Below are 72,089 nucleotides of genomic sequence, written 5' to 3'. Positions count from 1 at the left end.
TAATCTAAGTGTCCTTTCTTAATTGGGTAGTTTAGTCTTAAAAGACCTTGTAAGAAGTTAACCATTTTCTGCCTTGCTAATGAAAAGCTGCTGAACTCATGGTTGTGAGACTTTTTTACTGATAAGAAATAATAAACACCTGAGTCTGAACATGAACTACCATCTCAAGTGCCTTCAATCCAGACCCAGAGAAACTGATATATAATGTTGAAGATGCCTCTCTACTTGTGCTTTTACTCCCTTTTTCCCCAGTTTTTCTTTCCAGGAGTGATGATTCTAAATAGCTGTGCCACTGGTCTGAAGTACGGACCATAGGAGGCTTAGGCTTTATAGCTGTGAAGTTATATAGGAGAGTGGATGCTCAAAAAGCAGGGGAAAAGGTGTTTTGAAACCTCGCAAAACAGTCCAAGAGAAAATGTTTTAGGGGAGAAGGTATTGGTGAGCATAGGGAACTACAAAGAAATAAATTAATTAATTAGAAAAAAAAAAAAAAAAGAGAAAAAAGAGGCAAATTCTGGTTCCATAGAGAGCAGGCACAGGGAGCTACACCCCCAGGGCAGCCCTGTGGGGGTGACTGGGGTCTCTGCTGAAGGCAAAGAGCCAAGGATAAGTGTTTCCCTGGGTGTATGTCCCTGCTAAAGCACTGTAGCTCTGATATCCCACTTCAGGAGGGTTCCGACTTCTGGTATTGCACCCTCACCTTTTACTGGCCTGTGATGACTCCTCAGACTCAGAGATGACATCCAGGATGAGTTGTTCCATCACCTTCCTGGGCATGAAGGTGAAGCTGAAGGGCTTGTGGTTTCCTGGGTGCCCTTTTTGAAGACAGGAGTGGGGGTGACTTTGCCCCAGAGCTCAGGCCCCTCTCCTGGGGATCACCATCCCTGGCCTGTGGGCACTGCTCCCTGTGCCAGGGGCAGGAGTGGAGATTTGCCCCGGCCAGGGCTGGAGCCATCAGAATTCAGAATGAGATTATTTGGTGGCCAACAAGCAACACAATTATCAGGTCCTTGTTCAGAATGCACTTTACAGTTGGTGGAAGATGAAGGCAAGCCATGGATGTTAGAAACTGTTTTTTAGAAATTGTACAGTTCCTGTCCATTACAGCACATAAACAGCTGGACTTGATGATCATAAGAGGTCTTTTTCAACCTAAATGATTCTATGATTATCTAGCCTTGGTCATTTGGGGAAGAATTATCATGAATGCATAATGCCATCTTAAAATATAAACCTCAGAAACAGGTTCCAATGTCCCCAAGTTTAAGAAAGGCCTCAAATCCAAAAGTGAGTGCCTTGGCCACATAAAATTTACTGCTTGCCTGCAAGATTATCCTGGGTCTGTAGAATCATAGAATGATTTGGGTTGGAAGGGACTTTAAATTTCCATCTCCCTGTGCCTGACATTATTAGAGCATGTCCTATTCACAGGTGCCTTGCCTGTTTCTGCAGTTGTTGGTCAATTCTCATCTGGAGCCCAGGACACCTGGCATGGGCTGTTTTCATCAGTACTTTACAGAGGGGAGGGAAGACAAATTACAGCTACTCCTAATGAAGAAATCAATCAACACTGAACAGCTGTCATGACAATATTCCACATCTGGATCAATTAAATGTCACTACCTGCACTCCTCTACAGAACCTTTAGAGGTGCCAGTACTTGTGCTCCTGCCACCATAAAATCTCTCATAAATCAGCTTTACCTCCATCACCCCGTGTGCTGGTCACTGCCAAAGTCCTGTACATCTGCCACCTCCTCCTCAGGAGCAGCAAACCACAGTGGATGTAGGCTCAGCAACACTGCCACGTCACCACTAGATGACAAAGAGGACAGCAAAATTTCACAATCCACTTTAGAAGGCATGGTTGCCATTTAGAAAGGATTGCACAAAGGGAAACCAGCTGTGGAAAATTCCAGACAATAACTTGGGAGAGAAAAGCCAAACTTTTAGGCAGAACAGTGTTCCCTGGAAAGAGTCTGTTGTGGTTTAAGGCATGGCCCTCCACCAACACAGGGCTCATATGAAGCCTGCATGGGTTTAAAGGTCAATTTATTTCTGACCTTTTCATCAGCATGAGGAAATACAGGCACTACTGGCCAGCCCAGTTTGCAGAGGTGCTGAACCTGGAAGAGGGTTTTATGCACAGTGATCTCCAGGAGCTGTGCTATTCCTCTGGTTCAGGGGGAAAGCTGCACCTGCTTCTCAAGGGAATGATAATGCAGCCAGTGTTCATGGGCATGTGGCTATTTTAGTTTAAAAGATGCAGGCACACCAAAGTATCTCAGTTCAGAATACCTTCCTTCATTAAGCAGACCTCATGGTTATATAATGTGCAATCCCAGAGCCTCATATGCAAATGTCAGGATTTTTTTTTCAGAAATACAAAATACCACATATATTTGCTAATTAATCATAGTGTGTTTACTTTGCTTATGTCTGCTGTTTCCATTGGTCAGTCAATCCCAGGTGAAATGCTGACTTTTCTAATGAACTCAAGGCATTTGAAATCAGTAACCAATATTCAAAAGGCCAGCTCTTTCTGGTGTTGTCTATTCACATTCTTCAGGTATGAAAGTATGCAAATACACATGGCTTATTAAAATCTTACCTCAGTGCTAAGGCACTTATGACTGTGAATTCAGAGGACTTGACTGACAGAACTGCTTCAATTGCTTCACTTGACTGACATAGATTAAAAGTCATATTTAATTGTCAGAGGAATTAACAGATGAAATATTTCTTGTACCTTTGCCCAGGTATTTCTGAACAGGTACCAGTTCCAGAAAGCACTGTGACTTAGACAAATGTCTGTCACCATCATATTTCCTGAAAAATCTCTTTGCCCAGGATTCTTCTCCTGTTAAGCTGAGAAGCCTCAGAGAAAAGGAAAACAATATTATCTCATTTGCTTCTCCTGTGTTTTGCTGCTTTGGAATGTGTTTGGAGATTGTTTACCAACAGGTGATTGTTTCATTGGATTCTGCTGAGAATTGTTTTGACTTAATGACCAATTGGGGCCAAGCTGTGTTGGACTCTGAAGAGAGAGTCACAGATTTTCTTTAGTATCTTTTAGCCTTCTGTCTGTATCCTTTCTCTGTTCTTTAGTATAGTTTAGTATATATTCATTAATATAATATAGATCATAAAATAACAAATTAGCCTTCTAAGAACATGGAGTCAGATTCATCATTCCTTCCTTCCTTCCAATGATAGGGGTCCCAGAAAACACAAGAAATGTCTGTCTGCTGGCACACATTAAGGTTCTTTTCATTTAAAATCATACTGAAAAGCAGAACAGCTTTTTGCACACCAAATTGTTTTAGAATAGCAATAAAAACCATAACAGAGGCTTTCAGAAGGCAGTCCCTGACAGCAGCAGGAATCTCTCCACTGACCCTTGACATTGACCAGAACAAGATTGCAAAACACATCAGCGATCTGCAACATGTCAAGCAAAAACACGTGGCAGAAGCAGCAGACAAACCAGCCCCTCCCACCATGGTCTGCAAGACTAAAAACACCCGACAATGAAACTTATTTTGTGAGCTATCTCCAAACTGGTGGAAACACAGTGGATGAATCACCCCTCAGCTGAACACACCACAAGTACAGAGCAGTAAGGAGTGTCACTGTTCTCAGCAAAATGCCACAGCATTTTCCCCAGCCACTGTGCTCATGTTGCAGATACACACAGGGAATGGGAGCAAAGTCTGAAGAGTTCAGGCTCACACAACAAAAGGAGAGAACATCAATAATGCGGAACCAGAAGCAAATAATGCAAACCAAGACAGACCAAAAGGATGTTAGGGGAGCAGGCAAGACTTCAAAGAGAGTACAGACATAAATCATTGCATGGTCTGACCCCAGGGCATCATTTGGAGTTTTGGTGGAACATTAGACAATGTCCTCAGGCACATGGTGGGATTCAGGGCCAGGAGTTGGACTTTGATGACCCTTGTGGGTCCCATCCAACTCAGGATATTCTACAATTCTAAGATTTAAAGTAAAACAGTGTCTGAACTAGGAAGGTGGATGGAAATGGCCCTGCAGAGTACCCTCCTGCTGAGTGCCTGCACACAAAGATTTACAAATTCCTGACACATCTCCATCAGGTATCAACCATTCCCTAGACTGGCATGAGGGAGAGCTACGGCCACTGCATGCAGAAAGGAGTCAATCAGGAAAATGCACACCGTGGCTCAGGACCAAGACATTAATCCCAACAGAGGAAATGCAGAAGCCTCACCTTGATTTCTTTTATTTGGTTTTTTTTGCCATCTGCCATGAAATGACAGCTGCCAGAAGATGGGGGATCTCTGCAATCCTTCTCCCAAGCCTGAGGACAGTAGGGTCAGGTATTTAAACAAGACAATTTTCTGTCTTCACATTGCAACCTAGATGGTTGATATTCTAGATCTTAGGTGATATTCTAGATTTTAGGTGATATTCTGGATTCCAGTTGATACTCTGGTTCAAGGATCTAGTTCATGAAGACAGAGCCAGGACCAGGTGAGGTCTTTAAGTAAAGTAGTCAAAGCTGCCCTTGGCCCTGGCAATTCCATTCAATGCAGTCATCAGCAACGACAAACTATATATTCTTGCTAAATGGGACAAAACAAGGGGCTCTGGTGCTGTTTGGCTTCTTGATCACATCTGTAAAGTAGCAGCACTTAAAAATGCCCTGTTTGGTACCGATCATCTCCTCTAAAATCTGCCATGTGTAAAATACAAGTCACAGGAACACTAACTACGTGCTGGATACCTCATGAAACCAAAATACTGATCATGAGAAATGTGGGAGAAGATTGAATAATATTTAAATTTGAAAACTGTTGTTCAGTGTCTGTATGGACAGTAGTTAAAATTCTGATGTATCCAAACTCATTGTTATTACATTGATACTAGAAGATTGGCTTCAACAGGAGATGTGTAAACATAAAATGAATACAGCAGCCTCATTTTGCAGAAAACAAAGAGTCTTATGTGTGATCCTAGCTGCCCAACACAGAAATGCTAATATAAACAAAGCTCCATTGCAAATTTAGCTTATCAAAATAACCAAGCACCTCCAAAGGAGACACCTACAAAATGGAAGACAAAGTTAGCCCTAAATACTTTGAGAGACTAAAAATAGCATGAATATGAAAAGCACTGCTTATTGCCAGATCCAGATTCTATGAATTTTAAACTGTTGTACATCTAGTAAGAGGATACATATGCAATTTTAAAATTGTTTACAGGAGGTCTGTGTTTATGGAAATGAGTTAAAGTAAAAGTATACAAGGAAAATTTGATGAGGAGTTAGACTTTGGAATTTATAGGGCAATTAAAGATTTTGGATGAAGTTTAGGCCTGAAAAAAATGAAAACTGTATATAGAATAAAAAATATAACATGTGCATGGAAAATCTAAATCAAACCTCAGAGAACAGGATCAAGCCCTGACCTCAGAAGATTTAGCACGGAAAGATTTGGATTAAAATCAGCACTTGGCAATGCTGGGATTTTGAGTGTTTAGAAAACACAGAGTGCAAGGGGCAATTAAAAGATAAAAACTTGATTCTGGTCCAGCACACAGCTCATGTTGTTTTTGTCTGTGGCTGCATAAAATCTGTGCAATGGCGTTAAAGATGTGCAAGGCTCCATCCTTCCTATGCTAAAGGGTCCTTTGAGCCCACCAGGAAGGTGTTTCAGCTTTGTCCCAGGGTACTGAGGAGGAGCAGGACCACACAGACCGTTGCAAGATCTCCAACCTTCCTGGAGAAGCAAGGAGCCAGGTCATCTTGAGCTCACAGCCTCCTGCTGCTTCTCAGGAGCAAAGATCCTATGGTTTGTACAGAATAAATCCAGTGGTAACTTTCCAGGGAAGCTTTGTGTTGGTTTCTCACTTTCTCCTAGGGTAGAAGTATTAGATACACTTCTGACACCTTCACTGGAGGGCTGTATGAGCAGCTCTTTGCTCCCCAAGCACGTACCTGGGGTGGGACTGAGTTCACTGGTTCTAATCATCTCAAAGTTTATTTAGCCCAGGTCAATTAAGGGTCCTTTGAGAGAGACAGGAACCTCAGGAGGAAACTCGTCCTGCCTGTCTTGATTAACTACTCTAGTACAGTATAAATCAGTCTCTAGAACTACCTGTCCCTCCCATGGCCCAGAGAGGGGATCTTGAGAGCCAGTGCAGATGAGCAGCATAAGATTAAATAAATCCCTGTCACCATCATATTTTCTGAAAAATCCCTTCACCAGGATTTCTTCTCCCGGGAAGCTGAGAAACCTCAGAGAAAAATGAAAACAATAATTACCTGATTCGCTTCTCCTGTGTTTTGCAGCTTTGGTTTGGACATTGTTTACCAACTGGTCATTGTTTGATTGGTTTCATGTGAATTGTTTTGACATAATGACCAATCAAGGTCCAGCTGTGTTGAGGCTCTGGCGAGTCACAAGTTTTTAATTAGTATCTTGTTAAGCCTTCTGTAAGTATCCTTTCTCTATTCTTTAGTATAGTTTTATTATAGCATTCTATAATATAATATAACAATAAATTAGCTTTCTAAGAACATGGAATCAAATTTATCATTTCCATCCTGCTATGGGTGACCCCAAAAATACCACAAATCTCATCTGTATGAACAATAATATCTTTACCTTCTCCTCCTTAAATTTAGATTTTTTCACTAGCAAGCATATTTCCTTATCTATTTTCAGGGCTTTTTGCTGAAGCCATTCCAGTTTATACAGGCCCATCTTGGATTGTGGAAATGTGCAGGGAACAACATCCCCCCATTATTCACAGCAGCATTGCCCTGCACACACACTGTAACACCTAATACATGTGCAATAACCTCCTTATCAATACATGATAGCCTAGGTCCTGCTGTTCATTACTTTAATTCTTTCCTAAGTTTGCACTAGGAGCTTCTGGAATATCTTCCTATGTATTTTTTTTTTCCTTCAGGATATCATGAGGTTGGTTACTGATGATGGGCTATTTCACCACAGCTAAAAATTAGGGAGTGAGGCAGAAGAAACCTGGGGAGGAAGACCAAGAGAATGAGGAACCAGAGGAATGCAAACCTAGGAGCTTCTTTTGACTCCCATAAAGGTGAAATAAACCAGCAATGAATTAATAATGGAGGCTGGTGGTGGACAGACTGGAAGGGGACCATCTTTCAAGTGACAGATGGAAACAGTGTGCTGTGACTTCCATAGATGCAAAGCAGCAGGACCATCGTGATCAAGAGAAAATAAAATGTCACCAGCCATTATTCACAAGAAAATATTTGACATGAGTGAGATGCATAACTTGTCTCTTCAGGAACTCTTCAGATTAGGTTCTTGGTGAAGGACATGATAGATTTTTTTGTTAAAGGGATGAAAGTGTTCCATTTCCTCGTGAATTCTGAGGCATGGTGGTGCATTTGCACAGGACATTGTCTGTTTAGAGGTAGGAGATGCAATGTCACTGTTCTCATCTATTTAGCATCGTTAGGTTTTGCTCATCTAATTCAACAGAAAAAGAACTGAGCTCAAACAGATTCTAAACAAGGGTCAGTAAAAAAAAAAGGTATTACATAGCAAAGACTGTTGGGTTTAAGTTCAGAACATGTCTTCTGGTCACTACTTTAAAAACACTGATTATTTTTGAGCAACACCCTTTGATTAAGTCTGTCCCTAAGTCTGTCTCTGTCTGAAGCAGCAATATGGTACCTTCTAAGGTACTTTAATTTTTCTAACTCCTTTACATTTACATAAGACCTTGCTTTCCTTTCTGTCCTTATCCTTTCCTGTATGGGTGACCTGTGGGCCCTTTCCCCAGGAATTCTGCATGGCAGGAACTGACATTGCCCATGAACAAATGCAAAGTGTCCTTACAAATTGGGACAAGTCCCCATCACAGATGCCATGGCAGTGCCAAGCACCTCTGCATGCAGGTGTTCATGCTAATGACAATAGTGAACATCACCACAAACCTGAAAATGGATTTCTTTCGGAGGAAAATTTTGCAAAAAAAGAGAAGCAATAGGAAATTGGATCAGCCTAAACTGTAGCTAATTGTCAGGAAGAGATTAGCACAGAGCATGAGCTTGACATTGGGGAATTAATTTATGATAGTTTAAGGGTTTTCCCCTGCTTTTTCTTTGTTGGTTATATTAGTAAGTATGCATATATTTGCATGATTACCATTATTGTTTCCAGTCCTTCCATCAGAATGGTGGTTACAGTCACAGATTTGTAGGAGTGGGCTCATTAGGATAAACAGATGGAAAAGAAACCAGAGACTATGAAGTAGGGTATCTGGAGTGCTTTGAGACATCACATCAGTTTTCTTCCTCTCCTTCTTGGTGTTTCATTACACAAGCAGCCTTGATGAATGGCTTCTCTGTGAGATCTAATGAGGGCACATGTGACTGACTCCTTGTTGTCTTAGAGCCTACATGGCCTCCCTCCACTGAATGGGAGGCTGCCTCTACACCCTTCGGACCAGGAAGATCCTTAAATCCACACAGACAGATGATAATAAAAAGAAAGCTAAAATTATTTTGTTCTAAAATGTTTGCACTCATATTAAATAATTATGGCATCAGTAGGGACCTAATTTTGGGAGCTGTTCCTGCCTGGGGGTGGGACAGGCCTGGGCTGCCACCCTCCCTTGGGGGTCCCCATGATCCCCATCCCCATCCCCAGGCCTGGCTGCATCAGGGCAGTGAGACCCTTGCTCTGTTCTTTTCTGTGTGTGCTCAGAATGTGAATGTTTACATTCACTCATTGCTTCTACTAATAGGCTTAATCTTGTAGTTTTTACATTTAATGACCAGTCCTACTTTGAGTGCAACCTGATTGCTAAAATATTCAATTTTTGCTTATTAGCTCGAGGTGAATGTCAGGCTGTGTATGCTGGATTAAAACTCTTGGCTATTAACATTTACCCCTCCAGTCAGCATTCATTGCTAATCAAGATACATTTCAGTCATGGCTGATGCCACTGTGGAGTGCAGGGACAGAGCAGACAACCTGCTGAGACACCTTGCAGCAGTTTCCCCTTAGTGGAAAGCCTGGCATGCAGCTTTTGCTCATTTAATTGTGCAGTATTTCAAAATCACTGATGTGCTTTCACAATTTCTGCACTGATTGCACAAGGGAAATTTGAAGCTGTGTAAAATACATGTTTAGCAAGGTATTTAACTCTGCCTGTCTTCTGCAACATCAGTATTCAGCAAGCACAAAGGCACTAAGCAGGAGAACAGCATGGCTTGGTTGCAGATGAGGGAGGTGTCAAGATGTTCACACCTCCTTTGGGGGATCCCCCACTGTAGGGGGATACAGTATGGGTAAATGAAGGTGGTATAGAATGTAATCTTATCCCCTAAAGAGTTGCAGCTGAACCAATTACAAAATATTAGGAGCAGGCCTGATGTTAACAGGCCACACCTGTAGCTAATAAGAAGAGTGTTATAAAAGAGTGGATTGGTGGGCACTAGAATCAGATGGCTGCTGTGAGGACAAGGAAGAGTCAGTGCCTAGAGGAGCTGTCCACAAGAAACATCGAGGAGGTACAAAACTCTAGCAATATGGAACCTTTGCAATGTAATGACAACAGGGCCTTTGCAATATAATGACAACACTCCACCAGGGATGAAGGGCAAGCACCAGATTCACTGGGGTCTGAGAGCACCAAGGCTCAGGGAATGCTCAGGGCGTGTCAGGACAGGGGTGGAAAAGGGTGGGAGGAGGATGTACACCCAGGGATCACTGACAGGGACCTGGCATAGTGGGAGTTTGCATTCAGACCAGGAATTTAGAAGAATTCCTGGCTTCAATCACACCCCTGCCCCTGAAGCAGTGCTAATATCATCTGCAGGTAACAGAGGAATCCGTTCTGATGCTTTGACTGAAGGTGATGCTAACATCCATTTACTTGCCCGCAGGAAATTTCAGAGATGTGAACCAGTTTGTCCTGAAGAAGAGATTTTCCCTCTGAACATGTTGAAGAAAAACTGTAACCCATAAACAACAAAAACCTGGGTTTTTTTAAATGCACTACTATTTAAGGAGTAGAAACTGAAAGGATGTGTAGTTTCAAACACAGTGGTTTTATCAGCTACTGACCAGACAGTGATGAATCACGTGCCTAAATTCTACCTCCTACACTTTTAAAATGTGGAGATCTTTGGCTTTGACCCCTACTCCATCAACTTTCCACTAAGTCCTCAAAATTTAGTCCCTGGCTGTCAGTACATTTTCTACCAGACACCATAGCCATTATGCCATTTAATTGCCATAGTGTCAGAGAACCTAAAAGAATTTATGATAATAATGTATTTTATCTCACACAAGCTCTAGTCTGAAGTGAGGAAGTGTGGAGGCTCTCAGCTGCTGTGTTTTCACAGAAAGTTTGCTTTGCCTTTAACATCATGCATTCAAAGGATAATGAGCCAAAATCCAGGCACAACAGACTTCATCTATTTAATTAGTTAAAACCACATGAGAGAAGTAATGGGACCATAAAACCCAGAAACTGAATCCTAATGGGATTAGATGTGAGGGTTCCAGACCAAAAAATAAACCACCAAAATTCATCTTTATGCCATTAAAGAGACTTTATTAGAATAATTCTAATAATTCTAATTTATTAGAATAATTCTAATAAAGTCATTCTGCTCATACCTGTTGAAGACAGATACTTTTGGACTGGGATCTCTGTATAAAATCATTATTAGGATCAGCAAAGGTGTATCTGAATATTTGAGGATCTTAAAGTGCTTGACAAGCATCATGACATTGCAAACAGAAAAGCAAAGAGGGGAAAGCAGAATCTGTTTAAATTTCCATGGTGTGCTAGCTTTTGTATGGCTGGGGTTACCATCAAAAAGAACCTTTGAACCAGACTTATTGATGAAGAGAGGAGGGAAAAACCACCAACCTGGCTTTGGGAGAGGTTTGGCCTGCTCTAGACAGTGCTGGATTTATTCACTAGTAGGATCATATGATGCATCCATGAACATACAGAAACAGACTTAATGACACAGATGTTTGTTCTGCTGTCTCTTAACAGGAGCCCTTGGAGGATTTGTGCCTTCATAGGTCCTTCGGTTTCAAACACACCTATTAAAAAATAAATAAAAAAAGATAGTGATTCTTAGAGGCACAAGAGTAAAATAGGAACCAGAAGAATGCCAGGAATAAGTGTTATACATTGGGAACACTAAGGGGTTGTGGCACCTGGCATTAAAAACATAAATATAACCATAGCTACCCTTGACAAGAGTCCATAAAATTACCCATTTCTGCTTTTAGAATAGTCTTCCCCAATTTTCAGTGTTTTGTATGGGATTTGAAATGTCTCTGCAACCATCATTTATGATAATTTGATAAATGAGTCTCTCTCAGGATAAAGAGGTCTTGGAGTTTGATTAAATCAGACAGCTTCTTTCAATCAGAGTAAGAATATGTATTTCTATCTTTATTCTATTTCCCATCCCTTTAATTTTCTTTCCTGCCATTTTGCCTAAAAATGCAGGACTGTACCCACTGTAGTCAATATTTGTGACTTCCATCACAGATGCCCCTGTCTCTGAGCCCCATAAACTCTCACTTGAGGTGTTATGGAAAAGGGACAGGGAGCCCTCCCAGACTCTCTCTCATGGGCTGCTTTCTGCAATGTACAGCTCCAGGACATGGAGAATGACAGGAACTGAACAAGTGTCTGGCTCAGAGGATGTCCTGGAGCTGGCAGCCTTCTGCCTGGAGCCTGCCAGGTGTGTTCACTATAGGACGTGAAATAAAACGATGAGGACATGCAACTCTCTAAGGTAAAAAAGAGGGAAGTTTATTTTCTGACTCTAACATTTATAGATTTCCAAAAGTGACAGTGGATTGGAGGATGACAGTGCTACATCTCCAGTGACACTGGACAAACCAACAGTCTATCAAATGTTTCTCCTCCATAAAAGAATGCAAAACAACAAGTTTCTACATAAAGTGCGTGAGAAAGTTCGTTACAAGAATGTGAACGATCAAGATTCAAGAAGATACAAAAATGTAATCAGAAGACTTAGAAAAACTTGAAAAAACAGGGCAACAGGTGTGGGAGGTCAGGTATAACTGAAATGACTGCTGGATGGGATGGGAACCAAACAAACTTATTTCCATGCTTGGAGCATCCCCAAACCCACTTCTCCAGGTGCCACCCTTGCAGTAAAACAGAAGCCTGAGCAGGGGAAGGCCCTGCTGGGTGTGTAGGGGACCAGGCTAAAGCATCCCGGCGGGTTTGATGACACTCACTTCTGGACGAGCCCTGTGGGTCTGTGAGCCTCTTGGGGGTCACACTCAGCTCTGCGCTCTGAGGCCGGTCTGCAGCAGCACTGACACATCTCAGAGCCCCCACCTCGGCAGCCACAGCCACCCCAGGGCGGCTGCAGGAGTGAATTCCAACAGAACCAAGCAGAGAGTCCGCACTGCTGCGCCTTGGGAGCCAGGGCCGAATTCCCTGGGAATTCGGGGAGAGAGCAGAGCCTCGCAGTAGGGCTGTGGGTCAGTGCCCGGCCCCAGCAGCAGCAGCTCCAGCAGCAGCAGCAGCTCCAGCAGCATCCCCGCCGAGCAGCCCCTCACGGCCCGGGCCGGGTCCCGCGGCGGGGGCGGCGCCAGCGCGGGGCGGGCCCGGCACAGCCCGGCCGGAGCCGCCGCGGGAGCAGCGAGCCCCGGAGCGCCATGGCCGAGAGATGCGACGTGGTCGTGGTCGGGGGCGGCATCTCAGGTGGGTGCGGGGACGGCGGGGATGGCGGGGAGGGAATGGGGCAGAGCGGCGGGGGATGCGCGACCCCCGCCCGGCCCGAGCGCATCCCCCCGGCTCGGTACAACCGGCCGGGCACAGCCCCATCGGTCGGTGCCGTATGGTGCAGGCAGTGTTTTATTATTATAAACTATTAATAATGTCAATTGTTGTGTTATTTTCTCATATTTTTATTTATTTTTATATAATTTTTATTTTATAATTTACTTTATCTTTGGTTTTATTATTACCCATTTGTATTTATTATTATTTTATTCGATTCATCATTATTACTTTTTATTCTTATTTATTTTACTATTAATTTTTCTATTATAATTCCACTATTATTTATTTATTATATTTATAATAGATAATTTATTATTCCTTATATTTTACTTATATAATAAAATAATTTTTATTATAATTTTTATTATAATTTATGTCCATTTTATGGATATAAACTAGAATTTATATAAACGATAAATTTTTATAGTTTATATAAATTTTTTATTATAGTTTATATCCATTACCGTTCATTTTTGCTACTATTGTTCATTTAAATAAATTTTTAAATTCAATTTTATTATATATATTTACATTTTATTTTTCTGGTTCTTCCACTGTCCAGTCCTGGCATCCCCTGAACCTGTGCAATTTTTTTCCAGTACCCCTGGATCTTTTGGACAAGCCAGGCTGGAAGCACTCAGCATCCATTGCACCCAGTTCCAGGGGTGTTAGGTAGAGGCCCATGTGATTAATTTGAATCCTTGGCTGCCTTTTGTTCAGCGCAGGTAGAGGCATAAAGGAAAAATTCCTGAAATCAGCAGGGTGGATACGAAGTTTCTAGCTCCCCTTTCAGCACAGGTATGGGTTTGAGAGCATGAGCAGCCTGGCAGAATGGACAGGCAGCACTGGGGCCCTGGAGCCTTCTTGCACTGGAGTGACAATCAGCTGTTTTTAACCCAGCCTGGGCCAGAAAACCTCTGTGCCTGCCCACAGTGAATCTCTCCCCTGAGCATTTTGTTCTGAGATGCATGTGCCAAACAAATTGTGCATGGGCAGTAGATTTTTTTCCCCTGTGCCTTTGGCATATCAACAGTTGGATTTTGGCCCCTTAGCATAGGGAGGTATGGAGTGATAGCTCCTGTCCCATTGGTGATCTCCTCAGAGCATGAGGAGTGTGCTCACATGCACAGATCCAGCAGTATCTCCTGCCAAACCACAAACAATTACTTGAGATCTGTTACTAAATGTGATTTTGTCCATCTGTTTTTCATATGGCTTTTAATTTCCACTATTTACTTCTGTAAAATTCTAGGTGTCTGTTTAACCATCATGTTAGGGTGTGTAGCATGCAATTTGAATGATATACAAAATGCAGAGAAAAAATCATAAGCATTATTTCCTAAGAATGATTCTCTGATAACAAACTGCTGAATAATGTTTGAATGTTTCAAGTATGTTTATACAAACAGCAAAACATTTACCAGTGCTTTTCTATAAAGCACAGTGGATTCTGAACTCAGTGCTGTGGCTAATTTTTAACTTACACCGTGTGTCACAGTGAAACTCAATTAAAGTAATTAGCCTGTGGTAAATATCTGTTCATGCCTTGTAAACAAAAAACATTTCCAGTAGCATGGTTTTGTGCAGCAGTAGTGCTGCATTCCCTCTGTTGAATGAGATGGAGTGAAAGAGTCAGTGTAACAGCTTTTAAACTACCCCTGTTATCTGTGGTTGCCATGGGAATATTTTCACGGCAAGCCTGCCCAGCCCACTCAGGTTTTTCTGGAGGAGCATCAGGACAGAGGAGCAGTGCTGAGCTCTGGTCAATCGTGTGCTTCACTCTTTGCCACCTGTGGACAGCAGCAAGTGGCAGGGGGAACAGTTTTCTATTTACTTCTCTTTACATTAAATAGCCACCAAAATGCTCCTGTTTGGTGCTGTAGCAACTTTTCTCCTCTCTTCCCACAAAGGCTGGAGAAATACACAGGCACAAAAATGGCTTTTGACTAAGTATCCCTCTTCATTCCCTTTCCTTTAGCTGTTGTGTGCAGCTCCTGCTCACTCTGATTCACTCTTGTCTGTCCATCATTGAACTTGCAGCCAGGTGATGGAACTGTGGTTTTAGATCTCCTTACCCTGATTTAAACCCCCTGCTAACATGCACAGCTGCTGCAGAGATCTCTGCTCCTGCCCACCAGAGAGTGAAGTGTTTGAATTTTAGAATAAGGCAGCCCTTGGAGGGCAGGGCTGTTGCTGCTCCACAATTCCTGTGTGTGTTCCTTCAGAAAGTCCCTGGATTTGAGCTGCCCGAGGCTCTTCTGACCCAGGCCCTGTGGCTGCTGCCTGTGCAAACAAACAGCAGAAGGCTCTTGTCACACTGAGGTGTGCTCGAGCCACCTGCCCCAGCCAAGCAGGGAATTGCAGAGCAAACAAAGACCTGCTGTGCCAGCAGGAGGATGCACACAAACAAGTGTCAGAGCTGCCTCTTGGCCATCTCCTCTCTGTTTATTTGTGCAGGTAAAGCAAGCTGTGCTTTTGCAGGCTCAGACCCTCCTTGGCAGCAGCTCTGCCTGTGTTTTTATCCAGATGTAATTAGTAGGGTTTAAAATATAAAGACTGAAATCCTGATCATGAAATAACAGTGCAGAGACCTTCACAATCCTGGCAGTCTCTGTTCTTTTACCTGAAGATGCCACTTCCTTTGCTGAATAATTTTTAGTGTCCTTTATTGCAGGTTTGATAAAAGGGAAGAATAAAACTAAGGAACAATTTAAATTTTCTGTAATGGAAACCTACTCAAAATTAGTCTTCATTTCTTTCAAGTCGAAGTAATGGTCTGTGGCTTTTCTGAAGATGTAGGTAATCTCTTGATAATATTGAGGATAATTAAGACCTTGGAGGAACAGGAGGATTTACTAAGGGTAGATTCTGTTTTATGGTTAAAACTTCAGCAAAAGCTTTTGCAAATTTTTTTGCAAATGGTGCAGATGAAAAAGAAATATTTCAAAAGAAAATTTCCCAGAGTCAAAAAGCATATATGAAAATGCTTAGCCACCCATTACATGCAGTATGCCTGGTACTAAAGAATATTTAGATCAGAAGCATAACAGACCCTCCTAGAGCTGGAATGTGCATTGTGACAGAGTCTTCTCTTTGCTTGGAGTCCTCACTTTTACTGTGAAGGGCTCCTCCAGCACAAGGGTCAAAACAACTATGAGAAAACTATAAAGTAACATAATCAAACTTGTTTATCTTCTAAATTGGGACACCAGTGGCTTCAAATAAAATCTTGAAATCTGCTCAGAGATTTTGTTTAAAGACTTTCTCCTTTTGTTTTCAAAAATGTCTTCTTGTCCCTGTTTTTGCTATTGGAACTGCATTCCTTGTTTTGTTTTCAAGTAAATGATCAGATTTTATCCTAATCTTATGCCAGTACTACTTAAGAAAATGCTTCTCTTAAATCTCTGGTGCATAGATTTTACAATCAAAGTGAGGTTAATTGAATTTTTTTTCCCTAAAGGTGAAGTCTTTTGTTAATTATAGTGTTATTTGAAGTATGCTTGGTGTTTTGCTGTTTACAAGCAACCTGCCATGTTCCTGTAAGCCTAGAACCAAAACATAGTGTAAGAGAAAGTAATTATATTGTTATGTTGGGTTTTAAAAACATTTCCATACCTATTCTTGCATTATTGAGGTGCCACTGTGCTCTCTACTCTTCTTAAGCCTCACTTTTAATTTGTGTGACAATTTAATATGCTGTATAATTACAGCAGCTCTCACTGCACCTGTGAACCACTGTCAAGCTGTTTTAAAAATAAAAATGAAAAAAAAAAAAAAAACAACCAAAAAAAAACCAGACCAGGTGTTTTGAGGGCTATTATCTGATGGTGTTCTATCTCTTTAAAAACAGACTGATGCAGAGGGCAAATTTGTGTTTTAAAAGAAATCTGGGACACGTAAGAAAACTATAGATGAAATACTTAATATTCAGTAGACACTGAATAGATACTGAGTAGATTCAGTTGTTTCTTTTTGCCCTCTGGTAGTAAATTACAATGTCTCAGTGTTCCTCCTCTGAAACGATGGTTTACCAAACAAGACTATGTTTTAGGAGAACATTACTAGTCTGGGAGTCCTGTGCTAGATGTCCATTTGGAAAACCCCACAAAACCAAACTGAGGGCATGGATGGAACAGCTTTTCATGAGGAGCCAGGTTGGATTTGTCAGTGGGAGGACTCTGACAAATAGAATGGCATCTCTCCATGGAATTTCGCCCTCTCTGGGATGCACTCTGGCAAAGGGAATCCAGGACATTTTCCTGTCAGCTGGCATGATGAAGCTCTTGGTTCACATTTTCAGTCACCTGTCTCTGTATCTGACAGCAGGAATTTATTCCTTTTTTACTCAGCCTCTCATGGTTGCAGCAGTATGAGCCAGTTAGAGGGAATCTGCATTTGACTTCTAGACATTTCACAGAAAAAAACTTGGCAATGCACAGTACACAGAAGAGAAAGCAGCTGCATAATGTTGTGAAATGGTTTGGTAGCCTAGGCAGCAGGGACAGCTCTTGTAATTCACTGTCTGAGACCTCCTAATTGGTCTGAGAGTTGATTTGATAAGAAGCTTTCCAGCCTACCTGCAGGAGCCATCGCATCTCACAGGGGTCAGGGTGATGCTTCATTAAGGAAAGGTTTTTCATTAGCTTATTTAGCCATTATGAAAGGGTGTTGTTAGGGAAAGTTAATTCAGTCTCTTCAGCAAAATGTGAGAACTACCATGGAAGGGGAAAAAAGGTAAGTTAGGATGGCAAAACTTTGGGAAAGGAATTGCTGTTATGTCTATTACAGGAAATATGTTAAGTATTAAGGGAAATAACTGGTAGGGAACCAAAGTTTATGTGCAGCAGTGGGTGTTAAAGTTACAAACTGGACAGTCCACAGGATTTTCTTATCTGTGCTACTGAATTGCCTAACGATTTTCAGGAGAGACTGAGAGCTCTTTGTAAGTGAATTCTGTGCATTGTTTGCTTGGACGACCACCTGCAGGGGTGCTTTTAGTTGGTGAGATGTGTCAGAGATTGGTCTAGCACTTGACTAGAACCTAATCACACTGGAGGTGGTGAGTGGTGTTAGTCTGCACTAGGGGGTTGGTTCAGATCAAGTGTGTGATGTTCTTTCTGCACTGTTTTTTCCCATAGACATTTTCAGCTGGTTGTCTTGGGAAACTTAGTTTCCCTGATCAAAGATAGTGACATGGAAAGAGTATTTTAATTTTGTGCTCTCCTTCCTTCCATGAAGACACAGTTAAAAATTATTTACTTGGTCATCTTTGGACCAGAGATGTGCACCTGTATCCTCTATGTCTATCCTCTCTGCATTCTCCTTTCCTACTTCTCTTTCTTTCATTTTCTTATAGCATCAAGTGGTTGCCAAAAGATCACATTCTGCCTTCTTATGAATCATGATTTGCTCATTTTACTCCTTGGCACCATCAAGTTCAGGAGTTATTTTAGAGAAATGCAGTTCATTGTGCTTCCCCTGCTGTGAGGAGTGATCAGTGTCAGTCTCCAGCACCATGTCAGACACCACAGTACCACAGCTCTGGGTTAAACACTGGTGCTGTGAGGAGCAGCCCCCTGCTCTGGCTCCATCCTGGAGTGCTCAGGCTGTCTAAGATGATCTCAGGAGTGTTGAGATGTTGAGTGTTGAGAGTTGACAAGGATGCTGTTGGCTACTGCAGGTACTCTTACTGGTGTGTGTATGTAGTCTCATCCAAAGCTGGAGAGAAGTGCCAAAAAGCTGTTTATTCATGTTTGCACTGCCTAGGCAGCCTGAGCAGTGTGGGCTCACACAGCCCTGACAGTCCCAGAGGCAAACTTCCAGGGCCGCTTGTATTATTGTAAACCAGCAGAGATTTCACTCTGTATTTACATATCTTACACAGCAGCTAATGTCAATGAATTAGGCCTTATGCTTAATTTAATCAATTCAGAAGGCTTTTCTTCTTCAGAAGTTATTATTCTGTGTGTAAACAATCTGGGGGATTTTGGCTCATTTCCCACTGCCACGGTTTCCTTCTCCATAACACAACTGACAACTGTAATTAAATAGTTATGTTATTTCATGATAAAAAGCCATGTTGTCTCTCTGCCCCTTCCCAAAAGAGGACTTGTTTGCCTTTGTGTTCTGTCTCTGTTCTGCAGCAGTTATTTCACAGAGGGCACTGATACAGCACTGAAGTTTATCATGCTTATAAAAGTTTACTGAGCAGGCTCCTAGATTATTGAAGACCTTCCTTTACTGACAATGTGTCATGATGTCCTTACAAACCACTCAGGGGTGATTCTAAAATCAGTCATCATTCATGAGGAATTTTAGTCATAAAACAGTTTAGGTTGTAAGGGACCTCTAAAGGCCATTCTTCCAATGACCATTCTTCCAAGGTTTTCTTCTATTCCAACTGCCCTGCTATGAGCTTCAGCTAGATCAGGTTGCTCAGAGCCCTGTCCAACCTGGCCTTGAATATTTCCACCACCTCTCCTGCCCAACCTGTTCCAGCTTTTCACCATCCTCAATGTAAGAAATTACTTTCTTTACATCTAATCTGAATCTACCCTCTTTTAGTCTAAAAATCATTATCCCTTGTCTTATTGTGACAGGCCCTACTAAGAATTTCATCCTCATCTTTCTGGTAAACCTCTTTAGGCACTGGGAGCTGTTCTATGGTCTTCCCAGAGCCCTCTCTTCTCCAGGCTGAGCAGCCCAAGTTCTCTCAGCCTTTCCTCTTAGAAAAAGTGTTCCATCCCTTGGATCATCTTCATGGGCCTCCTCTGCACCTGCTGTAATAGGTCCTTGTCTTTCTCATGGTGAGGACTCCAGGGCTTCAGCCAGGCTTTGGTTTCTTGAAGAAATTTCATTCATCTCATTAAAGTTTCAGTCATTTCATTTTTATATAGCCATTTTTGAACTTAACATGATTTTCCTTCTGGGCTGATAACCTATTTCATCCTTGTAAACTTATGTCAGATGTTATTATCATTGCTGCCTTGAAGGATGGTCAAGATGTGGTCATTCATCTCATCCACTGTATTTTTTTTCCCTTGTGGACTGATTTGTGTCTAAGGTTTATAGTTTTGTAATGCTGCATTATTCTTGTTTAACATTTTTTTGCTGTTTTCAGGGGTCAGTGAGATTGCACTACAGGCCATTGGTATTTAAACCATGAATGACTAACATTCTTCTAAATAACCCACCCATGCTCTTGTGTTTTGCACAACTTTCTTTGTCCTGTCAGTTTTCAGTTCAAACAGCTTGCTTTAAAGAAAAACCAGTATAAAGTCACTCAGAAAACTGTATTTTCTCCATAAACCATTATTAGATTTGGGGTGGAAGGGAAGAGAAAGAAGAAGGTCATCAGGATCTCATGTGGGGAGACCTTGAGTTCTGGATAAGTTAGTAATGAAAGAGGTGCTGAAAAGTTAGAGGTGCCTGTCAAGCCAGAGAGGAGTTGCATTGACCTAATCAAAAAACAGTGATAATATTATTTATGGGAAGAGCAGGTTTCTGATCCTGTGCCACCCACAGCCCCACAGGACTCAGCTGTGTGAGTTTTGTGGGCTCTTAACAGCATCAGGAGCAGCAGCAGTGGATGGAGAGCAAGGAACTGCCCAAGGAAATGATGGGCATTGGGATTTTGCAGGGGAGCTGTGTGTGATTGTGTAGCAGAAAGGAGAGCAAGGGATAGGATGGGGGAAAGCAAAGTGAAAACCATCCCTGGAAGAATGGGAGGTCTAGTCTAGAAAGTCTGAGACCTTGTGGGTTACTCCTAGTACATCCTAGTACTTTTGTACATCTGGCAATATAAATCACAGATGCATTAATTTTTGCCACTGAAGAGTCTGGCTGTGGCTCATTAGAGGCTTTGGCATCTTGCAAAGATTAAGTTATGGTGGTGACCTGGCTTCTTTTGGCACTTCATTTTTCAGATGTTTACAAAGTTCCCTGAAGTTTTGATTCATTTTAAAGCTGCTCATCTTACAGATATTACTTTGAACTGTTCAACTTTTTCATGCTTTTCAGTTCCACCCAGCTGGAAGTGAGGAGAGTGGGAGGAAAGATGCTCCTGTACCCTCCTGCCTTCCAGGCAGCTGCTCTTTATCTTGATGGTATAATTCACATATAAAACATTGAATTGAGTCTGTTCAGTTGACTGCACACAGCAGCAGCTGATCAAACAGCAGGTTCATGCTGTGCACCATGATTACCTGGATTACTAGGATAGCTTGAGTATAAACTGGGCTCATTTTTGCTTGAGTGATAAATCTGTGTTTGAGTGTATTAAATATTGAAGCAAGACACCTCTTTTGTTCCAATATGAATTAATTTTTTATGAGGTAGCTTGACCAGAGGCTGAATCAGTGAGTTGCGCTAAATAACAAGCACAAATGAGGAAAGGGTGTAAATGCATTTTTTGTCCACTTTGGATGACTATATTTTCTTTTATGTTTCATCATTTTTGCCCCTACACATTCTATCAGAATGGTACAATTCTAGTGGTAGCATTTTTTCTTTCATAGCAGTGATGTTTTTATGAACTGTTTGGCTCAAACTTCCTCCTGCCTGCACTTAGGATGGATGGATGGATGGATGGATGGATGGATGGATGGATGGATGGATGGATGGATGGATGGATGGACAGCACAAGTCATCTTATTTAGTGGCTCTCTTTTGGGCTTCTCTAGATGACATTCTCAGCCTTTGGTATATCAGCTGAAGAATGGTTTGGGCTTCCAGCAGGGCTCATCTTAATATTTTGGTTGCTCAAATAGAGAAAATGTTCACAAATCCTCGTAGGCTTTACTATTTAGCCTCTGTGTGTGTGCACACCTATTTGTATTTGTGGGCTGTGATGATGGTAGGAATTTCCAAAGAGTCTCTGGGGTGTGGCTGTTTGGAAGTGACACTGAGAGGTGCTCAGTATAAATCTGTAATTATTATGTGCTATTTGTGTGAAAATCATTAGCTGAAGATGAGTTAAAATGTGAAACAAAATGGGCAGCCATGGAATGAGGCCATGATGGGTCTGCTGGGCTTTGCTGTTGCCCAGCCTGGCCTAGGTGAACACCTGTGAGTCATTAGATACTGAGAAATCTTGGAAATTACATGTCAATCTTTAATGTCAAGATATGAGAATGATAGTCTGTTTATTTTTCAAGTTCACTTCTTCCAGTTGATTTTGTTTTTTGAGCATTTACTTTTCTCAGAGGACTAAAAAAAAAAAGAATTCTTTGCTTGAGAACAAGCAAGACTTGGCAAAACAGATAAGCATTTCTCTTCTGAGGCAACTGTTGCATAATTTTACAAAATTTTCCAGATGCAGCTCAGTCTTTTTTTTCCCACATTGCTGTGTATGGAAGGCAAAACTATTCTTCAGGGCAAATCTGACTGGCATTTTATTTGCTTGTAGATCTCTTCATAATAGTAATGCCTGAAATGATACCTTTAGGAAACTGCCTGTATAGACAGACCCTCAGCCAGTTCACTGTGCTCAGCTTTATTTGATCTGTTTGCTGTAGTACTTTCAGTTCTTTTCTTTTTTCCCCCCTCCATTGTGTCTGCTGTGTTTTGAGGCAGCCCAGATTGTAAACTAGCAGAAAGGGATGACCTAAGCTAAAGGAGGCCCTGGAACTGAGAGTGTGGATAATATCAGAGTATAAATGATAATTATATTATTCATATTATAATTAATATTAACTTTTTTGGTATATCCTGGAGCCATAACAAAGGACATGTAGAATGTGTTTGGGTTTGATTTTTTTACCTGACTGAAGCCCAGGAGAAGAATTCTGACATCCTTTAAAGTGTGAGGTGGCCATGGCTGTTCATGACAAGTCCTTTAAATGAAGAGAACGCAGTAAATGATTGATACTAGAAATCCTCAACCTTTGAAAATCTGGACTGCCCAGTTTTGTTAATATTTTGTCAATATGCAGTTTCAAGGGGAACTTCAGATGTAAAACTGAGGTGGAAATGAGAGAAGCCTTGGGCAGAACAGCTGTGCCTTCAGTGCTTCAGCCTGGGTAGCACTCAAAAGGTACCAAAGGTGTTGGGTTTCCACCCAAATGTCACAAATTGTCTTCATCCCATGCTTGGCAGGGCTTGAGCTTAACACCCCACAGCTTTGGTCATCTCACTCCTATCTGCCCAGGCTCTGTATCACTTAACCAGCTGCAATGCTTGGGACAAGCACAGGCTGAATGTTTGCAATTCTGGTTTTAGAAACTTAATATATGCTGCTCCATGCCCCATGAATGGTTCATCCATGAGCTCTTACATGGGGAAGAGATCACAGGAAGCTGGGACTAGAGTTTATGCTTCCATGAAGTCCCATTAACTCATGGGGATGCTCTTATTGACCTCGGTGACAAAATTACAGAATTAGAGCTCAGACAGAAAAACTCATTGCTTGTCTAGACAATGAAATGCCAACAGAAATAAATTATATTTGCTCATAGAGTGCTGTATCTTAGCCAGAAATGTTAGGTCTTTTGTACAAATATTTTAAGTAAATGTACATTTTAAGCAGATAGGTTGATAATGTCTCTTTTTGCTCCTTGGGGTTTCTGAAACTGTAATTTTGTTGTTTTCCTAAGCTCTGTAATGTTCTAGGTGAGTGATATTAATTTTAATGGCATTAATTGCAGCATGATGATACAGTTTAGGAAAGCAGAGTATCTCCCCGTGGCCAGAATACTTGGGTCAAAAAAGAGTTGCTGTGCTAGTTTTCACTGTACTGTTTAGACATGAAGGTAAGGCATGACTGAGAGTGACAATTTACATTGGCTCAGCTCTACCGTGGTTTTAGGTGCTGAACTATAATTTTTGAATTTTCTTTGGTAAGACTGAGTCAGATATCTAAATTACTATTGTTAAGATGGCCCAAATTAGAGAAGTTAAAAGGTTGCCTTCACACTGAAGGAACATTATTATCACAAGAGCAAAATTCCTTGACCTTTCAATAATGTGAGGAACCTTACAAAACAATCCTGTACCACCTTAACTCACCCTGACCCTGGGTTTTGCTTTTTTGTTGCTGTTGTTGTCTTGGTTTTTGTTTTATTTACAATCCATATCTATAATACCTTGCAGGCATTATTGTCTCAAGCCATTATTTCAATTAAAACATTTTGGCTGGCTGACGATGAGTGACAGAGCTAAAGATGACCAGTGCCAGGTTCAATCTCTCAGGGGTGGAGCAGTAATCAGATTGTGTCCATTAGGGCACAGACAAGACCAAGGCAGTTTCTATTAAATTGCAGTTTCTAGCACAGCAATGCAATGAGGAAGCTGTGGAGCACCAAGGAGAAACCCCACTGGTGCAAAATGGATGCTTGGCTGTGGGTGAGGTCTTCTCCCTGCTCCTGCCCTCCGTCCCTCCAGGGTCACAGTGACATGGAAGCTGTCGCTGTCACAGACACATTTTATGAAAAATACTTTTGACAGGATTTTTCTCCTGAGAAGCTGAGAGGCCTCAGAAATGAAATGTAAACAATGATTATCTGCTGCTGTGGAATGCAACTGGTGCATCTGTCATTGGTCCATATGAGTTGTTTCTACTTGGTGACCAGTCACAGGTCCAGCTGTGTTCGGACTCTGGTCAGTCGCAAGATTTTATTATCATTCCTTTTCTTTCTTTGCTGGCCTTCTGATGAAATCCTTCTATTCTTTTAGTGTAGTTTTAATACACACTATTAATATATATCATAAAATAATAAATCATCCTTCTGAAACATGGAGTCAAGATTCTCATCTCTTCCTTCATCCTGGGACCCTTGTGAATGCATCACTGTCACTGATGCTGATGGCACTGAATTACAGGATGTGGTGGAGACATTTCTTAGAAGGAGGTCAGAGAGCCCTGAGTATAAACAAGGAGAGTTTTTGTTTGAATTTTTGAGTAATTATGTCTAAGCAGCGGCAAAATGTGTTCTTCCACTAACTGATCTGATTTTTACATGCTTGAAACTTAATTCCTGATTGATGGAGTGTTTTCTCTCTTTCCCCCTCAATTTACCTCACCTGCTTGGGGCATGTTCCTCTCAGTTTCTTCTTACAGACTTCAGCTATGTTGACCACTAATGGTGGTGTTCTCCCCAAATGTCCTTCTGCAGCATTAACAGATGGATTTTGTTTCTTTGGGTACAGTGCAGCAGTTTTGGCCAAATTCATTTATTTGCTGTGTGTATTTTGCAAGTATTCCTGAGCATCAAAAGTGGTAGGTCAGGGATACTGTACAAAGACATCTAATAGTGAGGGAAGTTGTATTTCCCATGTGCTCCTACAGCAGTATCAGCTTCTATAATTTTTTGTAGATTTTGACAGATTTCCTGGTTTTTTTCCTTAACATTTTTGATACTTCAACTGGGGATTTTAAAATTTATTTATTTGGGTTTGTGTGGTTTTTTTCAGTTTTTTTTTTTTTTCTTTGAGACTCATCACTTAAATTAAGAAAAGAAGTGGCTTTGCTGGTCAAAATGAGACTTATATTAAAGATCAAGAAGAAGAATATGAAGATTACTAAAATAACAGGTTAAATGTGTTAAATAACAGCTTAAATGTTTTAAATATCCATGGAAATCTATGAATAATTGAATAATTCTGTTAAAAATACTTGAGTTCATCTACCTTAGACCCTGAACTGAAGTCTTACTTGTCTGTATATAATCAATTGCAGTGTTTCCTTTTTTTGCTGTCAGTCTTGCGAATCATTTCTGCATCCCCCAATTTCTCCATTAACCCCAGGGCAGAGGGCTGTGCTTGTTCTGCAAGCTGTTTTCCCATTTCCAAGGTGCATTTTTGGGCACATCCTGATGCTGAGCCTGGTGCAATGTTTGTTCACTGCTCTTCCAAGGCTGCTCTGCCCTCTGGCCCTGTGCAAAGCAGCATCTGCTACCTGACATCTCTGCAGGCTCAGTCATTTAGATGTGGCTGAACAGGTTGACAACCAGGATAAAAAAAATCCTTTGCAAACATATCTTTTGTGTCAAAATAAATACAGGGAGGGAAATTATGGCAAATTCCATGAACTGGAGGAAGTTCTGCATTAAGACCTGCAAGTTAATACAGCACAAGCACAATGGCAGCTTTTCTTCTTGCTCAATGTACAATTTTAGTCAAAGGGAGGAATTTTTGTGGTTATAAGGTGAACAATTTTTTTTGCCAGCAATTTTAGAAGCTATTAATTGAATGCCTGTGGCTTAGAACTTTCTTTTCTCCCTCCATGAATTAAAATTTAGAATTCGTAGATGATTTTTATAATTATATAAGACAAGCAATTTTTTTTCCTAGAGAGGAGATAATAATTATGGAGGAACATGATATAGTAGTGAGTAATACAGAGAAAGTTCAACAAGAATGTCTTCAGAAATTTACAGCTTTTCAGAGATGCAACTTCCAGTCATGTTCTTTCTAATTTTTTTTTTCCGAAATGCTAAGATTAAAGGGTGTTTCAGTAAAATTGCTGATTCCAGGCAGAATAGAATGGTGTTATTAATTTTAGATTTTATAGAAAATTTGCTTTAAAATACTCTTTAGATGGTCAAATATATTTGATCATTGGGCTACATTGCAGGGCACATGGACGTCAGATGAAAAATGAGACTCTTCTCACATTTGTCAATTCAAATATAAATATGATAAATATAATATTTATATTATATATAATAATATATATTACATATAATAAATATGATAAATATAATATTTATATTATATATAATTATATATAATATATGTAATATATTATATTATATATAATATAATAATTATATATAATTTTTATATATTAATATAATATATAAAAAGTCTGAATAAGCACACACACATATATATACATATCTAATATCTACTATACATTATATAATATACATTTTATATAATATAAATATAATACAAATATAATATATAATATATAATATATAATATATAATATATAATATGTAATATATAATATATAATATATAATGTATAATGTATAATATATAATGTATAATGTATAATATATAATATGTATAATAAACGTTGGGCTCTGTGATCTTGGAAATATTTCTAAGCGTAATGATTTTATGATTTTATTAAATAGCAGTTTGGATTTTGCCCTAGCATAAACATTTAAAATTTTCTGTTTAAAAAAGAATTAAAATCTGAATTAGTCATTCTCTCAGGATAAGAAAACTGTTGATGTTAGGAAGTGAGGTTGTAATGAAGCTGTTTTGAGAAATGGTGCAATTTAAGGCATTTAGTAGGTACAGAGACATCAAACAGGAAAGAAAGAAGTGGGAACTGAGGATGAAATAATTACTGTGATGATTACATTTGAGTCCACTCTGTGTGAATGCAGATGGCTGCACGGTGGGGAGAGGAATGATTTTCGTGACTTGAACTTGTGTTATAAGACTCTGGGGGAGGCAATCTCCCACCAACATCTCTGGGTGGCTGCCTTGGGTACCAGGTTGCCATGGTGACAGATGGAGGCTTGCCCAGTTAAGCATCCTCTAAACACGGTGGTATTTTCAGTCTGGGGCTTCAAATAATCATCTTTGCTTCTTTGTTGTTTGCATTAATTGCCTGCCTGTTGGTTCTTTGAGCAGAACTGCAGGTGAGGCTGCTTAAACTGTTTGATTTCTGCTGTATGTCTCTCTATATTTATATATGGCTCTCTGTGGGGAGAAAGCTGACCTGTGCTGGAACCTGCACCCAATTTCTGTCTTCTGTGAAGTGGTGGCAAAAGTGGCTGAGCCTTATATTGCAATTCAGATCTGATTCTACTGAAATGCTCCTGGGGAGCAGGGGAAGCTGCCTCTGGGTGACAGAACACTGTGCATAGGAGCAATAACGGCATCAGTCACAGTTTTGGATGGTTTTTGCATTTCAATGCAGCTTTTTGCCTTGCTTGTGAGGAATGGGGGCAGTATCAAACATCTGCCTTTTGTTAGTGATGTGTTAGAGTGGCAGGTAAGCCAGAGGCAGTGCTGGAATGTGAAACATGTGAAGGGTTAAACTTCTCAAGAGGAGATCTTATATCATGTGTGACTGATTTTTCCAGGCTTCGCTTCACAGGTATTGTGTGTGCTCTGTTTGCAGCAATTGAGGCACTGAGAGACCACTCTGCCTCTTGCCCAGAAAAGAGGCTGTGGTTTGTGGGGTTTTCTGCTGCAAACCTCAACCTCACACCCCAATATTCACATTTTAGTGTTCATTTCCACTTTAATATGCTTTTGCTGCTGTTCCTGGTGCCTTCCCTGCCCTTGTACCACTTTGGCTCAGAGCTCTCCCTCCCAAACATCCACTTCCCTCACTGTTATTATAGTGACAGTCCAAGAGCCCATTTGGGGCCTTGGGTCCAGCTCTAGGAACAGGTGTGGAGTGATGTGGCAGTACTGTGATTCCCAATGTGCAAGGTACCAAAACCAGCAACATTCCCAGCTGGCACTTGCACTGTGATGTGGTCTCTGTCACCAGCAGCCTTTTCGTGTTCTGTGTGTGCTGAGAGACCAACTCTGGTCTTTTGCTGTGCCCTCTGACCCTCCTGGGCCTCTTCTTCTTCCATCCTTTTCCTGTTATGTGTTTGTGATGATTTCTGCAGCAAACTTGGGCCCAGAACAGAGCTGTGAAGTGGCTGAGAGGAAGGGGGGGACCAGCCCTTGAACTGATCAGGTGATGCTTGGTTTGGGAGCCCTGCAGACTGCATCTCCCAAGCCCCAAGGACACATCCCTGCCCCTGCATAGCTCAGATCTGCTGGAGGATGGGCTTGGACAGGGCAGTGAGGTGTTAATGAGCTTGATCCTTCCCTCAACACTGTTCTGGTTGTTGTTTTTGCTTCAGGAAAGAGGAAACTCCTGTCCATCTTTAACAGGTGCATGTGTGAATGTGCCAGGGGGTGGGAGAAAGGTGGCACATGCCCCAAAATGGGGAGTAAACACTGGGTAGGTGCAATCAGGTGGATGAAAGATGCAGGAGGAAAGGAGGAGGTGGTACCTGGGCTGCCAATCAGCTGCAGTTCAGTGGAATCTAGAGAGTTATCCTTTTACAAACTTCTCTGTTGGTTCAGCTCCTGGGAATGAACTGCCTTTGTTCCCAGCTGCACTGCAATGTTTATTCATTAGATTTTAATAAAGAAAGTCAAATCTCATATCCTTTAATCAGTGTTGGTAACTGAATGCTATTAATTGATTACTCAATACCTGTTAGCATGAAAAGCCAGCAGAGACCTTCAGTGACAGCAGCCTTCAGTTTATGCATTCATTCTGTAAATTATTAATAACTGCTATTGATCCTCTCCCAGCTGATGAAATATTTGTCTTTTTTGAAAAGTAACTTATTTTTTTTCTTTGACAGATAAGCCAGATTTATTTAGGAGATTTGTTGCTTATTTTTTCTCCAGGAGACAATCTCTCTTTGCAAGTTTTTTGAAGGGGTTGTCCGTGTTAACATACCATGGCTGTTTCTGTGTTATGTTCTTCCTTGGTCTCTTCAAATATTTTTGAGTGTAGTCAAGGCCACTGATCCAGCCAGATGTTTTTGCAATATAATTTCCTCAGTAGGAAGTATGGAAAGACCTTTATCAGTTTCATTACTGGTTTTCTCACAAAACACTTATGTGAAAACCCAAGATAAACAAGCCCATGAAACTAGGGAAAAAAAAAAAAAAGGCAGGAGGGTATGATGTTTTAATGGAAACATCTGCAGCTGCTTTTCAGAAAATGTCAAATTCTTCAGATAGGTCTACACTATTGTAACATTTTTCTTCTCTTTTAATTTTTTTTTAATGGGGGAAAAAAGTAGCTTAACTGCAGCACATTGCAGCAGTTTCACTACAGGGCTAGAAACAGGACTGGGTTCTCCTACCCCCAGTCCCTGAGTTGGTGACCAGAATGTTCTGTAGCCTCTCCCCAGGACTGCTATATTTTTTTCATTTTCATTTCATTCACTCCTGCCATGTTAGCTTGGGCCATCTGTTTTTGCTCTCAGTTCTTTTTGCCATTTCTTCCACGGCTGCTTTCTGCTTGGAACAATCTGTTTGGATGACAACTCAAAAACTGCATGTACTAGGACACACAGAGGGAGCTGATTGCATTCTCATGGTAACAAGGCAGGGAGCCAAAAGGAGAGATAAATTACGATGTATGAGTGTGGCTTCCAGCCTGGCCTCTTGCTGAACTTTATTCAGCACATCCTGTTGGTTCAAAAGGATGATACAACCTGCTAGAATCTAACTCTTGTCTTACTAGAAATTCACTTGCAGCCAAGGTAAGCACCTCAGTTTATTTAAATCTCAGTTTGTGTGCTGAAGTAAAAGGCAGAGATGTTCTTAGGAAGCTGAGAGGTTGTGGGCTGGGTTCCCTCCCTGTGCCCCCCTTCCAGTTCTCTTCATTCCCACACTTGCTGCAGGGCTTGACTCTGATATTTTCCACTGCAATTTGAGGATTTTTGACATCACAACTAAGAAGAGATATTGCCCCCTCTGTTTTTACTGTTCCTTCACTTGGGTGTCTCAGCTTCAAGAGTCGCAAGATGGAAATAAAATGTATTAAAAAATGGATGAGAAAAAAGCAATTTTTTGTGGTAGGCTTACCCATACTTTTAATTCTTGTTGCCACACACAGCTGCACATTCTATCTCTTGGTCGGACCACATGTTCTTCTGGAGATGAAACCTCTGACCTGACTGTGTGGGAACTTTGCTACTGTGCTCCAAAATATTCAGAACTGGAAAGAGAGACATAGAGCAAGTGTCAAGAAAACTTCATTAATTTAGAACAATCATAATAATACTTCTTCCCTTTTTGTTGTTGTTGGGGTTATATAAAAATGAAATGCTGGGGAGGGCAGCTTTCTGTTTACAAACAGTAAAGTTTGTAAGTTCTCTGCCTGGCTGGGTGACCATTGTACCAAGTGCTGCCTGATGCATCAGAATTCCTGAGCTTGCTCAGCACATGTAACATTGGACAACAACTGTTTAATTAGATGGCTTCAGTTCCTATTAATGATTATTGGGTTTTGAGGGTTTTAATTCCACCACCTCACCACTCTGGTATAGTGTTTGAATGAAAAAATCAGGATTTGGATGGACAGCTATGAGAGTATTTACATATCAAATCACAAGAGCTGTGCAGTGCATACACAGAAGTATTCCTTAATTCCTTTTCTTTTTATCCTTTAGGTCTCTCAGCAGCCAAGCTACTGACTGAGTCAGGCCTGAATGTGGTCCTGCTGGAAGCCAATGACAGAGTTGGTGGAAGAACTTTCACCGTAAGGGTAATTATCCCCAGAGCCATTTTTATACCACATATTCATATTTACAGAGTGTGCCATGTGAGGGAAAATTTCTAGAGTACCAGCAGGTGGGAAATTTCCTGATGTTGTACCAATAAGAGAAGGGAAAGACTGGTAGGATGGTGGGGACAGAATATTTCTGCGATCTTCAGGCTCTGGATTCATCCACCTGGGATGGAGAACACAATGAGCTAAGTTTCAAAATCATTTCCTGGGGAAAGACACTGCAGAAATCACTGTGGAAGAAACACACATGAGGCCAACCATGCTGTATTGAGCTGAACTGTGGCATGGCCATACAGAGTGGTGTAGGGCAGAGGAGTGTCAGGGCTGGTTGGGAAATAGAACAACTTCTGCTCTGTCTGGATATGGGACACCTCCTCTCACTCTGCCCACTAGAAATTCTTGCCTGTGCTGCTTCCTAGGGTAGTGTGTTTTAAACTGGTCATTGGTGAGATGCCTGAGTGAGCAAGAGCTGCACAAATATCTCTGACTCTCCTCTCTCTGCCTGCCAGGCTCTTTCCTCTTTTTAAGGCTGCAATGTAACAATGAGTCACCTATTCTGGTTATGAACTCCAAATTATAATCAACATGCTGGTGAGGAACTCTAAGTAATCACCACACCAGAACTCTACCAAAGCATTTGTTTTCCATGGGGAGAAGAATCTTAGCCAAAATGCCCTGGGAGTATTTAATTTAATTTGATTCTTCTGGATTGCTCTCTTAGCTTGTATGCTATTTACAAAGGGCTTATCTTTTTGGTTTTGCTTTTTTTTCCTTCCCTTTTGTGTGTGTTGTGTGTGATAAACCAGAATAAGCAAGTTAAATATGTGGACCTTGGAGGGGCTTACGTGGGGCCAACACAGAATCGTCTCCTGAGGCTCTCTAAGGAGCTGGGAATAGAGACATACAAAGTGAATGAAGTTGAGCACCTGATTCACCATGTCAAGGTAAGAGATGCTCTGAAGCTGCTGCTGTAAACATGAACATTGAAGTGATCTCCTTTCTCCTTGTTTTCCACTCTTGCTGCAGTGGAGAATACCTGTTTGAGTCTGCAGCATCTGAGTTTGTTGGTTAAAAAAAAATAGGTGTGTTGATAATGAAATCACCAACAAATTTCTGTACTAGGACAAATTATGACACACACACATCTTTATTTGTGTATTCAGTGGGTGCATCCTGTTAGCTCATGCTGTGGTTCAGGTTATATGAAGGTTCTCAATAAACTTCCTTGTTTTAACTCTGTGTTTCATTATGTGCTTAGGAAAAGCCATTGGGCAATGACTGGCAAAATATTTGTAGGTGATGTTTGATCAAAGGTTAAAGACATTCACAGTTTTTAAACTGTGACTCTTCTGTGCAGGCCAGCTCTGATATGCACTGCCCAAGGTGTCTGAAAATCCCTTTCAGAAGTCCTGGAGGTATTTCCAAGCAGGCTGAAAGTGACATTTATTATGCTGATGAAAGGAACGTGAAAGGCTGTGTCTGGTTGTGCTGATGGGGAGACTTAACATGCAGGGTAGCAAAATAGTAACTGCAAAAGGCTCTGGGAATCAGACAGCCTTGTGGAGGCAGATCTGAGCCTCCACATGGTCTGAAATAGAACAGCTATGGCAAAGCTGTCAAAAAGCCCACGTATTCTCAGTAGTCATTCTCCAAAAGAGCATCCTTTCTCCTTTCCTGATATAGACCAGTGCTGCACTTGCACAGAAGGGACACTTTCCATGTTAAACCCAAGGAAGTTAACTCTGGATTTCATTGTATGCTTAGGAAAAGCCATTGGGCAATGACTGGCAAAATATTTGTAGTTGATGTTTGATCAAAGGTTAAAGACATTGACAGTTTTTAAAACAGCAACAGAGGAAAGATGTCCTGTCATGTTTTCCATTATTTTTTCCACTCAATTGTTATAAAAAAGAAAACTGTTCTCAAAGTGATTTGCTATGGTGACTGTCTGTAATTACCATTTCTGAGGTAGAACTAATGGATACTTCCACGCTGCTCTGTTTTGTGTGCCTCTGGCATTGCTTTCAAAGCCTGATTTGCTGTTTGTTCACAGTTTTTAGCCTTCAAATCTCCCTAACAGTGACAGGAGGTCATGCCACGAGGGGAAACACTTGACATGGCCAGTCAGGATGCTCAGCTCTTCAGGGCAACCTGCTGTCCTGAAAAGCATGGTGGCATTACAAAACAGTGCCAGAAATCACTGTTTATTGGGGTTGTTCCCAGTCAAGTGTTGAGAGTCTCCAAGGAGAGAGATCCCAGCTGCTGGCTGGGCACTCCCAAGCCATGCTAAGATCCTAAAGGTTGTATGGAAACAGTTTGTAGGCTCAATTGCCTGTAGGAGTTCCTGAAGAGAGGAGGGAGAGAACTCTGTGCCAGAGCTCCCTGCTAGCCAAGCAAGAGGTAAAGAGAAGAGATAATTCCACAGTCAGCAGCACATCCTTTGCATTTTGTGATTTCATTCATTTAAAATCCTTTATTTCCATTTTTCTCCTGTGTTTATCCAATTGTGGGGAATCATTAGCGTAGTTGAAGAATTACAGTTAAATAATTGGCATGTGAGCACTATATAATAAACATATGCACTGTCTTGTGGCCAAATCTTCAGCATTTCATGTATCTTCAACACATTCCTTGCAGGTTTCTGAACCATGGGGCTTGTCCAGGGTTTCCCTGAAAATGAACAGTGCTTGTGGGCTCCTTGAAATCTGGGCAGTGCTCCCAGGTTGTATATTCAAAGCACACAGAGGGCTGTGTCCCCTGTGTGAATTTGAATTCACATGCTGACCCAAGCTTTGTGACTGTGGTCAAATGTAATTAAATTCTGGACCACAAAATTATCCGAGCCCAGAGAAGCGATGAAACCTAAAGGTTTTAATTCTTCTTTTGCTGCACAAAAATCAGGCATCACAGTGCATCTTGTAAAATCAGCCACTGTTTTTACTTATACCCAAAGGCAAAATAAAGTCTTTCATGGTTAATTAAATTCATTTTAGAGGCTTTTTAATACAAGTAATATATGCAGCTTCTTTGTACTACAAAATGAAAAGAATGCATTTTGTTGATCTCTGGGTGGGTCTCTGCTAATTAGGCTTTACCAGCTTGATTGAGTTGCGTGGTTCTTTTCTCCTTTAATCTTTTTTAATGCCAGGTTCTATTGTGAGATTATTTTTGGTCTTGCTTATATGATGTGTGATATTTTCACAGAAACTCAAAATTATGTTTCTTGCCCTAATTTTTTTTCTTTTCCCTCCACTTGTTAAGCAGCCTTTTCCATGGTCTTTGAAAAGAGATTAGTATGTTCTTTTCATTTTTTAAATACTGGTTCATCAGCCTTAGTGAGAAAATTAGTATAGCTCTGTAAGTAGTATTTGGTAGGCAAATTGCTGCCTGAACACCATTGATTTTTCAATAGCCTAACTGAAATTAGGTTCATAAATCCAGATTTAAGAAGCAAAAGCAGAACTGTCTGAGAAGTCATCATCTCCTAACAGCTCTCCCAGTGGACTGGTAGGCAGATGTAAAATCTGTAAAAATGCCCCTTAAAATGGGAATAAATTCTTAGCTGCCCAGGAGAGGATTCAGGGTCATACCTTAGATATGCACATTTGCAACTTTTGACTATTGGTGTTTATTTTCCTCATCAAAATGACAGCTTTTGTCTTTTAAAAAAACAAAGCTAAGAGCATATAGTCCCAGTAATTTTTACCATGTAACAGTCTCTGGAAAGAATGAAAAATGAAAACGTGCCAATTATTGTAGGGGTTTAATTAACAAATTTTCCTTGTTAATTCAAGCTGTACTTCACTTCTGTGGAGCCTCATTAGCCATGCCAAGTTTCTGCATTTTAAAACACAAATTTACCATATTTTCAGTTGTAACACAGGTTCATTCTCCAAGGTAACTGTGGAACTGGTTTACTCTGCAGTCCTAAATCTTTGTGAGGAAACTTTCCTTTTATCAATGGCTTGCCCAGTGAATGCTTTTACATGGTTCCTTTATCTGCTGTGGGGATGATCCACTCTTTGTCCAGCTGTGGTGCCAACTGAACATCCTCTGACCCTATTTTCTACCAGATCTTTTTATGGGATAATGCCATTGATGTTTCTTACAAAATCCATATTATTAAAAATTGGGGAAACATTTGTTCCTTCTAATCTGTGTGTTGTCTCAGGGCAGGCTGTGGATAGAGCTAACAGCTGGCTGAGGTAGCTGGCTATTTTCACAGCCTGTTGCACCTGAAATATTCCTCTTGTGGTTATAATTGAGTTGTTTCTTTAGTTGTTTTTTCATCAAAAAGGCCCCAGCACCCGTCCTGGTGGTATTTCAGGTTAAGATGCTGGGGGAACATGATGCGTCCCCTCCCCTGGTGCTGGAAATGTTCTTGACAGCAACTTGCCACCCCACCATTCCCTCAGTTAAGTTCCCTGGAGTTTCCTCATGCTCATCCCTGTGCCAGCAGCACTGGCTGGAGGTGTCCGAGTGCGTGTCATGCCCCCTTGAAGTTTGGCACCATTTTCATACAAAGATTAATAATTCACAGCTCTGGGGAGAGTGGTGATGGGAGCCCTGCCTGCAGCGCCTCATGAGGGTGAATATTTAATCCTCTGCACACAGTACTTTTAACCAGGACCCCAAATCTGCCCTGATTTTGGCCAGGTTGCCTCCTGATCTACAGTAGACTTGCAGAACTAAATTTTGCAGCCCTCTCGGGTGTCATTCATTTTCATCACTATTGTGCTTATTAAAATGCAGTTTGCAGTGGTCTTGTTCATGAATTAGAAATATGATGGTCGTGTTGCATTGGGATTTAATTAGCAGCTGGATAAGTGACTGCTGTGTCTAAAGCTGCAGAATTTAGTGGTGTTTCTTCTGTGATTTCTGTGATACATGCACTGAAGCTAAGCAATATGATTTATTTAAGCTTTTCACCTGCCTTGTCTGCAAGTCTAAGGGCAGTATCTTCTGGCATAGTCTGTACTACAAAACATACCTACTTAAATGCATTTTTGAATGACCTGATAAAAGTGCTTTCATGTTCTTTGTATATGTCAATTAGAGTGCAGTCAGAGAATGGAAAGACTGTGAGACTCAGGGGCTATCAGTTTAAATGAGGTGAAATAGCCTCTCATCTTTTGTGTTCTCTCCTTTTTGGTGACAATTTGTGAACAAGAATTTGGGGAACTGGGAAGAAGACATCTCAATGCTGAAGAAGCTGGGCATCTGCTCTCTTGAAAAGGAAGCCAAGTAAATTCAAAGGCACTTAAATTGCTGCAGGGCCTTGATAGTATCAGGTGGCTTTACTGGAACACAGATCTATGTTATTTTAACCCTTTTCTGGAGATGAGGATGGAGACATTCCTGCCACAAGATGCTGTGTCATTATCACACCCACTTGTAGCTTCAAAAGTGAGTCTGAGGTTGGTCAAGCTCAAGTTGGTGAAAGCATCTTCCAGAGCCCCAGAAGGGATATCCTACAGTCAGAGAATGAAGAGCAGCTTTTGGCAGGAATATAGGAAAAACTGGACATGTTTGGTGTCACTGGACCTGCCCTGTAAATAGACGGGCTGTCACAGACATCTTTTATGAAAAATCCTTTCCTTAGGATTTTTCCTCCTGAGAAGCTGAGAGGCCTCAGGAACAAAATGTAAACATTGATTATCTGCTGCTGTGGAATGCAACAGGTGCATCTGTGATTGGTCTCATGTGGTTGTTTCTAATTAATGGCCAATCACAGTCAGCTGGCTTGGAGTCACAAGCCATCGTTATTATTCCTTCTTTTTCTATTCTTAGCCAGCCTTCTGATGAAATCCTTTCTTCTATTCTTTTAGTATAGTTTTAATGTAATATATATAATACAATAATAAATCAGCCTTCTGGAACTTGGAGTCAGATTTTTGTCTCTTCCCTCATCCTAAGACCCCTGCAAAGATGGTCATAAGGGGCACCTTCCCTTTTCTCCATGCCAGCCAGCTAGCAGTATTTGCAAAAAGAAATTTCCTCATTAGGACTTTTTAAATTAAATTGTAGGTATTTGGATTAAAGCAGCCTAAAAGAAGCAATTATGGACAGTAAATCTGCAAAGTGATCTCTGTCAAGGGGGGCTGTAAAGCAGGGTTTTGCAAAGGGTGATTATTGATCAGGAAGATTGAATGGGAGGATGGAAGCTGTGACCTAATGGTAGCATGAGGATGAAAGCAGTAAGAAAAATGAACTGAGAATAAAGTATGCATTTCTTAATTAAATTTGAGGAGAAAAAAATCTTCCTGAGTCTCAGCTTTCCCAGACTCCACAGTCAGTTGGTGAGGAGACAAGGAAAAGGACTTGTGCTCCCACCTAGATTATTTAATTGAAGCTGCTGGGAGAAAAGCTTCATTGCATCTGGCGGTAGAGCTGATTTTTGTTTCCCTTGAGAAGCTGATTAATGTCTACAGGAAAACAGAATTAGAGAAATGTAAACTGGAGCAACTGGCTGAGCATACTGGGTTTCACATGTCTGTAAAATTTTATGTAAGCTTTCATATTTTTTAGTGACCCTAAAGTCACATTTTACATAAACCCAGTGTTCTAGTTGTGGGACAGTGTGTCTGCTCAGTTATGCTGTGGGCAGATGCTCTTTTGAAGGCTTTCTTTCAAATGAATCCCCACTTTACTTTTGTTTTCATTTATTTATGCCCCACTTATCTCCTTTTTAGAAGGGAAGGAAATTTTTTCTTAAGACTTATTCTAGAAATACTGAATAGTTTTTAAATTATTTTATCCATTTTGTTGACTGGTTAAATTGAAAGGTGTTGAAAGCCTCATACAAGCCCAGTATCAAAGAGTATCTAGAAACAAAGTCCCTATAAATATGTGCTTCAGATCCTCAAGATCCTCAATTTAATTTCTATATCACTTCAGTGGTGTTTCTCTAATTCTGCTTTCTTTCAAGTATGACAAGTATTTAACAGATTGCGTGACCAGTACAGCAGAGTAAAGATGGACTTTATTTCCATAATACAACAGAAACAACTTGTTCCCAATTAGCTCCTTTCCTTTTCAGAATGCATATTTCAAGCCACTGTGTCTGGCTCTGCAACACTTAAAATGGAATTAGTTTTCTTAATGAAATTCCCAAGACGTGTTGGCATCCACAGCTGATGAACTCAAATTAAATATTGAAAGATATTTGGATGAAATTTTGGCATGTTTTAATGTTCTAGCTTTGCACCATCAGTTATAAGGATTTTTCTGCTGCAATTAAATTTTCTAACCTATAGATTTTGTTATCTTTAGAATATCTGTCAGTATAGTAACCAGCTGAGCATTTGAGATCCTGAACAGTTTCAAAATAAAGGGAGCTTAATTGAAGGTCAGCTCTGTTACAGTTTCTAAGTAGGTTGTAAAATCCCTCTCATTTTGGTCCAGCTACTTGCCATTTTTTAATTGAGAATTATGATTATGCAAGAGGCTTAGTCTCAAAAATGTCTTGTTAGGCGTTATGAATTAAAAAAAATAAGCCCAACCAACCAACAAACCCCCTAAAACCAAAAAACACGTACACACCCAAAAAACAACAAACACACGCACCCCAAAAAGCCCCCCTCAAAAAAACCAGACAAAAATTATACTTTTCCATAAGGCAGCAGAGGAGAAGCAGCATCTGAGACAGGTACAGAGTTACAGCCTGAAGTGGTGCTTTTCTGTTTCTGATTTTCCTTGTCACAGCTTGGGGTTTTACGTTTCCTGAGCTTTGTATGAATGTCATTACTGGGATTTTAATCTGAGAAAATGGAATGTGTGTGCTGCACCAGAGCTGTGAATCAGCAGAGGGCACTACGTGCCAATAAACCTGTCTGGCTGTGAATTAACATGCAGAGTGACAGTCTTGCTGAAGTGAGCCTCAGTTAGTCCAAGGTTTAGATGGTTTAGCTGAGGGAATATTTGTGCTCAGTGAGAGCTGACTTTATTTATAAGGTGTTTATACTGTGCTATGAAAAATGCATGGATCGTTGTCACTAGGGGCTTCATTTCACAGTGCTGCATCTCACTCTGGCACTGCCTGGGTGCATAATGTTTAGGGGAGCCTGCAGTTGTCTTGGGTCTGCAAAAGCAGATTTTCTCCTGAGAATCCCACTCTGCGTTAAGGCACTGATATTTCCTGGCAGTCCTTTCCCATTTGCTCACTGTCACCTTCACAGGAGAAGGCACGTGAGATATGGTCCCTGTGCCTCCCTAAGTGCTGGGGCTGATATTCAAGGGGCTGCTGATATTCAGTTGTCATGTTGTGGGGTTTTTCCCTCTGTAATAACCCATTCCTTAAGCCAGCTATTTGAGCTGAAACAGACCTGGTGTACAAAGAAATCTTATTTCTGTATAAAGAAATCTTATTTCTGCACGACTTACACGGGTCCATCATAACTCAGGCAAATCTTGATTGACGTGAAACAGATGGCTGAGGAAAATCTACTGAGAATTGTAAAGTTTGTGACAAACACTGGGTTTCTCATTTCCCTGCTGGTTTATTTCTGGGACAGCTGGGTTGCAAGAGTTTCCTCCCTTTAGTTTCATCTTCTTCAGTGAGCTTTAGCCCCCACTGCAGCAAGAGCCTTTGTGAGCAGCAAGTGATCCATGCAATGGCAGTGCTGATGCTGCTGTTGTGGGTTTTTTTTGAGCATTGCAAGTGGCATCACGAAACCATTTCTAAAATTTTATATGCAAATTAAAAAAGGGCAAGAAATACTTCTGAGCATCATAGAACTGGTGTTGAAATACCGTGTCAAATGATTGGAAATGGTGGTTATTGTTGACGGTTTTATGCAGCTCTGATTTGGGTATAAAAATATTTGAAAAGGAAATGTTTTGTGCATCTTGGGGCATGCAAGTGCCTTGTTATTCTTTAGAGATTACACACCACCAGGAGGCACAGAGAATGCTTTTCCCAGCAAATAAGCAAATTTTGCCTAATTATCAAAAAGGTTTTTGTGTTTGCAAAAATGCAAATTCAGCATGAGTGAAGCTGAAATGTTTTGGTTTGTTGGTAACTACTCAGAGCCATCTGTAGTCTTTCTTTGCTGCTGCTAATTTTGCCTCTGTGTAGAGCTTAGTCTGGCAGTCTCTTCTCAAACAAAATTCTGATTGACAGCTCCTGGAGTTCTGTTTGGGCAAGAAATAAGGATCAGGCCTTAGGAGATGACTTAGGAGCTCTTGAAAATAACTTTCACAAGAAACTCGCTAACTTTGATGGCTGTTTTTATTTTTTTTCAGGTAAGAGTTTGTGTTCTTTGTGAGACTTCCACCCCAGATTCCTACACATGAGACATAGCCAAGGTTTTGCTTTTGGCAGTTCAAATGCAGTGAAATAGAAGAACAGTAAAACAAATATGGTTTGTGTGTCTCTCAGCCTGCGCTCATCAGGAAGCACTGCAGGGAATTCATAAGACTTGAGTTCACTCAGAGGGGATAACTGGGTTAGGGTTGCCTCTGGCAGATCAGGAAGCTCAGAACAAAATCAATAATTAGAATAACCCTTTCTGATGCTGTCCTGGTTTTCTTGAGCACAGCAGTATGCTTGTTTCATAACCTATATTTGGGAAATAGCAGGTACTTGAAACCACACTGATAAGCTCTGGCTTTGGAATACTTGCAGGATGCTGACACTAGTGAAGGCTCCAGAGTGCAGAAGTCACAGTAAAACTGATTTTTTGAGGTCATAGGTCAGTTATGGAATTTTAATGTGCCCCAAATATCTATAAGATCATTTCCAACTTGGTTCAGATGTTATCACGTGGGACAGGAAGGCACTTGGTCTGAGAGGTTTTGCTCTTCTCTCACAGCCCTTTGGCAGCCAAGTTTGAATTGATGTGTGCCCCAGTGAAAGTTGATTCCATGTGAAGAGATTCCATGGTAATACCCAGATGTTCATGCTAGAACCAAATGCCTCTGATGAAGCAAACTTTTTCTGTTCATCTCCATCTACAGGGACATATTTTCCTGATTCCAGATTTTATTTTCCTGATTCCAATATTTTCACACAGTTGAGTACAAAAAATGTGGAAATGCACATTTTTTTCATGCTGAATGAAAAACAAAAATAAAGACAACCCTCTGTTTTCTGGGTGAACATGTGCCATAATGTCCATCCTTAGATTGGAAGTGCTGGGTTTCCAACCTTGGTGCATCTAACACATGAAGTGACTGGAGATCTTCTCTGACTGTAACAAAAATTCTGATTGAAAACTTCAAAAAGTTTGATTTTGGCATTGTAAAAACAATAATTTATCCTCCAGAGCACTGCAGAATTAAATTGTTTCCTTGTAGCTACTTCTTGTCCATTTACCAAAGAATTAAATCCTTCCCTCTACATTTTGCTTTCTTCCTCACTTTCATTGCCTTGGTGTTTTTGACAAGGATTCCATTAGGGTCTTTTGTCCATGAAGACTAGGTGAAAAACAGTTTCTTCTTCACTTTCTCTGACCTGTTTGGGAGTTTTGTAAACTAATTTTTTCTTTTTCATTGGTTTGATTTTTTTTATTATTGGTTGAGTATCCTTTTTTTTTTTAATTGAAAGTCCTCAAAGTTATTAGCCAGCATTTTTCAAAGTTACATCTCATTTTGTTATTTCTAGACCAAGTTTTGAGTGTTTCAGGATCCCTTTGTGCCCTTTTACTGTATCTTCTGGTGCTTGCAGACACCTGCAGATTTGAATAATGTGCTCTCTGTCCCATTTTTCACAGTATTAATAAAGAGCCTAAATCAAATCAGGCCTGACAATTCTTTAAATAAGTGGTCTTTGGATACTTCTCTTCAAAAAGACACTGTTGTAGTTGTTGTTACCTGGTTATAAATATTAAATCTTGCTGCAGTATGATTTTGTTAAGCCAGTGTAAATACTTATTTAATGATGGATTGGTGTGGCAGTGCATCAAATATCTATTAAAAGTTAGTACTTCTACTGTTTGATATTCATGCTCATACAGTCCACACTTAAATACATAATATAAATTTTGAAACATCAGCTGTGGCATTCAATATGGCCTTTATTATTTATCTGTCTATGGACTCCATAATGCATTGTGAAAAAACAAGTACCCAGATAATGCTGGTGAGCCTTTCTTTGTGAATTTTTAAATTAGGCTGCTATTAGGCTGCCATCCATTTGGTCAGACAGGGAAATCCCATGTAAATAAAACAGCTCTACAAATTACCCATTGTCTTCCACTCTTAATTAAGCTAGGCTTTCTGAACAAGTAGTAATGGAGATTTAGATACAAAAAAATCTGACTATTACATATGTAATGGTGTAATTAGGACATTGGGATTGGTCACACTGTCCCACTCTGTCATTTACAGCTAGGGGTCTTGGGCTAGAAGAATAAGTCTGCTCAGTAAATGCTGCATTTTCTGCAGTGCTGGTAATTTTTAGGTTAGCTGAGATTTTTTTTTCCCCCCAGGAAGATCTCTGAGCTATGATTTAGTGTATAATAACACCACATCTACTTTTGTCTGATTTTGAAAAACAAAAAACCAAACTGCTAAATGCAATTAACAGTTAAGTGTTTTCATGAACAATTAGAAGGGGAAAATAAGTAAAATAAATAAGTAAAATAAATAAGTAAAATAAATAAATATACATATATATGTGTGTATATGTAACTCCTTCTCAGTAGTGAATAGCCAATTTTTCAACTCAGTCAAACCATGTTGTTTCGTCTCATTTTTTGGACTGATATTAGTGACTCTAATGCAGTTTGGTTGCCCAGAGGTGCTGAATGTGAAGTTTTGAAGGTAAATTATCAGTTCTGCACTGGCTTGATGAAGTCTGACTTGCTAATTCAGCTGTGTATCACACCAAATTGCACATGCAGAAGAACAGGAATGACAGAATAATCCCCCAGAGCTGGTTTCCAGGATCTTGTTCAGGTAACCTTTGAGTGTCTCTGAGGATGGAAGACACCACAGCTTCTCTGGGCAATCAGTGCCAGTGCTCAGGCTCCTTCATGGTGAACAAACATTTCCTGATGTTCAGAAGGAGCCTCCTGTGTTTTTGTCCTGTGTCCTGCACACACAGACAGTGACCCATCAGAAGCTGCCACATGGATTGATTAAATTTGTGCTTTTTGTGAACACTTAACCTTTTGGTGCTTCTTCCCACGCGTGGAGCCCATGATTATGGTTGTCTTTTGGGGTTTTAAACGATGTTTTTGTTTGTTTTTCATCCTTTAGGGTAAATCTTACACCTTTAAAGGCCCATTCCCTCCTATGTGGAATCCCTTGGCCTACCTGGACTACAACAACCTATGGAGGACCATGGATGAGATGGGAAAGGAGGTATGGCATGAGCATTGCAGCTGAATCAGCTCAGCTTGCCTCCCTGAGGGGCAGAGGGAAGGCATTGGGGTGCAGACAGGCAGAGCTGCTCTGCCTTGGGCAAACACAGGGCTGCCAAGAGCAGCCACACCTTTTGATGGCCAGAGCACAACTGAGAGTGGCCTCCTGGCAAACTCTTCTGAATCCTGTGCTGCTGAGCCTGTCTGCACACGTCCCTTCATTTTTCTGGCTATGGGAATGTCAGAGTTTATGCCTGTGATTGATTTTTACCACTTTTCCTGATGATTTGGTAAGTGATATTTTAAGAAGCTCGCAGAACTCAAACATTTGCCCTTTTCTACCATGAAATTCAACCTGTGTAGAATTCATTCTTGTCTTGTTCTAGTTTTTTACCAGTTTTCCATTGACTGAGCTACAAAATTTGAGAAGAGGTTGCTCTTACTTGTCTGGATAAATGTGAGAGATATGGAATGACTTAGAGACATTTCTTAACTCAAAATCTGTTCTCTATTTTTCAATCTAAAAAAAACCCCCAAAATGTTAAAACAAGCGAACAAAAAACCCCCTCCCCCAAAAACCTTCTCTGTTCAGTGTTACCTGCCAGAAATTTGTAGGCTGAATTAACATTTTAAGACAAGATTATTTGTATTTCTTTGGTACTCATTCACTTGCTGATAAATGCTTTTCTTTATGTCTCCCTCCTTAGATTCCCAGTGAAGCTCCATGGAAGGCTCCACGTGCAGAAGAATGGGACAAAATGACTATGCAAGATTTCATAGATAAAGTATGCTGGACAAAGTAAGAAACTTTTTAATGTGAATTATAGTGGCTTATAGTAATATACTTTAGAGCTAAATAACCATTACTGCTTTAAAAACAGATATAGCTATCGCTAAAATGCAGCACTTTTAAAGAAAAGAGTGAGAAAGTTCTGTAATAATGGACCATGACACCTGTCAGCACAATCAGTAGATTCTCTTGCATTTCCCTAACTTTTAAGACAAAAATATAAATAAAATATATTTGAGGATTTTTTCTGAAGAGATGGATAGTACCCTAATCTGTTATGTGCACTTTCCTGCTCTTTACTGTGTGTTCAGCCTTTCAGAGAAAAGTGTTATGGTTACAGCAGGTTTTTGAATCAAACTCTTGATGGAACAACACACATTTATTCTGTGCTGGACCAGCTGATTTTACCAAAGTGCTGTAAAGATAACATTTGTCTTTCAGTGGCACTAAATCACTTTAGAACTCATCATTCTATTGTTCAGCTGTTGCACTATAGGGAAACTGAAAATACTTCCTCTTTTTATGTATACATCAAAGCAATTTTTCTTTACTTGCCATTCAACAGCAGTTTGATTGTTTTTCTTCTCACTGAAGGGAAAGAAAAAAGCCCCATTAATCCTGGTTGCTGAAGAGCAGATTGATTTCTACAGCAACATCCTCAGAGTTGCTGAGTATCCAACACGTGGCTGCCATGAGCTGGAGCTTGGTGAAGAAACCTGTCAGTGCCCACTGGGGCTGGTGCTGTCGCTGACATTTTTATGGGACATTTTTCTGGCTTCAGGCAGCCTCTAGAGAGAAACATGGCCTTTGCTGTTCATGTTGGGCGTGTTGGAGTGAGTCCTGATGAGGCCACAAAGATGATCTGAGGGCTGGAGCACCTCTGCTGTGTAGATGGGCTGAGAGGATTGCTCAGCCTGGAGAAGAAAAGGCTCCAGAGAGACTATAGGGCACCTTCCAGTGCCTAAAGGGGCTACAGGAGAGCTAGAGTGGGACTGTGAACAAGGACATTACTAATACGACAAGGGATTCTGGCTTTACACTGAGAGAGGGCAGGGTTAAATTTGATATTTGGAATTATTTTTTTACCACGAGGGTGATAAAGCATGGCACATGTTGCCCTGACAAGCTGTGGGTGCCCCATCCGTGGAAATGCCCAAGGGCACACTGGAAGCCACCTGCTCTATGGAAGGTGTCTCTGCCCATGACAGGGAGGTTGGAGCTGGAAGTGATAAAGGACACTTTAAGTTCTTCCACCATTCCATAGTTCTGTGATTGTTAATGGAAAACAGGCTGTTGTCCAAAAACTTGCAATCTTCTGGTTCATGGTTTTGCTTTCACAAGAGTGACAATTGCACAGAGGCATATAGAAACCCTTTCTCATTTGTGCCATGGTCCATATTGAGTAAAACCAAATGGAAATGTGTGCTGACAGCTGTGCTGGCCCTCTGAGCCTTGGACAGGGTGAGGAGCTGTGCAAGTGAGCAAAGCATCACTCACTGGTGCTCACTCAACATCCTCACATAGCTCATGTGACTGCAGTCATGCTTTTCCCAGCTCTGATGGAATAAGAGTTGACATTTTACCTGAATATTGGCATAAGCTGAAGATGCTTTTCAGATTTTATATGTGCATCTTGGCTTGATTTGCTCTGTTTGTTCAAGATTGAGGTAGCAGGCAGCAGAAATGTCCCACCCTGGAAGGTAATGATCCAGAAGGGCAATCTTTTACTCTTTCCTCTTGACTAACAGACTTTACAGGTTTGCTTTTGGCTAGAGCTGCCTGCTGGAAATATCTTAAGTGCTCTTGGTTGAAATCATACTGTCATTTCTAGATAAAACATCAGGAACTGAAAAGCAGTGGGAGAAGGTGGCAGAATCTGGTAGAGGGTAACCACCATGTAATAGCATCTGCTTATAAAATATTAATAAATACATGCACACTAGGCAAAATATCTCATAGGTTTGATAGTATTTTACAGTATGTTATACAAATGAAAAACTTATACAATTTCTGTATTATTTTTGGCTGTTAAGAATGAATTCGCAATGCACCCATATTTCAGAAAATGGTCCGCCTTTGTACTTGAGTGGGACTTTGCATTTTTAGAAAGGAAAGAAGATTCCTTTTTCTGTATAGATATAGAGCTCTTTAAAACAGTATGTTAGTTACCTTTTTTTTTTTTTTTTTTTTTTTTTTAAGTTTGAAGCCTAAAAAAAAGAAAGAAGCAACCAGAATTGGATTCTGTACTGTACTGGTTTTGATGCCTTGCATATGAAGTCTCTATAGAATCTCCATCCCTGTCACTTACAATGCAGTTAAAGTGAGCATCTCCTGGTCCTGTCCATGTCTCTTTCAACTTCTTCTCAGAGTGAAGGCAGAGGGAAGCATTTATTTATAGCAGGAAGAGTATTTTCCTGAGTCTTAATTAATCCTCTGTCTTAGTGCACCCCAAATTCTTGTACAGGCTCATACAGTAATTTACAGTAGAGCTGCTATGAAAGAACAGGTTACAGGACATAAAGCAGTGATTCCTTTTCAGACACAGGTCAATTTTCTGTTTCTGTGTTCATTGCCACTGGATACCAGGACACTTTAAAATACTGAATTGAGCTACCAAAAGTATCCTTTCCTTTTTCTCAACAGACTCTGGCATGAATGCTGTCACTTCTGCTATGGCTTCCTACTTCCATTTCTTTCCTTGTGTTCCAGCCACAAAACTCTCCCTGAGCAGAGGATTGGGCAGTGAATGGATGCTGACTAATCCACAGATGTTAGGCAATTAGCTTAGAAAATACCTCTAACTTTTTTTATGGTGGGTTTTGAATAATCTCTGTGCTGTGTTCTTCAGGGGACAGGCATCCAGCAGGGGCAGAGAGACATGCAGATCTGGTTTGTAACCCAGAACTGGGGACAGGGTGGTTTTGGAGTCCAGTGAAGACAGGAGGGGCTTGCTGTGCTTAATCCTGAGGCTAGGATGACGGGCTGACTTTGCACTAGTAGCACAAAGTGATATAATCTTGGGCTTTGTCTCTCAATTTCCTAATTTTTCTAGAATACAGGAGTGTTTCACTAATATTTTTTTGCAGGATTACTTGAAAAATGTTGCATGAAAGGAATTGATAACTCCTTACTTCTGCTGAAATTAAGGAATCCTTTGCCCCCACGGTGAAAGAAAAGGCTGCCAAAGAGGGGCTCCTGCCTACTCAAGAACAATCTTGTCAGCATTATTCTGTTTTAAAATTAACTAGCTTTCTTGTCTTCGTTGCAGAGCTGCCAAGAGTTTTGCAACTCTGTTTGTGAATGTGGATGTCACTTCTGAGCCCCACGAGGTCTCTGCCCTTTGGTTTTTGTGGTATGTGAAGCAGTGTGGGGGCACAGCACGGATTTTCTCCACGACCAACGGGGGCCAGGTTGGTACTGTCAGCCATCACCTCCTGCGGCTCTGGGCAGGCCCTGGTTTAATTTCATTTTTTGCTGGTTTATTTTAGTCCAGAAGCATCCATGACTTTTGAGCAAGTAGCACACTGATAACTAGTTTTGTTCATTTACTCTTGAATCTGGATCTTGCAAAACTAGTGTTGGAGATTGCTCCCTACTGATGGCATTGCCCCCAGGGATCAGGAGATTTGTATCTGGCTCTTTTTTTGGATAAAGATTAAAGCATTTACTCTGCTTATCCTCATTGAAAAGAGAAGATTTTACTATGCTTATTTCTGTCACAATGCTGGAACCATCCTTAGCACTGCAGAAGCATTTAATGGAGATGGCAATGTCAGCTGCAAGTTAACACTAAAATTATAGCCCAGAGCTGGGTTCCTAAGAAACAAATTTCCAAGCATTAACACCATTAAGATTTTAAGATCAGTCTAAAGAAAATGAACACCCCTAAATATGGTATTGCTTTGAAATGTTTGCAATCTGGTACATTAGAGCTGCTTCTGCATTTGAGGAAAGTAAAGACACTGTTAATGGTCTTCTACTTGAGAAGTGCAAATTTCACTAATTGTATTAGAAATGGGTATATTTTTAGAAATGCTAATTATTTAATCATAAATAAAAATGCAAATACATTAACCATATTAAAATGCATAAATATGCATAGATAAGCAATTACTGTAGGTAATTTAAGTTAAATATGTTTAATTAAATATTATTTGAATTCCGTACTATGTAAGAGATTATTTGAATTTAAGTTGGGTTGAATTACATAGTACAGCATACATTTTTTATGTGAGCTATGTGACTTCTTATACCTTGTTATCTATTATGAAGATCAGGTTTCCTGTTTCTGATACACAGAGCTCTGCAGGGATGAGTGAGCTTAGAGAAAGGTTTGAAGGTTTAAGCACTTTTCAGAAGTCTTGCTGATTCACACAGACCTGTAGAATCTTATTGGAGACCACATTTGGTGAAGGGATTTTCTTCCAAAGTTACTATTACTTTTAGTTTTGACTAGAGTTCAAATGGTGGTCAAATAGGGGAAGGATTTGAGAAGCTGAAGGAAAGAGAAAGTAAAATGGGTGCACTTCCAGAGACAGCAAAAATTCCCTAAAATGTTTCGATAGCAATGGAAGAAGTGGGGTTGTTTTGGATGCTGAGAGCAATGCTTGTCGTGATCCATGCTCCAGAATCACTGCTCTGCTGAGCTGCTGTATTTGTGTTTCAGGAGAGGAAAACATTCTGTGTTGCAGGAGAGTAAATTCTGTGTTTCAGGAGAGGAAAAACTGCAAAAATTCCCAAAAATGTTTTGATAACAATGGAAGAAGTTGTTTTGAATGCTGAGAGCAATGCTTGCCATGATCCGCGCTCCACAAGCACTGCTCTGCTGAGCTGTTTGTCTGTGTTTCAGGAGAGGAAGTTTGTTGGGGGCTCTGGGCAGATCAGTGAGAAGATGATGGAGCGCCTGGGCGGGCGGGTGAGGCTGCGCAAGCCCGTGGTGCGCATCGACCAGTCCGGGGATGGCGTCATCGTGGAGACCCTGGACCATGAGCTGTATGAGGTGATGCCATGTTGTCACCATCTGTCCTTGCCGAGGGGTTTCGTGATGGTTCATGAATTCATCTCAGAGTGCAAAAAACCGACGCGGCACAGGGGGTTTGCAGTATTAATCAAAAACCAATGTGCCTTTATTGAATGACCACAGCAAAATGTATTGGGGAGGAACTGGGGGAAAAGGGAAGAATAAGGAAAAGAGGGAGGAAGAGAAAGGAAGGTATAGAGCTACCAAACTTAGAAATGGTGAAATCCTTTGATGTCCAGCCAACGGAGTTCACCAGGTCACATCCAGGGAGATCTCAAGGTTCCAGTCCATTCGAGCTCCTGTTATACTCCTTTTTTAAGGGAGAAGGGGATGAATCTTGAAACCAAATCAAAGGTGGTCTATTGTATTTTCTGGGGAAAAATGGTATTTGAAGAAGGGTACACATAGTCCATGTTCTCAGCAGCGGGTGAGAACCATTGTCATCTTGGTTCACTGCTCACACCTGCAACATCCACCTTGCTTTGGTCAGCTTGCCTCCCCCACACACCTCTCCCAGGTTGGGGGTTTCAGTCCCAGTCCTTGGAAGGAGCAGAGGGGCCTTTTCACATGGGGGTTTCATGTCTCAGTCCTTGATGGAGAGGCTTCTTCCATCTCTGTCTGTCACGATGGTTGTAAGACAGGTGAGGGGTCTTCTGTGGGGACCAACCAAAACCTCAGGAGAAGTCCAGCCAGGCTGAGAGGTGGGAAAAATTCCAGGGCTGTGGTTGCAAAAGGGCAAAGTGCCCCTTTTTTCCTTTCACCAGGTTCAGTGTAGCATACAGCAAACACACCTGTGAACAATAGCTTAGAAATGTCAGAAGCTGTGCTCAGGCCTCAGGGTCCTTGGCAAGCAGGGCCAGAATTTCAGACAGGGTCCTTTTTCTTCAGTGGTCCCCAATCTCTGTCCCTTTCATGACAGTTGTGAGGCAGATGAGGGAAACTTCAGACAGAGACTTACACATGTCCACTAAGAAGTCATTAGTGGTGGCTACAAAACCTTTAGCTTTTCCTTTTTGACTTCTCCAAAGTACAAAAATACAGCAGAGATTTAAGTGGCTATGACAGAAAGTCACACGTTCTCATTGTCCTGAAGTAGCAGCAGTTAACAGAGCTTTAAAGTGCTGCCTAAAAGCAAAGTGTGGGTTCAGAGTGGCATCTCTTTGTGTTCAGGTACTTTCTGAATTAGAGGGTGATTGTAAGGTGTAAAATGCAATTTAGCAACAAACTTTCAGTGAAAAACACTGCAAGCTTTGCTTTCAAGTCGTAACAGAGGAGTCCAGATGGATGGGAGACTGGTGGACTCATGGAGCACAGTGCCTTCTTTTAAACACCAGGCGAAGGGCAGCTGCCCATCATTTGAACATATAGCTGTTTATGTAATGCTTGCTTGTTATTTAATGAGCAACATTTTGTGAGGGGTTAGTTTTGCAATTCTTATGCTAAATGCCAAAATTGCTCCACAAGATACACCCTGCAGCCTCCCCAGATGTCCTCCAAGACCATTAGGGCAGTACACCTGGGCTGAAGTAGGGGAGTATTGTATTTGCTAGGAATGTCCTGACAAAGGCAGGAATGATGAATCTGACTCCATGTTCTCAGAGGCTAATTTATTACTTTATAATAAATAAATATATATTTAAGTATTTATATAGATAGTATATATTTTTATATATTTATTGTACACAATATATATTTTATATTTTATACATATTATATTCTTTAATATATATAATTTTTAATATATAATAATATATATTAAAGAATAAAATATATTAGGAATATATAATATTCTAATGTATATTAAAGAATACTATACTATACTAAAGAGTACAGAAAGGATACTTACTGAATGCTAAAAAGATAATAATGAAAACTCGTGACTCTTTCCAGAGTCCCCACACAGGTTGGCCCTGGTTGGCCAAAGAGTCAGAACAACTCACACCAGAATCCAATCAAACAATCACCTGTGGGTAAACAATCTCCAAACACATTCCGCATGAGCACAACACAGGAGAAGCAAGTGAGATAAGAATTGTTTTCCTTTTCTCTGAGGCCTCTCAACCTCCCAGGAGAAAAACCCTGGGCAAAGGAATTTTTTCAGAGATGTGAATGCCACAGGGGAGAAGGTATTTGGCTTATGGATATTTTCTTTTCCAGGCCAAATACGTGATCAGTGCCATTCCCCCAGCTCTCTGTTTGAAGATTCATTTCAACCCACCTTTGCCCCCAATGAGGAACCAGCTCATCAACAGAATCCCCATGGGCTCAGTCATCAAGTGCATCGTGTACTACAAGGAAACTTTCTGGAGGAAGAAGGGTATTGCATTTTAATGGAAAGTAATAGTAGTGACAGAGAGAGGGATGAGAGTACTTGGCAACAGAACAGACTCTTTGATCAGAGCATGCTAAACCTTAGAAGGAGACTTCATATTTTTCTATGCCTTTTTTGCCTTCCCCTGTGAGACAAACGTGAGAGTTTGGATGGGAGGAGAGGATGGGCAAGGGAATGAGAAAAGGAGATACTCATGAAGGGAGAATTCATTCCTGCCTTGGTTGTTCTGTGGTCCTCTCCCTGAGTGGCACCTGGGTATGGGATGAGCCCCTCTCACTTGTGCAGGGTTGTGAAGGTACAAGTGATGTGTAATGGAAGGGCCTGCAAAAATGCTGCTTTCTGGATGGGCTGGTCAGCATTAACTGAAGGTGGCTTCCCACAGACATCCCCAGCAGGGCCAGTCATCCTGGGCTCCTCTGACATGCTGAATGCTTCCATCATGACTCCTCCTTTGGAATTCACTGAATCCAAGGCAAACTGCAATGCAGTAACACTCACTTCTCATTAATGGCTGTAATGAATCTGTTCGCCTGCAAATATCACTCGCCCCCCACCTTTGTTAATTAAATTGAGGGTTCTGGATCCTGACATGTTCTGGCTGTTAGTTTGGGATGGATAAGCAGGAGGTGACTGAGTATTTTACAACTTCTTGGAAGCTCCTATGTTTTGATTCATGGCTGCTTTTCCACCTTGTTCTTGCCAGGGTATTGTGGTACCATGATCATTGAAGATGAGGAAGCTGCAATTGGTCTAACACTTGATGACACTAAGCCTGATGGAAGTTTTCCTGCCATAATAGGGTAAGGAACAAGGAAAGTGTCCTTTCTAATTAATGCTTTTTTTTTTGTCATAGAGGCAACAAGTGGAAAACCTGATACTTTTGAAAGAAAATACTTAAAAATATTTAAAAGTTGAGTTTCTCAGTGCATGGTGATGTTCTGTGATTGTTTTACTTCAATTTTTTTTTCTATGATTTTATTTCTAATTTAAAAAATTAATTTCTACTTAACTTTCTGCTTTTTATCATTGTAATCTCTTGCCTTTGTAAGTGTCAAATTACAAACTTGGAGAAGGGAAAGGAAAGAGGAGAAAAAGAGGATGATTGCAAAAGTTTTTTTTTACTTCTAAGTACTTCAGTTATTTAAATGAAAATTTGTTTTCTAGAATTAAATTTTATTTTTTTTCTGGTAATTTTAGCAACCAGAGAATATGATCAGACTTAAAAGTTTTATTAAGAAATGATTTCCAGCTCAGTCCCAGGTGTTGTACCATTGCTATATGCCTGCACCCAAGGCTGTATGAAATTAAAGTAATTGGGAAACAGCTCATGCAAATATTCTAACATGAATTTCAGAATGGTTCCTTCCTAAATGAGTCCTGCAAGCAGCAGGTAGAGCATTATGCAGAAAGGTGAAATAGATGTTTTTATTAGAGACCCTAAAGCTATTACTGTGAATCACAGCACCTCATCCTAAGTTATTGGCATTTTAAATAATGCAGGGGATGTAGCAGCATAATGGAGTAAATTGTTTGTGGTCTTCCAGCTTTATTCTTGCTCGGAAGTGCAGAAGACTGACAGGTCTCACCAAAGAAGAAAGGTAAGTACAAACCCTGGAGATCTGGGTGGAATTAGAGTCAAAATTCGGTTATTAGGGGAAAAAATATTATTATTTAGGGAAAAAATGCCCTGATTGAAGGAAGTTGTCTGTAAGCTTGTGCCAGTAGGCAGACGTGAGGGAAGAGGATGCCTTACTTGGTTTTGGATGAAGAACCCATGGAATTCACACACAACTCTTGCCCTTTGGAAACTCTCTGGTCCTGGTTCTTATTTTCCCACAAGGCTTCTCTAAGGAACAGCTCTAAGGTGCTCAATATTAAAGTAGTGCAGATATTCTGCTGGAAAGTGTCCAGGATCAGCCTCTTCCTCTCATTGCTGCCTCTCTGGTTTCCTGCAGGTGCTTTGAGCTCTTGGAGAGCTTGTCAGAAGGGAAAGGTTTGGCCTCTGTGTTTGATTTTATCTTTATTTTCTGTTTACCCTGGAGGGTCCTTTCAGTATCTCTAACTTAGTGCAACTTGAACCTGTAGCTTCTATGAGCAAGGTTCAGCATCACTAGGGGGTCAGAAAGCTGCCTCCATCTCTGGACCCTCACTGTAGGGAAAAAAATGCCCTTCAGGCACAGATGAAGGTCATTTTACTGTCTTCTTGAAACAAATCTCTGCATAGAGTAGTGCTCTTTGGTATATTACTAAAATGGAATTCATAAAGTAATGATTTTTTATTTTCCATCACACTGATTCACTGTATCTGATCAAAACAAAGCTAAAAGAAGAAACTGTGGATTATGAGGAGAGCCTTGGTTTGACAGGGAGAAAATACGTTTGATTTTAAAATATGATAGAGCAGCAGTGTGCCCAAGTAAACATTTTTACAGTAATAGCTGGTCTAACTAGAGAAGATGCAGTCATCTCAGATAGTCTGGCAGTCTGGGGATAAAGGCTCTAAATGGAGCTGTTTATGTCCCAGCCTTTTCAAATAACAGCCTGGTACCACAGAGCCCTTTTAATTTTGGCAGGAATGGACAAGCATTGAGGCTTGAGACAGAGGCCCAGCAGGTGCCAGATGATAAAAGTCATGTGGGTGTTTTGAAACCCAGTGTGCCCAAAATTTTGAGCCATCCTGAACACCAACTGGTGTCTTACACTGTATGTCAATACCCACAATACAACTGAGTATTTGTAGTCCTTGAGAACAGCTTTTCTTTCTGTGAAATTTGGGTCTGTCCTGGCTGTTTGCAAGGCTCCATCCTTTTCCCTGGCCATTAGAAGCACTGGCACAATTACCTGACTCTGCTGCTGCCAGCCACCAGGTTTTATACAGGAGTTTTGAACTCTTTTGTGGAATAAACCTTGGGCTAGGAGGGACTTTGGTAAAGAATGGTTCAGGAATGTGCTGGCTGTACCCTGGAGCAGGGCTGCCTGTGGCTCCAGCAGTCTTGGCCACAGCCAGAAAGGCAGGAGCAGCTCCTGTCCTCCCCAAGAGCACAACCCTCCTTCCAGTGGAATTTGGGGTGCAGGAGAAGGCAGATCATGAGCCCAGACCTTCTCCCAGTGTACACTTGGGGTGCAATCAGTTTGTATAATTTAGATGAGGGCAGAGGTGTTGCAGGGAGGGATCTGTTCTGACCACAGGCTTCTTGTGGCGCCCTGCAGAGGGTGAGCCTTGCTGAGATGCTGTGCTCAACACAACCTGGGTTCTCCCTTCACGGTGCTGATTTTGGTATTCCTTGGCAGTGCAGAGTAGGATGTAGAGTCTGTAGCAGCTGTCCTAAATCATGACTTGGAAGCTGTGGGAGAGGATGGAAATCTTTTTGCAGCTAAGCCAGACTGAAGGGAGTGAATTTCACTGCTGTCTCCCAGCTGTGCCAGTCCCAGGTCAGGTGGCAGGGGTGAGATTGTGCCCAGCCTTTCAGAGTGTGCATGAAGGCCATGGCATCACATGCTGATGAGGAGTAGGAGACCAGGAAAGGAACTGAGTGTCTGCACTTCCTCCACACTGGGTACAGTGTGACTCTCAACAGGAGCCTACCTTGGTAGCTCCAGGCATAACATTCCTCTTATTTAGTGCTTAAAGCAATTTCACAGCTGAGCCCAAAGCCAAGAAATGAAGATTTTACTCACTGCATATTACTGCATGTAGTGCTATTATGTTCCATGCTAGCATTGACTAAAAGTCCATTAATAAGAATTTCTTTAAACTTCTCTAGGACAAAAAATGCAGATCTTGCAGAGACACCAGCAAGATGCAAAGGTTGCTTTTAATTAGGGGTAATATTCTCAGTGATTGATTTGTCTTGATACAATTCAATCCTTTAGAGACTGTTGCTTTTTGCTTTGTTTGTTCATTTGGATTTTTTTCTTGTCAAATAATATCCTATTACTGATGACTAATTCCTTCCAATGTCTGCACTTCTTAAGAGTCCGAAGATGCCCTTGACCTGAAGCTTAATATTTTCCTTTGCACAGCTATCTTAAACTAGCTAATCTGTGTTTGCAGTGTACTCAGCACACAGCTGTGAACTTGCACCTTCGTGGAGCCCTGCAGTTGGCCAAAGTGACAATACCTACCTGTCACTGGTGTGCCATTTCCAGGCTCCCTAGAGGGTCTGTATTGTATTTTCTGGGATCGCCGTGGCAGAAAGGAACGATGAATCTGACTCCATGTTCTCAGAAGGCTAAATTATTATTTTAGGATTCTATATTATATTAAAGAATGCTATATTAAACCATACTAAAGAGTACAGAAAGGATACTTACAGAAGGCTAAAAAGTTAATAATGAAAACTCATGACCCTTTCCAGAGTCTCAACACAGCTTGACCCTGATTGGCCAAAGAGTCAAAACAATTCACAGAAACCCAATGAAACAATCTCCAAACACATTCCACATGTGCGCACAACACAGGAGAAGCAAATGAGATAAGAATTTGTTTTCCTTTTTCTCTGAGGCCTCTCAGCTTCCCAGGAGAAAAGTCCTGGGCGAAGGGATTTTTCAGAAAATGTGAATGTGACATGTCTACAAGTCATTTTGGAAAAAGGACAGGGCACAGGCAGGTCTAGAGGGGTCTTTCTCATCCCTAACATGGTGCTGGGAGGAGCAGATGGGTCCCAAGGTGATAACTCACTTTCCTGTGGGGCCCTGTGGTGTTTCTTACCTGCCCTGAAAGGAGGAATTGGTGGCATTTGTGAGACATCAGCAGAGGCTTGGCTGGACCCTGCTGTTAAAATGGTTTTGCTCTGTTCAGGCACTGTGTATGTGCTGGTGGTCTGCGGGGCATGGTGCTCACCTCACTTATTGAGAAATTGGGACATCACCCTTTCCCTTATGGCTGTGACTGGATTTGTGTCACCCCTGACTGCAGGGGAATGTTCATATTCAGGTCCTGCAGCTCCCTGAGCCTTCCTGGCCTGTCAGTGCTTCTGGAGCAGGCTGACCCTGGTCCTGTGTCCCAGGGCAAAAGGAAGGAGCTGTTTCCTTCCCCCTGCTGCTGCTGGACTTGACACCAGCCAGCAGCAAAACCACCCCAGGGCCACAGCTCTTCCTGTAAAGCTGTAGCAACCTTCATTTCTTGTTCAATCTCCAGCCTGCATGTGAGGGCACCTTCATGGCCCTTCAAGTCATCCTGTTTCTCTTCATCCTCTTTCCATGGCATTGAGTACAACTGCTCATAGCTGGGCTCATGTAGAGCTGGATTGCTTCTTGCAGCAATCATATGTGGTTTCCTCACATGTTTTATAGCTGAAAGAGGAGCCCTCACAGTTTCAGAGCTGGGACTCCTGTGTTTCTGTGCCCAGCATGGCTTTTTGTGGAGCACTGGATTTTCTTCCAGAAGTAAATGCCTTTCCAGAGCTGTGTTTGCTTTCCATAATTGTTACTTCATCCTGATCTTCTTGCTTTTGGGAATTGGTGCAGCATGGCTAAGAGTAAGACCCAAGAATGAAGTACAGTCAGTGATTTATAGACTCAAAAATTTAAAAAAGGAGGAAATTTTATATAAACAGAAATGAAGTACTGATTCCCTGAGAGCTGCAGTATATTGAGACCTGCATCTTTGTAGGAACAAGCTGTAAGTTAGACTATGTGACAAAAAAGTGCAATGCCTTAGTACCTTTTTTCCTGATGGGCTGGAGAACATTTGGGTAATTTGAGGGTTTGGGGTGCTGGAGTTATCTTAAGAGAACAGCTTGAAAAACTGCTGGAAAACCAGCACTTAAGCAGCACAGGAGTTCAGGTTATTTCTAGTGCTCCAGAGGCTGATGAATTGGGATAGATCCTAAAAAGCTGGAACCTCAAATTCAAGCAGATACAATACTTGTCCTCTTAGAGGCAGGGTATATTAGAAGTGATTTTTTTTCTCTTTCCTCACACTGAAGTGTTCTGTTGCTTTTCTCTCTCAGGAAGACGAGGCTGTGTGAGCTCTATGCAAAGGTTCTGGGATCAGAGGAAGCTTTGCATGTAAGCACAAAATCTCTGCAAAGGCACCTTTGGGAAAGGCACCAGCTGTGGGAGCCCTTGCTGCCCTCACCAGGGGAGTGGAGAGAAGATTATGGCCAGCCTTGGGTTGGGTTTGAAGATAAGAATGAGCTTTATGAACATTAATGAAACATTAAAAGCTGGTTTTGTTGATATATTCTTGCCCAGCTCCATGGCTGGGATTCTCAGTGCTTGCCCCCATAAACCTCAGCTGCTGTCACATGTGACAGGCTTGCTTTCCCTCTCTGTCCATGTTGTGTCTTCTCTCTTACTAGCTGTTAAGATCCACTGCTGCACGATTTGGGTTGTTTTTCTTTTGCCTTTCCCTTGCCTTCTCTTCCCTGTAAAGGTAAATGACTGTTAGGGTTTGTGTGATCTCACACTTATATTATATGATTTTTGCCACTTATACTTTTAAGAACAATTTTACAGAGTAAAAAGTTGTAGACACCAATCTGGAGAACACATGATTTTCAACACAGTGATATTGTACACAGAACCATGAAAGTGCCACACTTTGCATTTTTAACAATGTATATTTGTACCCAATGTACACATTACAACTGTATACACTGGAGGTTAATTTTGCTTTACATGACTCAAAGTATGTGCACAAAGCATAAATTAACATTGACAGATTAAGCGGATTATGCTCTACAATGGCCAGATTAACTGGTTTTTTAGACAGTGTATTCTTATTTTTAAAAACTCAGGGTTTATTCTGTTAAGCTCATGCTGCATTAAGAGATTTGTTATATGTGCTCATCTTGTCATATGTTGACATGCAACAAATGATAAACTGTTCTTCTCTGCTCTCTCCTCAGTTCTGTTATTAACTTCCTCGAGACTCTGTCCTTTCCCTCAGTGAATTAATCTCTGTTTTACAGCCTGTGCATTATGAAGAGAAGAACTGGTGTGAAGAGCAGTATTCTGGGGGCTGCTACACAGCCTACTTCCCACCAGGCATAATGACTCAGTATGGAAGGTACAGTGTCTATTTATAGTGGGCTGTGGAGTGCTAAGTTAAGACCAAGTTAATAAATATCCTCAGAAAGGGTCATAAATCCTCTGTCACTGTTCACTTCATACCTTTAAGATCATCAAGGGATGTTTGAAATGGGATAACCTTCCACTTGTCTCTGTTGGGCTTTATGATGGATGAGTTCAGTATCATGAGGGGCTTTTATTCACTCCTGTTGTTTGGTGAGTTCAGCTGAGGAGGTTTGGGAAGGGAGTTGGGAAGCTTCCATAGTCTGCTTACAAAAATGGCTTTGGGTATTTGAGATCAGTGTAGCCATTTCAAGCACTCCTTTAGCTGATTGTTTAAAAAACTGTCAGACAGTTCTTGCTGACATTGATGGTAATAAGTGATTTCTTTGGACCATTCCTTTCTTTTTAGCAGTGAAAGCTTAATATAGTGATCAGCGTGCCATTGTATACAGTCGTCTCCCACTTAAATTTTTGCATGAAAATAAGATTTATCAAGAAGAAAAATACTTACTTCAGACTGGTGATTTGATTTAGATACACAGGTTTTAATGAGGTAGGGGAGCTGTACTTTTGAAGTTTAAGTTCTTATAATTTAAAAGTAACTTAAAGCAATAAACCCTTGTAACAAAGAGCTTATGGAGGCCTATAATTAAAATTATAATTATTGCAGATTCTGGCAAAAATAGAGTTAAAACAATGCTTTTTGTTTATTTACTTATTCCTTCAAATATTATAGGGATATATTTCAGAGTTCTGCACTATGCCAGTAATGCCTGGCATTGGTACTTATGCCATGGGCTGGAACTGTGAGATAGTGTAAGTCTCATCTCAAAATAGTTGTCCTTTTCACCTGTAGCTGTCATTTTCACCTGTGAACAGTGTAAACATTTCAAAAATGTGAACTGTGGTGTGTTCACTGTGAGAAATTAAATGCAACCCAGACTCTCCCTCCAGCTCCACTCACCCAGTGCTATTATCTTCAAGTGCTTGCTGTTATTTAAAACAGTTTTATTCCAGCATTAACCCAGCTATTTCAGTTCTCTCCTGACACAACTAATGTGACTTTGTGCTTGTTCCCCTCCAGGATCATTCGGCAGCCCGTTGGCAGGATTTATTTTGCTGGCACAGAGACAGCCACTGAGTGGAGTGGGTACATGGAGGGGGCTGTCCAGGCTGGAGAAAGAGCAGCCAGAGAGGTACAGATGCTCAGGGGACACTGTAAAATGTCCTGTGGAAAATGAAAGGCCTTGTGGTTGGAGGGGTGTGACGGTGTTCACAGGGGTCTGAGGATGAGGGAAGAGACAAGGATCTGACTCCATGTTTCAGAAGGCTGATTTATTATTTTATTATATATATTACATTAAAACTATACTAAAAGAATAGAAGAAAAGATTTCATCAGAAGGCTGGCTAAGAATAGAATAGGAAGGAATGATAACAAAGATTTGTGGCTCGGACAGAGAGCCCGAGCCAGCTGACTGTGATTGGCCATTAATTATAAACATCCAACACGGCCCAATCCCAGATGCACCTGTTGCATTCCACAGCAGCAGATAATCATTGTTTACATTTTGTTCCTGAGGCCTCTCAGCTTCTCAGGAGGAAAAATCTTAAGGAAAGGATTTTTCATAAAAGATGTCTGTGACAGAGGGGAAATGAGAACTGAGGTGTGACAGCTTCGGGTGTTCTGAATCTTGAGGCAAACCTATGCAAAGGGGATTGACTTCAAAAAGGATGAAGGTTTTGCACTTAGATTTGGAATGTTAGGAAGGGCTCTGGCTATTTTGTCAAACTCTCCCCTTGTTTCTAGGATTAAATTCTTTCTTCTTTTACAGAAGTTCCAAACTGTCCCCCAGTCATTTTCCTCCCAAATCTGTTAATCACTGTACTGAGAGATCCTGGCTGTCAGAGCAGGGAACAGCTCAGTCCTGCAGTTCTGCACACCAAGCCAGGCCCTTCCTCAGTGTTTCCAACACCGTGATGTTCCACTGAGACAACCTTAATACAGAGTCACTAAACAAGGACTTAGATATTTTTCTTCTGAGAAAATGCCAATATCCTGAGTATTTTCCAGAAGATTACAGTTTATGGAGCAGCAAACGAAATTTAATCTTTGTTTTATGAGGTGAAGGGATCCTTGTGGCTGAAAACCAGTCAAGGAACACAAATTGTCCTGGAAGGAATGTGGAGAGTCCATCTAGCCCATGCCCATGCCCAAGAGACAGAGATCAATTGTTCATAAATTATCCTATTTGAAAAAGTTACGCCTAAGGTGCTCCTGAAAAGATCCAGAGGTCTCATGACCTCTAATATAATACAGGAGAACCTCTTCAGCAGAGGATTAATAGGTGCACTTGACTGGTAAAAATTTTGCTGTTTTCCTTTCCTTATTTACTTATGAAAGAAAAACATGTTGAAAATTCAGTGATTCTCAGTCTCCTGCATTGAAGAGTTCACACTGTCCATGAGTCTTGTCTACACTAAAAGCCCCTTGTAAAAGATGTTAAATCTTATATCTACAATTGCCTGGAATAGAGAAAACATTGTTATCACCATCTCCATTTTATTTCACTGTAGAAGAAACTAATCTTGTTATCTTCTCTGAATATAGTTTCAAACAGTCTTTGCTATCCTACTCTGCTGTCTTTGATTCTTTGAATGGGAACTTCTCATTGCAAAGGTTTTAGTTTTAATTTTGCTTTTCTCTGGCTGAAAGTAGTGGTCTGTCATCACTCCCAGGATACTGTTCCTCTTCCTACATCAGGATAAAATTTGCAAAACAAGCTGTTCCCTGTAGCTGGTGTCTTCATGCCTCGCTTTGCCAGGAGTGTCTGCTTAACTCTTAGTCATAATCACTTTATCCTGTTCCCCTGGGACTGGCCAAATTCCAATATCTTGCAAGGACTAACTAAGCATAAAGAGATTTTTCTGTTTCTGTGTTCCACTAGGAGGAGTGTCTTATTAATTATCAGCTCTGTCCAAAATAAGTTGTAAAAGGTTGAGTTTTCTTTTAAAATTGGAATACACTGTGATTTATGTGCTCAGTTATGCCATTTTTAAACAACAGTTGAAGCCAATTTTTTTTTTCTGTCTTGAAGTATCAGTGGTACTTATTGAGAATGTTGTTTGTTTTCAGATACTGTTTGCTATGAGGAAAATCCCAGACAGTGAAATTTGGAAGCCAGAACCTGAATCAGTTGTAAGTATTTATGTAGATAAAATGGATTGGGGTTTTTTCTGCTGTTTTGCTGATGAGATAAATTTTTTTGTCTGTTTTTATATAAGTTCACTGAATCAAAGCCGCAATAAACTTCCCCTTTCTCACAAAAATTTCCCTTCCCTAAAAAAGGAAGGGGAGAGAAACCCATGTGACAAGCCTGTAAGGCAGGATTGGAAAGAGCTGCAGTTCTTAGCTGGACTGTGAATCCTTTCCATGTGTGTGTTCCTCCCTTTAACAGAGCAGAAAATCTGGATATACTGCTTCTTGATAAGATATTACTGCTTTAACCCAGTTCTGTTCCTGCTGCAAGAATCTCTTGGTTTATATCCCTCCCCACAGTGGAGATGTACGTGGATAATGGATGCTCTCCCCACAGGATGTGCCAGCTTTGCCCATCACCACAACCTTCTGGGAGAGGAACTTGCCATCTGTGCCAGGACTGCTAAAGCTGATTGGATTTTCCACTTTCCTCACCTCTGTGGCTGCAGCTGGGGTATTTGCCTACAGAAAGGGACTTCTGGTTCGAAACTGAAAAAAAGGTGCCAGCTCAATGCCTCACAATTGAGGGATTTTCTTTTTTTCAGAGGGTTTTTCTCTTTTTTTTTCTCTCTTTTTTTGCTCTTTTTTGCTCTTTTTTTCTCATTTTTCTCATTTTTCTCTTTTTTTCTCATTTTTCTCTCTTTTTTTCTTTTTTATCTTCTTTTTTCTCTTTTTTCCTCTTCTTTTTTTTCCTCTTCTTTTCCCTTCTCTTCTTTCCTCTTTTTGCCTCTTTATTCCTCTTTTTGCCTCTTTTTTGCCTTTTTTTTCTCTTTTTTCTCTTTTTTTTTCTCTTTTTTTTCCTCTTTTTTCCTCTTTTTTTCTTTTTTCTCTCTTTTCCTCTCTCTTTTTCTCTCTCGTTTGTCATGTACTTTTCTGCCTCCAAAATCTGAGGAAGAGGTGAAAACAGTAGAGAAAATAGGCAAGAGGGAAGGGATATAGTAAAGGGATCCATATTGATCCAGCCCTACTCCTAGCAGTAACTTCTTGGTTGTTGAGTTTCTGGGGTACCAAGTGCTATCACCTTGAGGTTTTGATCCAGATTTCAGAACAGAAGTGACGAAATATCTCTCTGAAGCCTTCTCTGGTGAGGTTTCTGCTTGGTTTTACTCCTCTGTTGAACCCTGAACCCCAAGTCTCCACAGGCTCTATTTGTACTGTACAACAAAATCTCTAGTTGTAAACAAAGGATTTCTGCCTTCCTGTGGGGTAGGCTGAGAAAAGAAACCCACAGCTTACAGAATAGTCAGATAGTTAATGCAAGTCTGGTATGAAACTGTTAGTATTTTTATTTCTTACCTAGGGAGCACCTAAGGGACAAGCCAGGCTAAATTTATCCATCTGAACTATGTAACCAGAGGATGCTGGCATTTCCAGTGGCATGTATGTCCTATAGTGAGCTAAAGGACAGTAGTTCTGCTGTGTTTGGCAATGTGCTTGAATTTCAGGCTCCCCAGATGTGTCCACAGCTGCCTGGCACAGCAGAGCTCCTGTCCAGTGGAGTCTGTCCCTGTCAGCACCTTGAGGCTGTCTCTTGCCTGCTAGGGCACAATGGGCTTGAAAATTTAGTGGTGGCATTAAACAAACAAAATAAAGGAAAAACAAACAAAACAAAACAAAACAAAACAAAAAACTTTTTTGCCCCCAAATTCTTGGTTCATGCTGAATACAGTTTTGCTGATTTAGAGTTTTGGTCTTTCCTAACAACCATATTGATGGGATTAGCAGTTCCACTTCTGCCTGCTGTGCTGTGTTGCACTGACTGTGCACTTTTGGTAACTAATAAGGGATCTAAATGATAGGGAGATCAAAGGGAACTGTGGATTGCAGAGAGACATGCAAGTGCTTCTGCTCTCCACAGCTTGGTACTGTTCAAAAAAAAAGAATAACATAGAGAATATATTACAGAGTAATATAATATAAAAATATAAGGCAGTATGCAGAGGTAGGGGGAAAAGTAAGAAAAATAAAAATTCACCCACCAAAACCTCAGTGCCTACTCCTCATTGTGTTGGTACCTTGTTCTGGATATTTCTGCTGTGTTACCTGTGCACAAGATGAAACAGGGAGACACAGGTGTGGCTGAAAACAAGAACTGGTGCACATGAAGTTGGAGATGTCTGGAATTTTTCAGAGCCTGTTTGCTACACTCCTCCCTTCCAGGAGTAGCAATTTATATGTAAAAAATATTGGATTGCAGTAAAGAGCCATGGAGGGAAGTATAATAATAACTTCAGCAACTGGTGTGAGCAGACGGTGAGGAGCTGTATCACCAGTCTCAGGCAGAATTTTTGGGCTAGCATCTGATCTTACTTGTGTAGAGCAGTGCTTTGTTCTCCAAATAGTCCCCTGGAAATGCACTGAACTGCTTGGAAAGCTGTAATATTTGTGAGCAGCACCTCGCTTTCTGGCCCTTAGGTTTTGTTCCTTTTAACTTGATGTGCTGCTTAAACATCATCTCGGAGCAGCAGCTTGGATTTTATCACAAATGAATAGGCTCATAACAGCCTTTTAAAATGCATGGGGGAACTTTTCAAGCATAGAGATCTTTAAGGCAGAGGAAGAGTGCAGCAGTGTGCATATGGCCTCTCTGGTTGTATCACATGGAGCTCTAATTTGCTGGGACATTTGCCTGCTGCAGAGAGCTTCAACGTGGCTTTCTCTGCCTGTGATTTATTTACTACATGAATTAGGAACTGAAAGCTGAATGGGAAGTTCAGAGCTTTGGCAACTGACACAATTCTCAGGCCAGAAATAAACACAGGAACCCAAATTTGGGAAGACATTTTTGAAGTCCTGGCCCCAATATTTGTAAGTGCTAGACAGTGAATACATAGATTACATATAAAGAGCTGCTGCATTTGCAGATAATTTTTCTGCCAAAACTGCTTGGAATTCAGGTCCTGCTTCTGCCCTAGAAATACGCCACATTCCCTAAATGGGAGCAAATTCATGAAACTAATGAGGATAAATTGGTTTTATTCACATCCAAATTGTATTCCTCTCTTCTTTGCTCCTGAACCTGGCAGAAGTTTTTCCCAGTTTAACAAGATTGGGGGACACAAGGGGAGAAATTCCAATCAAAACCAGAAATTAGGTAGTTAAAACTGAACTGAATCATAACTTCAGCTTTTCATGAGATTGGCCAATTAAAAAAATATTGAAAAGTTTCTATACTTATAAGACTTTTTTATTCTTAGTTTCAAAGTGAAAGAAAAATGGGAAAAAATATAAAGCAATCCCACAAAGCATTTCTCATTTTATTCTGCCACAACTAAAGTAGGTGAGACAGGGATTTATTCAAAATAATATATTCAAAATAAATTTGGTTTCCCTGAGATTTCTAATCAAATCTGGTTGGAACTGAGAGGTCTGAACTGTGACATCTCTATTAACATACTAAAATCTCTGTATTCTTCCTTGCAGACTGCCAAAGCTTTTGGAAAGCTCTCTCTGTCTTTACAGCCGTGTCTTGCTATGATTGTGCTGTGGACCTTCCCACCACTATGGGATTAAAAAAGGATTTGCCACTGTTTTCTCAACATTTCCACACAAAGGGAACACGTGGCACCTTGTGTACATGGATGCCAGTGTGATGAGGGAATTGACAAATGGAGGTAGAGAATCAAGCTGCTTCCCTGTGGCTGGAGGGAACTGTTAGCACTGGCTTACATTTTTAAAATTGAAATTCATGCCAACCCTTTGAAGAGAGGAATGAAGTCTGTTTTAATGGATAACCAGTCGTGCTGTACTCTTAATAAATTAACACATTTGATGAGACAACTGCTGTCATGAAAGTTCCAAGAGTTTACCAGCTTTGTAAAATGTACTATAGGAACAACCATGGAAATAATTGTATTTGTCTCTTACAAACTGAACTGTGTTACCATGCATATTTTGTAATGCTCATAAGAGTTTACAAAAAAAAAAAAGAAAAAAAGAAATTTACTTTCTTGTACACTGTTCTGATAGCCACTATCCATTGCAAGAAATGATGGGCATAAAAATCTGTGTTAACCAAAGTACTTGAAATCTAATTGTATAAACTACTCAATAATAACAAGGATGTGAGCAATCTGAGGCAGCCCCCTTGCCTTCCCTTTAATTTGTGCATTTTTTCCCCAGTGCAGCTCTTGATTCCAAATAGCACATCTGCTCTCAATACAAAGACATTAATCAAGTAATTAAGTTCCTCTCTGAGCCTTGTCCATCACTGGAACCCATGGCCTTGACAAGAAACTATAGGGCTTAAAGAAATCTTTCTGTGTCCACAGTGGGACTGATGTTTCACTGAAATAGGCTTTACAGATGTGCAGAAATTTTAAGATTTTTTCCCCTTTTTTGAGACATGAAAACATAACATTTTTGAGGAAAAAGGAATTGTATGGCCTCCAGAAATTCCAAGGAGCCAAGATTAAATAACAGACCTGCCACTGCTCTCGGGCAAGAAGCAACCCCCCTCAAATCACAGGTGACAAACATTCACAAATAAACCTGACCTATGTTCAAACCAACTAACATTCCCTCTCCCGTCTCCACCACCTTGAGATCACCCTGATCTTCCTTCTGTTGAAGACCAGAGTGTAAAAATGAGGCAGCCAAAGCAGCCTGGCTTTCCCAGTGTCTCTGCAGTGAATTCCCTTAGGCGTTGTCGTAGACTGCCGCTTGTGGCGTGTCTGCTGTGCTCCTGTGCAGCTCCGTGCTCAGTGGTGCCTGCCTCTGTGTTTTGGAAAATAAATTTAAAAAGAGTGACTTCACTTTGCAGGAATATGTATGCTGTGCGTGTGTGTGATGAATTTGTGCCTTTTATAACTGTAGCATTTTCTAAAGTGCCTCTGTGGTGACTGTCTCCCTTGGTTTCCTTCTTCAGCTCTCTTTTAAATAGGCTCTTGCAGATATTTTTATCTGACAGCTGTGAAATTTTTTTAACCTTAATTAGAATCAATAAATATTGTCATGTCACATGCGTTGTATGAGGCTTTTCTTTTGTGGAAGCCCCTTTTGACTTGGATGTAGTGGTATTACTTACTGACCCAGCATTTTGCATTTCAAACCTGTAACTTCAGCTTTTCTTAGTAAAGAAAACTCTGTAAAGAAAAGGAGAGTATAAAAGAAAAAAATACACACCCACCCAAGCAACTCCCCAAAACAGTGCAAAAACCCCCACTCAACCCCTTAAATACACAATTGAAAAAAAAAATCAAGCTACATTTGGTAGTAGTATAGATACTACAAGTATAGACAGTATAATTCTCTTGCACTTAAGAATTAGTTTTTACTATTATAGAGCAGGTGGCCTAAACTGAACATAAGAAACAGACCTCATACCAAATTCTGTGTGATGTAAGCATAAAAACCCTAGAAGAAAGGAGAGACCAAAATCCCTTAATTTCACCCACCAGCTCAGTGCTAGAGAGATAATGGAACTGAAGAACAAATTTGCTCCTGGGAAGGGACCTGTGTTGAACAAAACTGTTGGCCATGGATACTGGAGAAAGTGCAACCATCCATGTGAAAAACATCTGAAGTGTGCAGTGCTCTTTGTATAGGCTTAACTTTCAGCATTACAAGTTATAAAGGAGCACAAACACAATGAAAGCAAACACCCTCAACTAATCCTTCACACACTGTCTAAAGCATCTGTCCCCTAAGAAACATGTCAGAACCAGTAATGCATTTCATAGCCCTCAAAGCAGCCGGCAAGTGGCTATGCCTCTAAAATATTGCTGCTGTGTGGGTTTGTGTGGCCAGGTTTTGGTAGCAGAGGGGCTACAGAGGTGGTTTCTGTGAGAAGCTTCCCCCATGTCCAGCAGAGCCAATCCCTGACAGCTCCAGGATAGACCCACTGCTGGTCAGGGCTGGGCCAGTTAGAAAAGGTGGAAACACCTCTGGGATAATAAATTTAGGAAAGAAAAATAGTAATAGTGCAGATGTAATTGCAGCCAGAGCAGAGCAGTGTGAGGATGTGTGAGAGGAAGAGCCCTGCAGACACCAAGGGCAGGGCACAGGGAGGGGCAGGAGCTGCTCCAGGGGCTGGAGCTGGGATTCCCTGCAGCCCTGGAGAGACGCTGGTGGGGCAGCTGTGCCCCTGCAGCCCAGGAGGGCTCAGGTATGCAGAGATCACCTCAGCCCAGAATGGGGCTCAGGGATGCAGAGATCACCTCAGCCCAGAATGGGGCACAGGGATGCAGAGATCACCTCAGCCCAGGAGGGCTCAGGGATTCAGAGATCACCCCAGCCCAGAATGGGGCTCAGGGATGCAGAGATCACCTCAGCCCAGAATGGGGCACAGGGATGCAGAGATCACCTCAGCCCAGAATGGGGCTCAGGGATGCAGAGATCACCTCAGCCCAGAATGGGGCTCAGGGATGCAGAGATCACCTCAGCCCAGGAAGGAGACCCAGAGAGGGGCACAGGGAAGCTGAGAGGAGGCTGTGAACCCATGGGAGGCCCATGAAGAGAGGAGCCCACCCTGGAGCAGGATTCCTCAGGACTTGTGACCCTGTGGGGACCCACACTGGAGCAGGCTGTGCCTGAAGGACTCACCCCATGGAAGAATAACCCACGGTGAAGCAATTTGTGGAGAACTGTTGCCTGTGGGATGGACTCACATTGCAGAAGTTCATGGAGAGCTGTCTCCATGGGAGGGATCCCACACTGGAGCAGGGGAAGGAGCAGTGACAGGAGCAATGTGTGTGATGAACTGACCATAACCCCATCCCCATCTCCCTGTGCCACTGTGGGGAGGAGGGAGAGCTAGGAAGCAGAAAGGGATGGGTGGAAGTTATTTTTGCAATTTATTTTTACTTCTCATTTTCCTGCTCTGATTTTGTTGCTAATAAATTCAATTAATATCCCCAAACACAGCCTGTTTTGCCCATGATGGAATTTGATGAGTGATCTCTCCCTGTCCTATCTTGACTCATGAGCCATTTGTTGTATTTTCTCTCCCCTGTCCACCTGAGGAGGGGAGTGACAGAGTGGCTTTGGTGGCTGTCTGGCATCCAGTCAGGGTGAAGCCACCACAGTGTTTTTGGTGCTGAAACCTGGGATTATGAAGATTTTGAGATAAGGATGGTAATTAGGAAAGTTTGGGCAAAAAAGGGACTGAACATTGTTAGAGAGTAGAATACTCACGGTGAATTTTTCTGTAATTGTGGTGAAGGCACAAGGGGTGGATTGCGTGTGAATTGCCAATTTTTGTTCTGTGTTGTGATGTCATTTTGATTTTTGTGTGGGGAACTTTCCTCTTGCTTTGTTTGGTTAGTTTTGTTGATGTGAATGCAGATTGTGTGATAGATGTGGATTTTAATGATAATTTTTAAATAGTTAAACATGTGATTCACAGAGGTGAGAGGTGGAAAGTGGAGTCAGATTTGACCTACCTTTTTAACCCTTTGTTCAGACATATCCTGGAGCATCCCAGAGGACATAACTGAAATGTATTATTATTAATTTAGCTATTTACAAAGCTTCAGACTGCATTTCAAAGAGACTGTTGTCAGCCAAGGGGTGCTTCATTATTTCCATCACTCCAGTGCACAGAAAATTAATGTGGACAGATTAATACAGAAGAAATCAGTTTTGTTTAACATCTGTAAAAGATACAAATATGATTTCTCAAGAAACCAATTAGAAATCCCATTCATTGTTTAGAAGAAGATAGGATGTGTGTGCAAATTATTTGGCCAAATCATGCAAAACTCAGTGCTTCTATAAGAGGATAATTTTTTCTTCTTGTCTCACGTAATTCTACCAATCTCTCATCTGGAGCAGATCCCAAAATGTTGGAAGGACTGATGGGTTTTGCCTTCTGGCTCAAAACAGGATAAATTCCCCCTGAGCCTGTGGAATTGCCTCAGAAAAAACCAAAAATCCAAGAATGATGGGCCTCAGATGGTAGAACCAAAGTACGGTTTGGTATCTGCAGGAAAAAAAGACACATTTTTTCCTCAGGTTGGTCCTGCTCTGTGGTGTGGGTGTGGAAGGAGGCTCCTTATCTGCTGTTAAAACCCATGCAGGTATTGTAGGATCTTCTCTCTCTCTGTGTCCAGGTAGGAGGGATGGAAGGGACTTTGAAATTCAGTTATTGGATTCAATTGACTTGCATCTCACTTTTCCTGCATAGAGCACATATTTACCCACCTAGAGGGCAATTTCTGAGCTAAAACTCAGTTGTCTTGTACCTCTCAGACATTCAAGGGCATCTTTTTCAGCCTCCAGCTGCTGCCCCAAAGGAGGCAGCTCTTCCAGAGGCCCAAGAGAAATTGTTGTCATACATTGGAAAGGTTCCATATTGATAGAGTATTGACCCTTAATGTTTCTTGTAGCATCTCCTCTAGGCACTGACTCTTCCTTGTCCTCATAGCAGCCAACTAACTCCAGTTCCCTCAACCAACCAATCCACTCTTTTATAACACTCTTCTTATTGGCTACAGCTGTGGCCTGTTAAAATCAGGCCTGCTCCTAATCTTTAGTAATTGGTTCTGCTGCAACTCTTTTGTAAGATTACATTCTATACCACCTTCATTTAGCCATACTGTATCCACCTACAATTTCCCCTTTTTCTTTTAATTAGGGTTGCAGCATCTCTTGAGGTACATATTCAAATAAATTAACATTATGACATATTAATACATTTCATTCAGAACCAATAGCTACACAAGTGTTCAGACAACATATTACAAATATATGAATGTAGACATATTTCCGAGTGTTGGTTCAGTTTTGCAGCTTTTCTCAGTTTATAAAGCACTTATCTTCAAAATCTTTTCTACTCGTATTTAACAAACACCAATAGCTGCAATTGATATATTTTACCAATAATTTAGTATTCAAGCCCTTCCCCCAAATCCACAGGGTCATATAGTTTAGTCCCAAATCCACAGGGTCATATGGCTTAGTATTCAAGTCCTTTTTCCCAAATCACAGGGTCATATAGTTAAGTATTCAAATCCTTTTTCCGAATCACATCAGGGTCACCATTGGTTATCATATATTGCAAAGGTTCTATTGATGTTATACTGCAAGGGTTCCATATTGCTAGAGTTTTGTACCTCCTTGATGTTTCTTGTAGGCAGCTCCTCAAGGCACTGACTCTTCCTCATCCTCACAGCAGCCAATGACTCCAGATCCCTTCAATCAATCAATCAATCAATCAATCAATCAATCAATCCACTCTTTTATAACACTCTTCTTACTGGCTACAGATGTGGCCTGTTAACATCAGGCCTGGTCCTAATCTTTAGTAATTGGTTCAGCTGCAACTCTTTAGGGGATAAGATTACACTCTATACCACCTTGATTTACCCATCCTGTATCCCCCTACAAGAAACCTCCTAAACCAGCCCTGCGGCACAGATGATCTTTGGGTACCAAACTGGGCAGCTTCTACCTCCCACCAGCTGCTGATGGCAATTAGGTATTTCTTGGGGCTTTGAAGAAATGCACCAGGGGTGATGTGGGCTCTGTGAATATAACATGGTCCATGTTAATAGGTGACTGAACATATAATGTGTTAATTCACAGCTGTCCTCTACCAGACAGGCTATAGATGAATTTACTTGTCACTGGAAACAGAGCCATGATATTCTAGTCATAATATTAGCAGAGTTTGCTAGAAAAGCCTTCAGTTGGCAGCTGAGTCCCAAGAAAAGCTGTAAAAAAATACACCTGAGTCAGAGGCTTTGTAAGCTGATTTTAATGTGCCATGGTTTGTACAATCAGTAGCAATAAGCTATTCTGAAACTAAGCTATTTCTAGGCTAGAAAAAGGTCAAAAAATAATTTTAAAAATTAATCATAGAATAGTTTGAGTTGGAGGGGATGAAAGGGGATGTTTCTAGGGCATTTAGTCCAAACCCCCTGCCATGGACATTTTCAACTAGACCAGGGTGCTCAGAGCCCCATTCAGCCTGGCCTTGAACATTTCCCGGAATGGGTCATCTACAACTTCTCTGGGCAACCAGTTCCTGTGTCTCACCCTATATTTAATCTAAATCTATCTTCTTTTAGTATCAACCCGTTTGTTCTATCACAACAAGCCCTGCTAAAAATTCCCTTTCCAGCCCTTTTAAGTACTGGGAAATTCTATGAGGTCCCCCCAGAGCCTTCTCTTCTCTAGGCTGAACAACCCCAATTCTCTCAGCCTGTTCTTATAGGGGAGGTGGTCCAGTCCTGTCATCAGCTCAGGGAACCTCCCCTGGGCCCACTCCAGCAGGTCCATGTCAAAATACCTGTGAAACACCCACTGA

General features: G+C 41.1%; 1 protein-coding gene across 1 annotated transcript; it reads left to right on the top strand.

Moving 5' to 3' along the window:
- Window positions 1–12,663: 12,663 nt before the first annotated feature.
- Window positions 12,664–66,801, top strand: LOC131080475 (amine oxidase [flavin-containing] B-like). The gene is made up of 16 exons (XM_058018753.1): window positions 12,664–12,755; window positions 30,997–31,091; window positions 31,922–32,059; window positions 43,317–43,421; window positions 44,128–44,219; window positions 47,479–47,620; window positions 49,060–49,209; window positions 51,388–51,547; window positions 52,266–52,362; window positions 53,107–53,160; window positions 57,517–57,574; window positions 58,480–58,577; window positions 59,667–59,778; window positions 61,718–61,780; window positions 62,178–62,340; window positions 65,264–66,801. The coding sequence occupies exons 1-15, from the start codon at window positions 12,710–12,712 to the stop codon at window positions 62,331–62,333; spliced, it is 1,566 nt and encodes a 521-aa protein (XP_057874736.1). The 5' UTR covers window positions 12,664–12,709; the 3' UTR covers window positions 62,334–62,340; window positions 65,264–66,801.
- Window positions 66,802–72,089: the final 5,288 nt, after the last annotated feature.

The sequence above is a fragment of the Melospiza georgiana genome, chromosome 2, assembly GCF_028018845.1.
Source record: "Melospiza georgiana isolate bMelGeo1 chromosome 2, bMelGeo1.pri, whole genome shotgun sequence".
Classification (NCBI taxonomy): domain Eukaryota; kingdom Metazoa; phylum Chordata; class Aves; order Passeriformes; family Passerellidae; genus Melospiza; species Melospiza georgiana.
This window is presented reverse-complemented; position numbering and strand designations above follow the sequence as displayed.

What these genes read in the sequence shown, in the direction of transcription:
- LOC131080475 (XM_058018753.1), top strand. Translation starts at nt 12,710, where the DNA reads ATGGCCGAGAGATGCGACGTGGTCGTGGTCGGGGGCGGCATCTCAG. An exon ending in GAGAAAGAGCAGCCAGAGAG is followed by an intron (nt 59,779 to 61,717) that starts GTACAGATGCTC and finishes GTTTGTTTTCAG; the next exon opens with ATACTGTTTGCTATGAGGAA. An exon ending in AGCCAGAACCTGAATCAGTT is followed by an intron (nt 61,781 to 62,177) that starts GTAAGTATTTAT and finishes CTCTCCCCACAG; the next exon opens with GATGTGCCAGCTTTGCCCAT.